At 50.0% G+C, this 71467-nt stretch overlaps 2 long non-coding RNA genes across 2 annotated transcripts; both read right to left on the reverse strand.

Annotated features, from left to right (window-relative positions):
• Nucleotides 1–16697: 16697 nt before the first annotated feature.
• On the reverse strand, nucleotides 16698–17467 carry LOC136790961 (uncharacterized). The gene is made up of 3 exons (XR_010831957.1): nucleotides 17248–17467; nucleotides 17037–17088; nucleotides 16698–16834 (listed from the first exon to the last, which is right to left on the reverse strand). It is a non-coding gene; the product is annotated as an uncharacterized lncRNA (long non-coding RNA).
• Nucleotides 17468–34754: 17287 nt separating this feature from the next.
• LOC136790962 (uncharacterized) lies at nucleotides 34755–35431 on the reverse strand. Its single transcript, XR_010831958.1, has 3 exons — nucleotides 35294–35431; nucleotides 35083–35134; nucleotides 34755–34880 (listed from the first exon to the last, which is right to left on the reverse strand). It is a non-coding gene; the product is annotated as an uncharacterized lncRNA (long non-coding RNA).
• Nucleotides 35432–71467: the final 36036 nt, after the last annotated feature.

A 71467-nucleotide genomic window follows, 5' to 3' on the forward strand; every position in this document is an offset into this window, starting at 1 on the left:
GCAGCGGAGCGCAGGATCGGGACAGGCAGGGCTATTTTTCGGGCATCCAGCCTACGTGAGGGAGCCGCCAGGCACCGGCAGCCCTCGTGAGGGAGGCTGACGAGGCGTAGGCGGAGCCAGTAGCGTCAGCGACAGCTCCTCCCCCTGGCCGTTCAAAGGCAGCCCTCAGGGAGCGCGAGCGACCAGGAGCGCAGCGACCAGGGCCGGCAAACAGGGAGTGACGCGGTGGGAGTGACGCGGCAGTTAGCGAGGCAGTGAGCGCGGGCAGGGCGGGCAGGAAGGGCGGACGCTCACACCCGCCCATAGGGACAACTCCTCTAACGGCACTCTCCTGTCAGCTGGGCTACAATGGTCTCCACCAGGCACGGTGCTTTCTCTAGGAAGTCAGTACACACCCAGACCGACTGCCCGTCCAAACACGCGGCAGTTCAGGTCTCCGGATGCGGGGAGTGTCTGAGCCTCTTGCTGCCATCGGCGGGAGGCAGGGAGACTGCTTGCGTGAGGTGCGAGCAGGTGGACGACCTGGTCCGCATGGTGGCGGAGCTCAAGGAGGAGGTGCAGAGGTTGAGGGATATCAGGGAGTGCGAGCGGGAGATGGACTGGTGGAGCGACTCCCTGCAGGACCGGAGGGAGAGGGACCAGGGTGAGACGCCCCAAAGGGGGGTGGACCCCCTGCCCTGTCGCCATCGGGCAGAGGGAGGGGACCTGCGAGTTGAGGAGGAATGGAGACATGTCCCTGCTCGACCTCGCAGGAGATGCCCTCCCCTTCCGGCGCCGCCTTCCCAGGTGCCCTTGAACAATAGGTTTGAGGCCCTGGAGCTGGAGAGACCGGTGGGTGAGGATGAGGTAGGAAGCCTACCCAGGAGGATGCCTGAGGTGAGGAAGTTGACTCCACGCCTCAGGACTGCCTCCACCAAGAAAGAGAGAAGGGTGATTGTTGTGGGCGACTCCCTCCTCAGGGGAACGGAGGGCCCTATTTGTCGGCCTGACCCCACACATAGGGAAGTCTGCTGCCTCCCTGGGGCCAGGGTCAGAGACGTTACCAGGAAGCTTCCAAACCTGGTTCGCCCCTCTGACTATTACCCGTTTTTGATAGTCCAGGCTGGCAGTGACGATGTTGAAAAGAGAAGCCTCAAGGCTATCAAACAGGACTATAGGGGGCTGGGACAATTGGTGGAGGGAGCGGGAGTGCAGGTGGTGTTTTCGTCTATCCCTGCGGGGGAAGGGAGAGGCATGGAGAGGACACGGAAAGCTCGCGTGGTTAATAGGTGGCTCAGAGGCTGGTGCCAGCACAGAAATTTTGGGTTTTTTCACCATGGGGAGCTTTACTCGGCACCCGGCCTGATGGCCCCAGACGGGTCCCTATCTCCAAGGGGAAAACGGATCCTAGGCCAGGAGCTGGCGGGGCTCATAGAGAGCGCTTTAAACTAGGTAAGAAGGGGGACGGGGCTCAAACAAGGCTTGTTGGAGCTGTGCCGGGGGAAACAATGGCTAGGCCGGGGAAGAAGGCGATGGCCCAGCTGAAGTGCATCTACACTAATGCACGCAGCATGGGTAACAAACAGGAGGAGCTGGAAGCCATCGTGCAGCAGGCAGGCTACGACTTGGTTGCCATCACGGAGACGTGGTGGGACCGCTCCCATGACTGGAGTGCTGCAATGCCTGGCTATCGGCTCTTCAGGAGGGACAGGCAGCACAGAGGGGGTGGTGGCGTGGCTCTCTACGTTAGAGAATCTTTTGATGTTGTGGAACTCCAGGCTGGGAATGATAAGGTTGAATCCCTGTGGGTTAGGATCCGCGGGAAGGCCGGCAAGGCTAGCATCCTGGTCGGGGTCTGTTATAGACCGCCGAACCAGGATGAGGAGACGGATGAGGAGTTTTATAGGCAACTGACAGAAGTTGCAAAATCGTCGGCGCTTGTCCTCGTGGGGGACTTCAACTTCCCGGACATATCCTGGAAACACAACACGGCACAGAGAAAGTAGTCTAGGAGGTTTCTGGAGAGCGTGGGAGATAGCTTCCTGACACAGCTGGTCAGTGAACCTACCAGGGGTGGTGCCCCGCTAGACCTTCTCTTCACAAACAGAGAAGGACTGGTGGGAGATGTGGTGGTCGGAAGCTGTCTTGGGCAGAGTGACCACGAAATGGTAGAGTTCTCTATTCTTGGCGAGGCCAGGAAGGGGACCAGTAAAACTGCTGTATTGGACTTCCGGAGGGCTGACTTTGAGCTGCTCAGGACGCTGGTTGGCCGAGTCCCTTGGGAGGCGGTTCTGAAGGGCAGAGGAGTCCAGGAAGGCTGGGCGCTCCTCAAGAAGGAAATCGTGATGGCACAGGAGCAGTCCGTCCCCACGTGCCCAAAGACGAGCCGGCGTGGAAGAAGACCGGCCTGGCTCAACAGAGAGTTGCGGCTTGTGCTTAGCAGAAAAAAGAGGGTTTATAATCTTTGGAAAAAAGGGCGGGCCACTGAGGAGGACTACAAGGATGTAGCGAGGCTGTGCAGGGAGAAAATTAGAAAGGCCAAAGCTCATCTGGAGCTCAACCTGGCTACTGCCGTTAAAGACAACAAAAAATCCTTTTACAAATATATCAACACGAAACGGAGGACTAAGGAGAATCTCCATCCTTTACTGGATGCGAGGGGAAACCTAGTTACTAAGGATGAGGAAAAGGCTGAGGTGCTTAATGCTGCCTTTGCCTCAGTCTTTAGCGGCAATACCGGTTGTTCTCTGGATACCCAGTGCCCTGAGCTGGTGGAAGGGGATGGGGAGCAGGATGTGGCCTTCGCTACCCATGAGGAAATGGTTGGCGACCTGCTACGGAGCTTGGATGAGCGCAAGTCGATGGGGCCGGATGGGATGCACCCGAGGGTACTGAAAGAACTGGCGGAGGAGCTGGCCGAGCCGCTTTCCATCATTTATCGGCAGTCCTGGCTATCGGGGGAGGTCCCAGGTGACTGGCGGCTAGCCAATGTGACGCCCATCTATAAGAAGGGCCGCAGGGCAGACCCGGGGAACTATAGGCCTGTCAGTTTGACCTCAGTGCCAGGAAAGCTCATGGAGCAGATTATCTTGAGGGTCATCACGCGGCACTTGCAGGGCAAGCAGGCGATCAGGCCCAGTCAGCATGGGTTTATGAAAGGCAGGTCCTGCTTGACGAACCTGATCTCCTTCTATGACCAAGTGACGCGCTTGGTGGATGAGGGAAAGGCTGTGGATGTGGTTTACCTTGACCTCAGTAAGGCTTTTGACACCGTTCCCCACAACATTCTCCTCAAGAAACTGGCTGCTCGGGGCTTGGACTGGCGTACGCTTCGCTGGGTTAGAAACTGGCTGGATAGCCGGGCCCAGAGAGTTGTGGTGAATGGAGTCAAATCTGGTTGGAGGCTGGTCACTAGTGGTGTCCCCCAGGGCTCGGTACTGGGGCCGGTCCTCTTTAATATCTTTATTGATGATCTGGATGAGGGCGTCCAGTGCACCCTCAGTAAGTTTGCAGGTGACACCAAGCTAAGTGCGTGTGTCGATCTGCTCGAGGGCAGGAAGGCTCTGCAGGAGGATCTGGATAGGCTGGAGCGATGGGCTGAGGTCAACTGCATGAAGTTCAACAAGGCCAAGTGCCGGGTCCTGCACCTGGGGCGCAACAACCCCAAGCAGAGCTACAGGCTGGGAGATGAGTGGCTGGAAAGCTGCCTGGCCGAGAGGGACCTGGGAGTATTGGTTGATAGTCGGCTGGATATGAGCCAGCAGTGTGCTCAGGTGGCCAAGAAGACCAACAGCATCCTGGCCTGTATAAGAAGCAGTGTGGCCAGCAGGTCTAGGGAAGTGATTGTGCCCCTGTACTCGGCTCTGGTGAGGCCGCACCTTGAGTACTGTGTTCAGTTTTGGGCCCCTCGCTACAGGAAGGACACGGACGTGCTCGAGCGAGTCCAGAGAAGGGCGACCAAGCTGGTGAGGGGTCTGGAGAACAAGTCTTACGAGGAGCGGCTGAGGGAGCTGGGCTTGTTCAGCCTGGAGAAGAGGAGGCTCAGGGGCGACCTCATCGCTCTCTACAGTTACCTTAAAGGAGGCTGTAGAGAGGTGGGGGTTGGTCTGTTCTCCCGCGTGCCTGGTGACAGGACGAGGGGGAATGGGCGAAAGTTGCGACAGGGGAGTTTTAGGTTGGATGTTAGGAAGTACTTCTTTACCGAAAGGGTTATTAAGCATTGGAACGGGCTGCCCAGGGAGGTGGTGGAGTCACCATCCCTGGAGGTCTTTAAAAGACGTTTAGATGTAGAGCTTAGCGATATGGTTTAGTGGAGTACTTAGTGTTAGGTCGGAGGTTGGACTCGATGATCTTGAGGTCTCTTCCAACCTAGAAATCTGTGATACTGTGTGATACTCCTGACTTTGATAGCGCTGCTTTTCCTGGCCACGGCTGGGAGGTTCTGCTGAGTTTATGGCAGTTGCTTGACCGGTGGCTTATTGCTCTAGTTTTGCCTTTGCCTTTTTGGCCGTGGTTGACAATGCTGAAGGATTTCTCTGGAAAGGGTTGTGGTGGCGTGAGTCTTGGGGCACAACATCCTCGGTGTGCAAGTACCTTCACAGCTGCATTCCAGGGCTTCGGAAGTGTTGTTTCTGCCTGTTTATTTCCCGTGTTTATTTTTGTTTACTGTTTTATATTGTTGTTATTTTTATTTTGTTTATTTTTGTTCATTTTGTCTACTGTTTCTGTTTTGTTTGTTTGTTTATTTCCCATGCCATGCGCATTGGTATACAGGCAGTTTAGGGAAGCAGCAGGCGCAGTTGCCCCTAGGGGGACGCAAGAAGATTCCGGGTGGGGTATCGGAAACATTACCTTCTCTGAGGAGCCCTCGGACAATCCGATGGGATCCTTTTGATGCAGTGCCCTGACCGGTCCCGCTCCCTGTGCTTGCTACTTCCCTCTACCTCGATGTGCTTCTTGGGGCCTGAGTTCCAACTACTCTCCAGACCCTCATCCCTTTCCTGCCCGAGAGCCTCGAACCTATTACCCAGGGACACCGTGGGGGTTGGTGGCACCATGGGTGTTGGGGGCAGACGCCTCCTTCTGCTTTGAGCAGAGACGAGGGTCCGGCCCCTTTCCTCTCGCGGGCTGTCAAGCTCCCTGTCCTGCAGGTGACCAGCTGGCTCAGCTGCTACCCTTTGCAGGGACTTAGGAGGGGGCTGCTGGGCTTCAGTAGGGGTAGGTTCACACCTCCTACCCGTCTCCCTCAGAGACTCCCAGGAGCCCCTCAGGCTGCCGATTTCTCGCTGCAGCCCACCCATCTGCTCAAGCAGCTCCTTGAGCAGGGCACACCTGCACCCACGACAGCCCTCTCTTCCCTCAGGACCCAGGGGAGCCTCCAGATTCCGGAGCTCCCCACAGTCACCACTCTGGACTGCCACTTCACCTCCCAGGGGATCCAGCTGGGTGCCCACATGAGCCCAGAGAGGCCGTGTCCCCTCAGTTTGGGTTGCTGCCTCAGCCCGGCGGCTATGCCGGGTGCCCACCAGGGTGAATTATAAGTCATAAGAGGCAGAGTTCCCAAAGGAGAGGAGAGGAAGAGCAAGTGAAGTGGGAAAGAGAGGAGAGGATCCTCCCCGCACTCCTCCCTGCCCCGCTTGAACTGTCCCGCACAAACTGCCTGTGCTAACTGCCAAGCCGGTCCTGTTTGTGCGTCGTGTTCGCGGTGCTCCTGGCACTTTTTTTTAGCCCCTTTATGACTGGCCTGTGCCGCATCAAGGCATGAGGGAACGGTGTGATATGGCCCAGGGTGGACATTGACCACGAGAGGCACGTCCAATGTGAGTGTGATCCCCCCTTCATTTGCTTGCCCCCATCAGGACTTCCCCGCCCCTTTGGCACCCTGAGGTGGCCTCACCTAATGAGGATGGGGACAGCTAAGACTTTGCTCTCCCAGAGCCATCCTGCGCCTGCTTTCACTTCCCTGCTGGCGCTCCCAGGCCCTCGCAACAGTGCAAGAGCCCAAAGAGGGACATCAAAATGGTCCCATTGTTGGTAATAGAAGATGAAATATACAATATTGCTTAATATGTGTTACATTTGCGATGTACTGTTCCGGGGCTGCGCTTGGAAGACACAAAATATATGTGCAAAGATAGCATGAGGGAACGCACCAGTTCATGATGAGGAATAAGGAGGACTAAAAGAATGCCAAATTTGCAAGACATCTAGATAACTGGGGCCTCTCGGACCCCGAGAACTGGATCAAACCAACCTTGCGGTTTGGACTGAGACCAAGGGCTCAGAGAGCATGCGTAAGAAGAAAAGGTTAAAAGGTTCAACTCTGATGAAGACATCTTACTTCATCCTGACGACCACCCGGACGACCACCAGAGAGTGATACGCAAGCGCAGAAGGACTGATAAGATAATTAGCATACGAAGTGGGGCTAGGCGGAGCTAGGAAATGAGTATGCGTAGATGTGTTATGAAACTTAATGCATATGTAATATTTTAGGAGATAAAAGAGAACTGAGTGAACAAATCGGACGAGGTTAGATTTGGGCAGGCATGCCCCTAACTTCCGGCGCCTAATAAAGCACCTTCATATAATCACTTTGTGGATTATGTGTTTTCATGAATGCCAACACCATGAGCCCTGCGTAGGGGCTGCTCTCTGGAAGTCCCAGTCTGCTGAGGTGGGCGGCATGGTTAGAGGTACCATGTTCCTCATCCCGCAGCCCTGGTTCGTTGGCGCCATGGGGAGCCTCAGAGCCTTCCCAGACATCTGTGCTCATATCAGTGCAGCCCAGAACAGGTGGAGATTTAATAGGAATGGGTTTAATGGATTTAACAGGGGTAGGAAGAGGTAGTGACGGGGAGGCTTCCACGTTCCCTCGCAGCTTCTGTCCCTCGCAGCACAGGCAGCAGGGGATGTTTTCCATGGGACACCCGCTTTCCTGGTGCCCAGCCCTGGATCTTGAGGGTGGCGCTGAACGTGGAGCCCTGCGCGCTGCTGTTAGGGGACTGATGGCAGTGCCTGGGGTCCTCCCAGCGACCCTGCAGGCAAGCCCCATTGGTGGCACAGCTTCTTCTCACGGATGTGCATCTCCAGGAACTCCCGCACGTCCTCCGGCAGGAACAGGGCCTCCGCTGAGCAGAAGTAGGAGGGGGCAGGACGGGAGTGCAGCGGCGCGGGAGCTGTGCGGCGTGCCATCCTGTATGTGTACCTCCTGTGGGACTGCTGCACCGTGGTGGGGAGGGCTCCCAGCTGCATCTCTATGGACTTCCTCAGGGTGTGCATCCGCAGCAGCTTCCAGAAGCCCAGTCCTTGCTCCAGCCTTTTCATGGGACGAGGATCCACACCAGCGGGCAGGTTGCCGTCCTTGTCAGCTGCGTCAGAGCCTGTGGTGAGAGGCAAGCCAGCCTCGTGGTGCCTGGGAGCCATCTGGGCAAGCTCCTCGGCCTGTCTGAGAGGCCCAGCATCGCAGTGAAGTGTGGTTGCCCCATAGATTTTCAGTGTTGTCTGGGACATCGCTGCACGCTGGGGAGAGGGTCTCCTCCGCTTCCTGTTCCGCAGCACTGGCTGCCACCAGGATCTGACGGATGTTAGCTTGGCCGGGTGGAATGATCTGGCCGGGGCCCTGTGCTGGCTGGAGTCGCTGGCGTCCGAAGAGGAAGAGGAGCGTGGATAGCAGGAGGCTCTGGCCTGCCTGGCAAGGAGCCGCTGCTGCCTCTCCCTGACAGCCTGGCTGCAGCGTTCACAGTCGAGGTCGTAACACAGAAGCTGGCCTAAGGGTCTGCTGCCGATCCAGATCGGGCTGCTCCCGCAGCCGTGAGCGCGCGCCTCAGCATCTGCAAGAGATGGGGCACACGGAGCGCCGTGAGCAAGTGTCTGCTGGGACGGGCCCTGCGCCTGGCCCAGGTGGCCGGCTGGCCTCTGAAGGTGGGGCCCGGCTGCCCGCGGCTTGGATGTGGCCCAGCCCTGGGCGGCAGCGGGGCCCTAGGGGACCCCGGCGCCTGCAGGAGCCAGCGCCAGGGCCGAGGAGAGCTCTACCTGTTTCATGAACCTTGCTGCGCCTTCCCCTGCCTCGGCTCCCGTCACAGACCTGTTGGCAGAGAGCAGAACCCCAGTGAGCCTGGCCCCAGCTGAGCCCCCTGAGAGGCCTCGTGTCCCATCCCCCGGTGCAGTGGGACCCCCCCGAATCCCCAGCCCCCCTGCCCTGCCAGGCTTCCTGAGAAAGGCTGGCCTGGAGCCTCCCTCCTACCTGGTGGCGTTTGCCTGAAGTGCTGCGGCAGCAGCGCAGGGTGGCCCAGGCCACCAGGAGCAGGACGAGGCCGGGGCCGAGGCAGAGGCAGCCGTGAAGTGCCAGCCCCAGGGTATCCAGCATGCTGGGACCAGAGACGAGTGTCTGTGCCATCCTCTGGAGACGCTTCTCCGTGCGACACAGGCCTCGGTGGCTGCTGCCACCGGGGGATAAGGGCAGGAGTGAGACTGTGAGGTCACCGCCAGCTCTGTGACACCGCTGAGCGCATCAGAGAGCCCAGGCGGAGGGCGCAGACGCAGGACCAGAGAGGGGCACCCAGCAGGGCCAGGGGCTGGGGGCTCTGCAGGGAGCCCCTGGGCAGGAGGCTGGGGTAGGCCAGGCCCTGCTGGCTGGGGAGGGCCGTTCGTAGCTGTCAGGAGAGGGCAGTAAGACGGAGGGAGCAGTGCGTTTCACCGGCCTGAAGGTTCCAGGAGCCTCAAGGCACTAGTTTCAAACACTTCCTCAAAGTGAAGCACCTCTCTGCCTGGCAATACCTACTTGACTTGCCGAGGCGACCGGCTCCGGGGCAGACGCGTGCTGCAGCGGAGCGCGGGATCGGGACAGGCAGGGCTATTTTTCGGGCATCGAGCCTACGTGAGGGAGCCGCCAGGCACCGGCAGCCCTCGTGAGGGAGGCTGACGGGGCGTAGGCGGAGCCAGCAGCGTCAGCGACAGCGTCGGCGGCGGGCCTTTTAAATCGGGCACCACCGCCATTTCAGAGCCACTTGCCGAGGCGACCGGCTCCGGGGCAGACGTGAGCTGCAGCGGAGCGCAGGATCGGGACAGGCAGGGCTATTTTTCGGGCATCCAGCCTACGTGAGGGAGCCGCCAGGCACCGGCAGCCCTCGTGAGGGAGGCTGACGAGGCGTAGGCGGAGCCAGTAGCGTCAGCGACAGCTCCTCCCCCTGGCCGTTCAAAGGCAGCCCTCAGGGAGCGCGAGCGACCAGGAGCGCAGCGACCAGGGCCGGCAAACAGGGAGTGACGCGGTGGGAGTGACGCGGCAGTTAGCGAGGCAGTGAGCGCGGGCAGGGCGGGCAGGAAGGGCGGACGCTCACACCCGCCCATAGGGACAACTCCTCTAACGGCACTCTCCTGTCAGCTGGGCTACAATGGTCTCCACCAGGCACGGTGCTTTCTCTAGGAAGTCAGTACACACCCAGACCGACTGCCCGTCCAAACACGCGGCAGTTCAGGTCTCCGGATGCGGGGAGTGTCTGAGCCTCTTGCTGCCATCGGCGGGAGGCAGGGAGACTGCTTGCGTGAGGTGCGAGCAGGTGGACGACCTGGTCCGCATGGTGGCGGAGCTCAAGGAGGAGGTGCAGAGGTTGAGGGATATCAGGGAGTGCGAGCGGGAGATGGACTGGTGGAGCGACTCCCTGCAGGACCGGAGGGAGAGGGACCAGGGTGAGACGCCCCAAAGGGGGGTGGACCCCCTGCCCTGTCGCCATCGGGCAGAGGGAGGGGACCTGCGAGTTGAGGAGGAATGGAGACATGTCCCTGCTCGACCTCGCAGGAGATGCCCTCCCCTTCCGGCGCCGCCTTCCCAGGTGCCCTTGAACAATAGGTTTGAGGCCCTGGAGCTGGAGAGACCGGTGGGTGAGGATGAGGTAGGAAGCCTACCCAGGAGGATGCCTGAGGTGAGGAAGTTGACTCCACGCCTCAGGACTGCCTCCACCAAGAAAGAGAGAAGGGTGATTGTTGTGGGCGACTCCCTCCTCAGGGGAACGGAGGGCCCTATTTGTCGGCCTGACCCCACACATAGGGAAGTCTGCTGCCTCCCTGGGGCCAGGGTCAGAGACGTTACCAGGAAGCTTCCAAACCTGGTTCGCCCCTCTGACTATTACCCGTTTTTGATAGTCCAGGCTGGCAGTGACGATGTTGAAAAGAGAAGCCTCAAGGCTATCAAACAGGACTATAGGGGGCTGGGACAATTGGTGGAGGGAGCGGGAGTGCAGGTGGTGTTTTCGTCTATCCCTGCGGGGGAAGGGAGAGGCATGGAGAGGACACGGAAAGCTCGCGTGGTTAATAGGTGGCTCAGAGGCTGGTGCCAGCACAGAAATTTTGGGTTTTTTCACCATGGGGAGCTTTACTCAGCACCCGGCCTGATGGCCCCAGACGGGTCCCTATCTCCAAGGGGAAAACGGATCCTAGGCCAGGAGCTGGCGGGGCTCATAGAGAGCGCTTTAAACTAGGTAAGAAGGGGGACGGGGCTCAAACAAGGCTTGTTGGAGCTGTGCCGGGGGAAACAATGGCTAGGCCGGGGAAGAAGGCGATGGCCCAGCTGAAGTGCATCTACACTAATGCACGCAGCATGGGTAACAAACAGGAGGAGCTGGAAGCCATCGTGCAGCAGGCAGGCTACGACTTGGTTGCCATCACGGAGACGTGGTGGGACCGCTCCCATGACTGGAGTGCTGCAATGCCTGGCTATCGGCTCTTCAGGAGGGACAGGCAGCACAGAGGGGGTGGTGGCGTGGCTCTCTACGTTAGAGAATCTTTTGATGTTGTGGAACTCCAGGCTGGGAATGATAAGGTTGAATCCCTGTGGGTTAGGATCCGCGGGAAGGCCGGCAAGGCTAGCATCCTGGTCGGGGTCTGTTATAGACCGCCGAACCAGGATGAGGAGACGGATGAGGAGTTTTATAGGCAACTGACAGAAGTTGCAAAATCGTCGGCGCTTGTCCTCGTGGGGGACTTCAACTTCCCGGACATATCCTGGAAACACAACACGGCACAGAGAAAGTAGTCTAGGAGGTTTCTGGAGAGCGTGGGAGATAGCTTCCTGACACAGCTGGTCAGTGAACCTACCAGGGGTGGTGCCCCGCTAGACCTTCTCTTCACAAACAGAGAAGGACTGGTGGGAGATGTGGTGGTCGGAAGCTGTCTTGGGCAGAGTGACCACGAAATGGTAGAGTTCTCTATTCTTGGCGAGGCCAGGAAGGGGACCAGTAAAACTGCTGTATTGGACTTCCGGAGGGCTGACTTTGAGCTGCTCAGGACGCTGGTTGGCCGAGTCCCTTGGGAGGCGGTTCTGAAGGGCAGAGGAGTCCAGGAAGGCTGGGCGCTCCTCAAGAAGGAAATCGTGATGGCACAGGAGCAGTCCGTCCCCACGTGCCCAAAGACGAGCCGGCGTGGAAGAAGACCGGCCTGGCTCAACAGAGAGTTGCGGCTTGTGCTTAGCAGAAAAAAGAGGGTTTATAATCTTTGGAAAAAAGGGCGGGCCACTGAGGAGGACTACAAGGATGTAGCGAGGCTGTGCAGGGAGAAAATTAGAAAGGCCAAAGCTCATCTGGAGCTCAACCTGGCTACTGCCGTTAAAGACAACAAAAAATCCTTTTACAAATATATCAACACGAAACGGAGGACTAAGGAGAATCTCCATCCTTTACTGGATGCGAGGGGAAACCTAGTTACTAAGGATGAGGAAAAGGCTGAGGTGCTTAATGCTGCCTTTGCCTCAGTCTTTAGCGGCAATACCGGTTGTTCTCTGGATACCCAGTGCCCTGAGCTGGTGGAAGGGGATGGGGAGCAGGATGTGGCCTTCGCTACCCATGAGGAAATGGTTGGCGACCTGCTACGGAGCTTGGATGAGCGCAAGTCGATGGGGCCGGATGGGATGCACCCGAGGGTACTGAAAGAACTGGCGGAGGAGCTGGCCGAGCCGCTTTCCATCATTTATCGGCAGTCCTGGCTATCGGGGGAGGTCCCAGGTGACTGGCGGCTAGCCAATGTGACGCCCATCTATAAGAAGGGCCGCAGGGCAGACCCGGGGAACTATAGGCCTGTCAGTTTGACCTCAGTGCCAGGAAAGCTCATGGAGCAGATTATCTTGAGGGTCATCACGCGGCACTTGCAGGGCAAGCAGGCGATCAGGCCCAGTCAGCATGGGTTTATGAAAGGCAGGTCCTGCTTGACGAACCTGATCTCCTTCTATGACCAAGTGACGCGCTTGGTGGATGAGGGAAAGGCTGTGGATGTGGTTTACCTTGACCTCAGTAAGGCTTTTGACACCGTTCCCCACAACATTCTCCTCAAGAAACTGGCTGCTCGGGGCTTGGACTGGCGTACGCTTCGCTGGGTTAGAAACTGGCTGGATAGCCGGGCCCAGAGAGTTGTGGTGAATGGAGTCAAATCTGGTTGGAGGCTGGTCACTAGTGGTGTCCCCCAGGGCTCGGTACTGGGGCCGGTCCTCTTTAATATCTTTATTGATGATCTGGATGAGGGCGTCCAGTGCACCCTCAGTAAGTTTGCAGGTGACACCAAGCTAAGTGCGTGTGTCGATCTGCTCGAGGGCAGGAAGGCTCTGCAGGAGGATCTGGATAGGCTGGAGCGATGGGCTGAGGTCAACTGCATGAAGTTCAACAAGGCCAAGTGCCGGGTCCTGCACCTGGGGCGCAACAACCCCAAGCAGAGCTACAGGCTGGGAGATGAGTGGCTGGAAAGCTGCCTGGCCGAGAGGGACCTGGGAGTATTGGTTGATAGTCGGCTGGATATGAGCCAGCAGTGTGCTCAGGTGGCCAAGAAGACCAACAGCATCCTGGCCTGTATAAGAAGCAGTGTGGCCAGCAGGTCTAGGGAAGTGATTGTGCCCCTGTACTCGGCTCTGGTGAGGCCGCACCTTGAGTACTGTGTTCAGTTTTGGGCCCCTCGCTACAGGAAGGACACGGACGTGCTCGAGCGAGTCCAGAGAAGGGCGACCAAGCTGGTGAGGGGTCTGGAGAACAAGTCTTACGAGGAGCGGCTGAGGGAGCTGGGCTTGTTCAGCCTGGAGAAGAGGAGGCTCAGGGGCGACCTCATCGCTCTCTACAGTTACCTTAAAGGAGGCTGTAGAGAGGTGGGGGTTGGTCTGTTCTCCCGCGTGCCTGGTGACAGGACGAGGGGGAATGGGCGAAAGTTGCGACAGGGGAGTTTTAGGTTGGATGTTAGGAAGTACTTCTTTACCGAAAGGGTTATTAAGCATTGGAACGGGCTGCCCAGGGAGGTGGTGGAGTCACCATCCCTGGAGGTCTTTAAAAGACGTTTAGATGTAGAGCTTAGCGATATGGTTTAGTGGAGTACTTAGTGTTAGGTCGGAGGTTGGACTCGATGATCTTGAGGTCTCTTCCAACCTAGAAATCTGTGATACTGTGTGATACTCCTGACTTTGATAGCGCTGCTTTTCCTGGCCACGGCTGGGAGGTTCTGCTGAGTTTATGGCAGTTGCTTGACCGGTGGCTTATTGCTCTAGTTTTGCCTTTGCCTTTTTGGCCGTGGTTGACAATGCTGAAGGATTTCTCTGGAAAGGGTTGTGGTGGCGTGAGTCTTGGGGCACAACATCCTCGGTGTGCAAGTACCTTCACAGCTGCATTCCAGGGCTTCGGAAGTGTTGTTTCTGCCTGTTTATTTCCCGTGTTTATTTTTGTTTACTGTTTTATATTGTTGTTATTTTTATTTTGTTTATTTTTGTTCATTTTGTCTACTGTTTCTGTTTTGTTTGTTTGTTTATTTCCCATGCCATGCGCATTGGTATACAGGCAGTTTAGGGAAGCAGCAGGCGCAGTTGCCCCTAGGGGGACGCAAGAAGATTCCGGGTGGGGTATCGGAAACATTACCTTCTCTGAGGAGCCCTCGGACAATCCGATGGGATCCTTTTGATGCAGTGCCCTGACCGGTCCCGCTCCCTGTGCTTGCTACTTCCCTCTACCTCGATGTGCTTCTTGGGGCCTGAGTTCCAACTACTCTCCAGACCCTCATCCCTTTCCTGCCCGAGAGCCTCGAACCTATTACCCAGGGACACCGTGGGGGTTGGTGGCACCATGGGTGTTGGGGGCAGACGCCTCCTTCTGCTTTGAGCAGAGACGAGGGTCCGGCCCCTTTCCTCTCGCGGGCTGTCAAGCTCCCTGTCCTGCAGGTGACCAGCTGGCTCAGCTGCTACCCTTTGCAGGGACTTAGGAGGGGGCTGCTGGGCTTCAGTAGGGGTAGGTTCACACCTCCTACCCGTCTCCCTCAGAGACTCCCAGGAGCCCCTCAGGCTGCCGATTTCTCGCTGCAGCCCACCCATCTGCTCAAGCAGCTCCTTGAGCAGGGCACACCTGCACCCACGACAGCCCTCTCTTCCCTCAGGACCCAGGGGAGCCTCCAGATTCCGGAGCTCCCCACAGTCACCACTCTGGACTGCCACTTCACCTCCCAGGGGATCCAGCTGGGTGCCCACATGAGCCCAGAGAGGCCGTGTCCCCTCAGTTTGGGTTGCTGCCTCAGCCCGGCGGCTATGCCGGGTGCCCACCAGGGTGAATTATAAGTCATAAGAGGCAGAGTTCCCAAAGGAGAGGAGAGGAAGAGCAAGTGAAGTGGGAAAGAGAGGAGAGGATCCTCCCCGCACTCCTCCCTGCCCCGCTTGAACTGTCCCGCACAAACTGCCTGTGCTAACTGCCAAGCCGGTCCTGTTTGTGCGTCGTGTTCGCGGTGCTCCTGGCACTTTTTTTTAGCCCCTTTATGACTGGCCTGTGCCGCATCAAGGCATGAGGGAACGGTGTGATATGGCCCAGGGTGGACATTGACCACGAGAGGCACGTCCAATGTGAGTGTGATCCCCCCTTCATTTGCTTGCCCCCATCAGGACTTCCCCGCCCCTTTGGCACCCTGAGGTGGCCTCACCTAATGAGGATGGGGACAGCTAAGACTTTGCTCTCCCAGAGCCATCCTGCGCCTGCTTTCACTTCCCTGCTGGCGCTCCCAGGCCCTCGCAACAGTGCAAGAGCCCAAAGAGGGACATCAAAATGGTCCCATTGTTGGTAATAGAAGATGAAATATACAATATTGCTTAATATGTGTTACATTTGCGATGTACTGTTCCGGGGCTGCGCTTGGAAGACACAAAATATATGTGCAAAGATAGCATGAGGGAACGCACCAGTTCATGATGAGGAATAAGGAGGACTAAAAGAATGCCAAATTTGCAAGACATCTAGATAACTGGGGCCTCTCGGACCCCGAGAACTGGATCAAACCAACCTTGCGGTTTGGACTGAGACCAAGGGCTCAGAGAGCATGCGTAAGAAGAAAAGGTTAAAAGGTTCAACTCTGATGAAGACATCTTACTTCATCCTGACGACCACCCGGACGACCACCAGAGAGTGATACGCAAGCGCAGAAGGACTGATAAGATAATTAGCATACGAAGTGGGGCTAGGCGGAGCTAGGAAATGAGTATGCGTAGATGTGTTATGAAACTTAATGCATATGTAATATTTTAGGAGATAAAAGAGAACTGAGTGAACAAATCGGACGAGGTTAGATTTGGGCAGGCATGCCCCTAACTTCCGGCGCCTAATAAAGCACCTTCATATAATCACTTTGTGGATTATGTGTTTTCATGAATGCCAACACCATGAGCCCTGCGTAGGGGCTGCTCTCTGGAAGTCCCAGTCTGCTGAGGTGGGCGGCATGGTTAGAGGTACCATGTTCCTCATCCCGCAGCCCTGGTTCGTTGGCGCCATGGGGAGCCTCAGAGCCTTCCCAGACATCTGTGCTCATATCAGTGCAGCCCAGAACAGGTGGAGATTTAATAGGAATGGGTTTAATGGATTTAACAGGGGTAGGAAGAGGTAGTGACGGGGAGGCTTCCACGTTCCCTCGCAGCTTCTGTCCCTCGCAGCACAGGCAGCAGGGGATGTTTTCCATGGGACACCCGCTTTCCTGGTGCCCAGCCCTGGATCTTGAGGGTGGCGCTGAACGTGGAGCCCTGCGCGCTGCTGTTAGGGGACTGATGGCAGTGCCTGGGGTCCTCCCAGCGACCCTGCAGGCAAGCCCCATTGGTGGCACAGCTTCTTCTCACGGATGTGCATCTCCAGGAACTCCCGCACGTCCTCCGGCAGGAACAGGGCCTCCGCTGAGCAGAAGTAGGAGGGGGCAGGACGGGAGTGCAGCGGCGCGGGAGCTGTGCGGCGTGCCATCCTGTATGTGTACCTCCTGTGGGACTGCTGCACCGTGGTGGGGAGGGCTCCCAGCTGCATCTCTATGGACTTCCTCAGGGTGTGCATCCGCAGCAGCTTCCAGAAGCCCAGTCCTTGCTCCAGCCTTTTCATGGGACGAGGATCCACACCAGCGGGCAGGTTGCCGTCCTTGTCAGCTGCGTCAGAGCCTGTGGTGAGAGGCAAGCCAGCCTCGTGGTGCCTGGGAGCCATCTGGGCAAGCTCCTCGGCCTGTCTGAGAGGCCCAGCATCGCAGTGAAGTGTGGTTGCCCCATAGATTTTCAGTGTTGTCTGGGACATCGCTGCACGCTGGGGAGAGGGTCTCCTCCGCTTCCTGTTCCGCAGCACTGGCTGCCACCAGGATCTGACGGATGTTAGCTTGGCCGGGTGGAATGATCTGGCCGGGGCCCTGTGCTGGCTGGAGTCGCTGGCGTCCGAAGAGGAAGAGGAGCGTGGATAGCAGGAGGCTCTGGCCTGCCTGGCAAGGAGCCGCTGCTGCCTCTCCCTGACAGCCTGGCTGCAGCGTTCACAGTCGAGGTCGTAACACAGAAGCTGGCCTAAGGGTCTGCTGCCGATCCAGATCGGGCTGCTCCCGCAGCCGTGAGCGCGCGCCTCAGCATCTGCAAGAGATGGGGCACACGGAGCGCCGTGAGCAAGTGTCTGCTGGGACGGGCCCTGCGCCTGGCCCAGGTGGCCGGCTGGCCTCTGAAGGTGGGGCCCGGCTGCCCGCGGCTTGGATGTGGCCCAGCCCTGGGCGGCAGCGGGGCCCTAGGGGACCCCGGCGCCTGCAGGAGCCAGCGCCAGGGCCGAGGAGAGCTCTACCTGTTTCATGAACCTTGCTGCGCCTTCCCCTGCCTCGGCTCCCGTCACAGACCTGTTGGCAGAGAGCAGAACCCCAGTGAGCCTGGCCCCAGCTGAGCCCCCTGAGAGGCCTCGTGTCCCATCCCCCGGTGCAGTGGGACCCCCCCGAATCCCCAGCCCCCCTGCCCTGCCAGGCTTCCTGAGAAAGGCTGGCCTGGAGCCTCCCTCCTACCTGGTGGCGTTTGCCTGAAGTGCTGCGGCAGCAGCGCAGGGTGGCCCAGGCCACCAGGAGCAGGACGAGGCCGGGGCCGAGGCAGAGGCAGCCGTGAAGTGCCAGCCCCAGGGTATCCAGCATGCTGGGACCAGAGACGAGTGTCTGTGCCATCCTCTGGAGACGCTTCTCCGTGCGACACAGGCCTCGGTGGCTGCTGCCACCGGGGGATAAGGGCAGGAGTGAGACTGTGAGGTCACCGCCAGCTCTGTGACACCGCTGAGCGCATCAGAGAGCCCAGGCGGAGGGCGCAGACGCAGGACCAGAGAGGGGCACCCAGCAGGGCCAGGGGCTGGGGGCTCTGCAGGGAGCCCCTGGGCAGGAGGCTGGGGTAGGCCAGGCCCTGCTGGCTGGGGAGGGCCGTTCGTAGCTGTCAGGAGAGGGCAGTAAGACGGAGGGAGCAGTGCGTTTCACCGGCCTGAAGGTTCCAGGAGCCTCAAGGCACTAGTTTCAAACACTTCCTCAAAGTGAAGCACCTCTCTGCCTGGCAATACCTACTTGACTTGCCGAGGCGACCGGCTCCGGGGCAGACGCGTGCTGCAGCGGAGCGCGGGATCGGGACAGGCAGGGCTATTTTTCGGGCATCGAGCCTACGTGAGGGAGCCGCCAGGCACCGGCAGCCCTCGTGAGGGAGGCTGACGGGGCGTAGGCGGAGCCAGCAGCGTCAGCGACAGCGTCGGCGGCGGGCCTTTTAAATTGGGCACCACCGCCATTTCAGAGCCACTTGCCGAGGCGACCGGCTCCGGGGCAGACGTGAGCTGCAGCGGAGCGCAGGATCGGGACAGGCAGGGCTATTTTTCGGGCATCCAGCCTACGTGAGGGAGCCGCCAGGCACCGGCAGCCCTCGTGAGGGAGGCTGACGAGGCGTAGGCGGAGCCAGTAGCGTCAGCGACAGCTCCTCCCCCTGGCCGTTCAAAGGCAGCCCTCAGGGAGCGCGAGCGACCAGGAGCGCAGCGACCAGGGCCGGCAAACAGGGAGTGACGCGGTGGGAGTGACGCGGCAGTTAGCGAGGCAGTGAGCGCGGGCAGGGCGGGCAGGAAGGGCGGACGCTCACACCCGCCCATAGGGACAACTCCTCTAACGGCACTCTCCTGTCAGCTGGGCTACAATGGTCTCCACCAGGCACGGTGCTTTCTCTAGGAAGTCAGTACACACCCAGACCGACTGCCCGTCCAAACACGCGGCAGTTCAGGTCTCCGGATGCGGGGAGTGTCTGAGCCTCTTGCTGCCATCGGCGGGAGGCAGGGAGACTGCTTGCGTGAGGTGCGAGCAGGTGGACGACCTGGTCCGCATGGTGGCGGAGCTCAAGGAGGAGGTGCAGAGGTTGAGGGATATCAGGGAGTGCGAGCGGGAGATGGACTGGTGGAGCGACTCCCTGCAGGACCGGAGGGAGAGGGACCAGGGTGAGACGCCCCAAAGGGGGGTGGACCCCCTGCCCTGTCGCCATCGGGCAGAGGGAGGGGACCTGCGAGTTGAGGAGGAATGGAGACATGTCCCTGCTCGACCTCGCAGGAGATGCCCTCCCCTTCCGGCGCCGCCTTCCCAGGTGCCCTTGAACAATAGGTTTGAGGCCCTGGAGCTGGAGAGACCGGTGGGTGAGGATGAGGTAGGAAGCCTACCCAGGAGGATGCCTGAGGTGAGGAAGTTGACTCCACGCCTCAGGACTGCCTCCACCAAGAAAGAGAGAAGGGTGATTGTTGTGGGCGACTCCCTCCTCAGGGGAACGGAGGGCCCTATTTGTCGGCCTGACCCCACACATAGGGAAGTCTGCTGCCTCCCTGGGGCCAGGGTCAGAGACGTTACCAGGAAGCTTCCAAACCTGGTTCGCCCCTCTGACTATTACCCGTTTTTGATAGTCCAGGCTGGCAGTGACGATGTTGAAAAGAGAAGCCTCAAGGCTATCAAACAGGACTATAGGGGGCTGGGACAATTGGTGGAGGGAGCGGGAGTGCAGGTGGTGTTTTCGTCTATCCCTGCGGGGGAAGGGAGAGGCATGGAGAGGACACGGAAAGCTCGCGTGGTTAATAGGTGGCTCAGAGGCTGGTGCCAGCACAGAAATTTTGGGTTTTTTCACCATGGGGAGCTTTACTCAGCACCCGGCCTGATGGCCCCAGACGGGTCCCTATCTCCAAGGGGAAAACGGATCCTAGGCCAGGAGCTGGCGGGGCTCATAGAGAGCGCTTTAAACTAGGTAAGAAGGGGGACGGGGCTCAAACAAGGCTTGTTGGAGCTGTGCCGGGGGAAACAATGGCTAGGCCGGGGAAGAAGGCGATGGCCCAGCTGAAGTGCATCTACACTAATGCACGCAGCATGGGTAACAAACAGGAGGAGCTGGAAGCCATCGTGCAGCAGGCAGGCTACGACTTGGTTGCCATCACGGAGACGTGGTGGGACCGCTCCCATGACTGGAGTGCTGCAATGCCTGGCTATCGGCTCTTCAGGAGGGACAGGCAGCACAGAGGGGGTGGTGGCGTGGCTCTCTACGTTAGAGAATCTTTTGATGTTGTGGAACTCCAGGCTGGGAATGATAAGGTTGAATCCCTGTGGGTTAGGATCCGCGGGAAGGCCGGCAAGGCTAGCATCCTGGTCGGGGTCTGTTATAGACCGCCGAACCAGGATGAGGAGACGGATGAGGAGTTTTATAGGCAACTGACAGAAGTTGCAAAATCGTCGGCGCTTGTCCTCGTGGGGGACTTCAACTTCCCGGACATATCCTGGAAACACAACACGGCACAGAGAAAGTAGTCTAGGAGGTTTCTGGAGAGCGTGGGAGATAGCTTCCTGACACAGCTGGTCAGTGAACCTACCAGGGGTGGTGCCCCGCTAGACCTTCTCTTCACAAACAGAGAAGGACTGGTGGGAGATGTGGTGGTCGGAAGCTGTCTTGGGCAGAGTGACCACGAAATGGTAGAGTTCTCTATTCTTGGCGAGGCCAGGAAGGGGACCAGTAAAACTGCTGTATTGGACTTCCGGAGGGCTGACTTTGAGCTGCTCAGGACGCTGGTTGGCCGAGTCCCTTGGGAGGCGGTTCTGAAGGGCAGAGGAGTCCAGGAAGGCTGGGCGCTCCTCAAGAAGGAAATCGTGATGGCACAGGAGCAGTCCGTCCCCACGTGCCCAAAGACGAGCCGGCGTGGAAGAAGACCGGCCTGGCTCAACAGAGAGTTGCGGCTTGTGCTTAGCAGAAAAAAGAGGGTTTATAATCTTTGGAAAAAAGGGCGGGCCACTGAGGAGGACTACAAGGATGTAGCGAGGCTGTGCAGGGAGAAAATTAGAAAGGCCAAAGCTCATCTGGAGCTCAACCTGGCTACTGCCGTTAAAGACAACAAAAAATCCTTTTACAAATATATCAACACGAAACGGAGGACTAAGGAGAATCTCCATCCTTTACTGGATGCGAGGGGAAACCTAGTTACTAAGGATGAGGAAAAGGCTGAGGTGCTTAATGCTGCCTTTGCCTCAGTCTTTAGCGGCAATACCGGTTGTTCTCTGGATACCCAGTGCCCTGAGCTGGTGGAAGGGGATGGGGAGCAGGATGTGGCCTTCGCTACCCATGAGGAAATGGTTGGCGACCTGCTACGGAGCTTGGATGAGCGCAAGTCGATGGGGCCGGATGGGATGCACCCGAGGGTACTGAAAGAACTGGCGGAGGAGCTGGCCGAGCCGCTTTCCATCATTTATCGGCAGTCCTGGCTATCGGGGGAGGTCCCAGGTGACTGGCGGCTAGCCAATGTGACGCCCATCTATAAGAAGGGCCGCAGGGCAGACCCGGGGAACTATAGGCCTGTCAGTTTGACCTCAGTGCCAGGAAAGCTCATGGAGCAGATTATCTTGAGGGTCATCACGCGGCACTTGCAGGGCAAGCAGGCGATCAGGCCCAGTCAGCATGGGTTTATGAAAGGCAGGTCCTGCTTGACGAACCTGATCTCCTTCTATGACCAAGTGACGCGCTTGGTGGATGAGGGAAAGGCTGTGGATGTGGTTTACCTTGACCTCAGTAAGGCTTTTGACACCGTTCCCCACAACATTCTCCTCAAGAAACTGGCTGCTCGGGGCTTGGACTGGCGTACGCTTCGCTGGGTTAGAAACTGGCTGGATAGCCGGGCCCAGAGAGTTGTGGTGAATGGAGTCAAATCTGGTTGGAGGCTGGTCACTAGTGGTGTCCCCCAGGGCTCGGTACTGGGGCCGGTCCTCTTTAATATCTTTATTGATGATCTGGATGAGGGCGTCCAGTGCACCCTCAGTAAGTTTGCAGGTGACACCAAGCTAAGTGCGTGTGTCGATCTGCTCGAGGGCAGGAAGGCTCTGCAGGAGGATCTGGATAGGCTGGAGCGATGGGCTGAGGTCAACTGCATGAAGTTCAACAAGGCCAAGTGCCGGGTCCTGCACCTGGGGCGCAACAACCCCAAGCAGAGCTACAGGCTGGGAGATGAGTGGCTGGAAAGCTGCCTGGCCGAGAGGGACCTGGGAGTATTGGTTGATAGTCGGCTGAATATGAGCCAGCAGTGTGCTCAGGTGGCCAAGAAGACCAACAGCATCCTGGCCTGTATAAGAAGCAGTGTGGCCAGCAGGTCTAGGGAAGTGATTGTGCCCCTGTACTCGGCTCTGGTGAGGCCGCACCTTGAGTACTGTGTTCAGTTTTGGGCCCCTCGCTACAGGAAGGACACGGACGTGCTCGAGCGAGTCCAGAGAAGGGCGACCAAGCTGGTGAGGGGTCTGGAGAACAAGTCTTACGAGGAGCGGCTGAGGGAGCTGGGCTTGTTCAGCCTGGAGAAGAGGAGGCTCAGGGGCGACCTCATCGCTCTCTACAGTTACCTTAAAGGAGGCTGTAGAGAGGTGGGGGTTGGTCTGTTCTCCCGCGTGCCTGGTGACAGGACGAGGGGGAATGGGCGAAAGTTGCGACAGGGGAGTTTTAGGTTGGATGTTAGGAAGTACTTCTTTACCGAAAGGGTTATTAAGCATTGGAACGGGCTGCCCAGGGAGGTGGTGGAGTCACCATCCCTGGAGGTCTTTAAAAGACGTTTAGATGTAGAGCTTAGCGATATGGTTTAGTGGAGTACTTAGTGTTAGGTCGGAGGTTGGACTCGATGATCTTGAGGTCTCTTCCAACCTAGAAATCTGTGATACTGTGTGATACTCCTGACTTTGATAGCGCTGCTTTTCCTGGCCACGGCTGGGAGGTTCTGCTGAGTTTATGGCAGTTGCTTGACCGGTGGCTTATTGCTCTAGTTTTGCCTTTGCCTTTTTGGCCGTGGTTGACAATGCTGAAGGATTTCTCTGGAAAGGGTTGTGGTGGCGTGAGTCTTGGGGCACAACATCCTCGGTGTGCAAGTACCTTCACAGCTGCATTCCAGGGCTTCGGAAGTGTTGTTTCTGCCTGTTTATTTCCCGTGTTTATTTTTGTTTACTGTTTTATATTGTTGTTATTTTTATTTTGTTTATTTTTGTTCATTTTGTCTACTGTTTCTGTTTTGTTTGTTTGTTTATTTCCCATGCCATGCGCATTGGTATACAGGCAGTTTAGGGAAGCAGCAGGCGCAGTTGCCCCTAGGGGGACGCAAGAAGATTCCGGGTGGGGTATCGGAAACATTACCTTCTCTGAGGAGCCCTCGGACAATCCGATGGGATCCTTTTGATGCAGTGCCCTGACCGGTCCCGCTCCCTGTGCTTGCTACTTCCCTCTACCTCGATGTGCTTCTTGGGGCCTGAGTTCCAACTACTCTCCAGACCCTCATCCCTTTCCTGCCCGAGAGCCTCGAACCTATTACCCAGGGACACCGTGGGGGTTGGTGGCACCATGGGTGTTGGGGGCAGACGCCTCCTTCTGCTTTGAGCAGAGACGAGGGTCCGGCCCCTTTCCTCTCGCGGGCTGTCAAGCTCCCTGTCCTGCAGGTGACCAGCTGGCTCAGCTGCTACCCTTTGCAGGGACTTAGGAGGGGGCTGCTGGGCTTCAGTAGGGGTAGGTTCACACCTCCTACCCGTCTCCCTCAGAGACTCCCAGGAGCCCCTCAGGCTGCCGATTTCTCGCTGCAGCCCACCCATCTGCTCAAGCAGCTCCTTGAGCAGGGCACACCTGCACCCACGACAGCCCTCTCTTCCCTCAGGACCCAGGGGAGCCTCCAGATTCCGGAGCTCCCCACAGTCACCACTCTGGACTGCCACTTCACCTCCCAGGGGATCCAGCTGGGTGCCCACATGAGCCCAGAGAGGCCGTGTCCCCTCAGTTTGGGTTGCTGCCTCAGCCCGGCGGCTATGCCGGGTGCCCACCAGGGTGAATTATAAGTCATAAGAGGCAGAGTTCCCAAAGGAGAGGAGAGGAAGAGCAAGTGAAGTGGGAAAGAGAGGAGAGGATCCTCCCCGCACTCCTCCCTGCCCCGCTTGAACTGTCCCGCACAAACTGCCTGTGCTAACTGCCAAGCCGGTCCTGTTTGTGCGTCGTGTTCGCGGTGCTCCTGGCACTTTTTTTTAGCCCCTTTATGACTGGCCTGTGCCGCATCAAGGCATGAGGGAACGGTGTGATATGGCCCAGGGTGGACATTGACCACGAGAGGCACGTCCAATGTGAGTGTGATCCCCCCTTCATTTGCTTGCCCCCATCAGGACTTCCCCGCCCCTTTGGCACCCTGAGGTGGCCTCACCTAATGAGGATGGGGACAGCTAAGACTTTGCTCTCCCAGAGCCATCCTGCGCCTGCTTTCACTTCCCTGCTGGCGCTCCCAGGCCCTCGCAACAGTGCAAGAGCCCAAAGAGGGACATCAAAATGGTCCCATTGTTGGTAATAGAAGATGAAATATACAATATTGCTTAATATGTGTTACATTTGCGATGTACTGTTCCGGGGCTGCGCTTGGAAGACACAAAATATATGTGCAAAGATAGCATGAGGGAACGCACCAGTTCATGATGAGGAATAAGGAGGACTAAAAGAATGCCAAATTTGCAAGACATCTAGATAACTGGGGCCTCTCGGACCCCGAGAACTGGATCAAACCAACCTTGCGGTTTGGACTGAGACCAAGGGCTCAGAGAGCATGCGTAAGAAGAAAAGGTTAAAAGGTTCAACTCTGATGAAGACATCTTACTTCATCCTGACGACCACCCGGACGACCACCAGAGAGTGATACGCAAGCGCAGAAGGACTGATAAGATAATTAGCATACGAAGTGGGGCTAGGCGGAGCTAGGAAATGAGTATGCGTAGATGTGTTATGAAACTTAATGCATATGTAATATTTTAGGAGATAAAAGAGAACTGAGTGAACAAATCGGACGAGGTTAGATTTGGGCAGGCATGCCCCTAACTTCCGGCGCCTAATAAAGCACCTTCATATAATCACTTTGTGGATTATGTGTTTTCATGAATGCCAACACCATGAGCCCTGCGTAGGGGCTGCTCTCTGGAAGTCCCAGTCTGCTGAGGTGGGCGGCATGGTTAGAGGTACCATGTTCCTCATCCCGCAGCCCTGGTTCGTTGGCGCCATGGGGAGCCTCAGAGCCTTCCCAGACATCTGTGCTCATATCAGTGCAGCCCAGAACAGGTGGAGATTTAATAGGAATGGGTTTAATGGATTTAACAGGGGTAGGAAGAGGTAGTGACGGGGAGGCTTCCACGTTCCCTCGCAGCTTCTGTCCCTCGCAGCACAGGCAGCAGGGGATGTTTTCCATGGGACACCCGCTTTCCTGGTGCCCAGCCCTGGATCTTGAGGGTGGCGCTGAACGTGGAGCCCTGCGCGCTGCTGTTAGGGGACTGATGGCAGTGCCTGGGGTCCTCCCAGCGACCCTGCAGGCAAGCCCCATTGGTGGCACAGCTTCTTCTCACGGATGTGCATCTCCAGGAACTCCCGCACGTCCTCCGGCAGGAACAGGGCCTCCGCTGAGCAGAAGTAGGAGGGGGCAGGACGGGAGTGCAGCGGCGCGGGAGCTGTGCGGCGTGCCATCCTGTATGTGTACCTCCTGTGGGACTGCTGCACCGTGGTGGGGAGGGCTCCCAGCTGCATCTCTATGGACTTCCTCAGGGTGTGCATCCGCAGCAGCTTCCAGAAGCCCAGTCCTTGCTCCAGCCTTTTCATGGGACGAGGATCCACACCAGCGGGCAGGTTGCCGTCCTTGTCAGCTGCGTCAGAGCCTGTGGTGAGAGGCAAGCCAGCCTCGTGGTGCCTGGGAGCCATCTGGGCAAGCTCCTCGGCCTGTCTGAGAGGCCCAGCATCGCAGTGAAGTGTGGTTGCCCCATAGATTTTCAGTGTTGTCTGGGACATCGCTGCACGCTGGGGAGAGGGTCTCCTCCGCTTCCTGTTCCGCAGCACTGGCTGCCACCAGGATCTGACGGATGTTAGCTTGGCCGGGTGGAATGATCTGGCCGGGGCCCTGTGCTGGCTGGAGTCGCTGGCGTCCGAAGAGGAAGAGGAGCGTGGATAGCAGGAGGCTCTGGCCTGCCTGGCAAGGAGCCGCTGCTGCCTCTCCCTGACAGCCTGGCTGCAGCGTTCACAGTCGAGGTCGTAACACAGAAGCTGGCCTAAGGGTCTGCTGCCGATCCAGATCGGGCTGCTCCCGCAGCCGTGAGCGCGCGCCTCAGCATCTGCAAGAGATGGGGCACACGGAGCGCCGTGAGCAAGTGTCTGCTGGGACGGGCCCTGCGCCTGGCCCAGGTGGCCGGCTGGCCTCTGAAGGTGGGGCCCGGCTGCCCGCGGCTTGGATGTGGCCCAGCCCTGGGCGGCAGCGGGGCCCTAGGGGACCCCGGCGCCTGCAGGAGCCAGCGCCAGGGCCGAGGAGAGCTCTACCTGTTTCATGAACCTTGCTGCGCCTTCCCCTGCCTCGGCTCCCGTCACAGACCTGTTGGCAGAGAGCAGAACCCCAGTGAGCCTGGCCCCAGCTGAGCCCCCTGAGAGGCCTCGTGTCCCATCCCCCGGTGCAGTGGGACCCCCCCGAATCCCCAGCCCCCCTGCCCTGCCAGGCTTCCTGAGAAAGGCTGGCCTGGAGCCTCCCTCCTACCTGGTGGCGTTTGCCTGAAGTGCTGCGGCAGCAGCGCAGGGTGGCCCAGGCCACCAGGAGCAGGACGAGGCCGGGGCCGAGGCAGAGGCAGCCGTGAAGTGCCAGCCCCAGGGTATCCAGCATGCTGGGACCAGAGACGAGTGTCTGTGCCATCCTCTGGAGACGCTTCTCCGTGCGACACAGGCCTCGGTGGCTGCTGCCACCGGGGGATAAGGGCAGGAGTGAGACTGTGAGGTCACCGCCAGCTCTGTGACACCGCTGAGCGCATCAGAGAGCCCAGGCGGAGGGCGCAGACGCAGGACCAGAGAGGGGCACCCAGCAGGGCCAGGGGCTGGGGGCTCTGCAGGGAGCCCCTGGGCAGGAGGCTGGGGTAGGCCAGGCCCTGCTGGCTGGGGAGGGCCGTTCGTAGCTGTCAGGAGAGGGCAGTAAGACGGAGGGAGCAGTGCGTTTCACCGGCCTGAAGGTTCCAGGAGCCTCAAGGCACTAGTTTCAAACACTTCCTCAAAGTGAAGCACCTCTCTGCCTGGCAATACCTACTTGACTTGCCGAGGCGACCGGCTCCGGGGCAGACGCGTGCTGCAGCGGAGCGCGGGATCGGGACAGGCAGGGCTATTTTTCGGGCATCGAGCCTACGTGAGGGAGCCGCCAGGCACCGGCAGCCCTCGTGAGGGAGGCTGACGGGGCGTAGGCGGAGCCAGCAGCGTCAGCGACAGCGTCGGCGGCGGGCCTTTTAAATCGGGCACCACCGCCATTTCAGAGCCACTTGCCGAGGCGACCGGCTCCGGGGCAGACGTGAGCTGCAGCGGAGCGCAGGATCGGGACAGGCAGGGCTATTTTTCGGGCATCCAGCCTACGTGAGGGAGCCGCCAGGCACCGGCAGCCCTCGTGAGGGAGGCTGACGAGGCGTAGGCGGAGCCAGTAGCGTCAGCGACAGCTCCTCCCCCTGGCCGTTCAAAGGCAGCCCTCAGGGAGCGCGAGCGACCAGGAGCGCAGCGACCAGGGCCGGCAAACAGGGAGTGACGCGGTGGGAGTGACGCGGCAGTTAGCGAGGCAGTGAGCGCGGGCAGGGCGGGCAGGAAGGGCGGACGCTCACACCCGCCCATAGGGACAACTCCTCTAACGGCACTCTCCTGTCAGCTGGGCTACAATGGTCTCCACCAGGCACGGTGCTTTCTCTAGGAAGTCAGTACACACCCAGACCGACTGCCCGTCCAAACACGCGGCAGTTCAGGTCTCCGGATGCGGGGAGTGTCTGAGCCTCTTGCTGCCATCGGCGGGAGGCAGGGAGACTGCTTGCGTGAGGTGCGAGCAGGTGGACGACCTGGTCCGCATGGTGGCGGAGCTCAAGGAGGAGGTGCAGAGGTTGAGGGATATCAGGGAGTGCGAGCGGGAGATGGACTGGTGGAGCGACTCCCTGCAGGACCGGAGGGAGAGGGACCAGGGTGAGACGCCCCAAAGGGGGGTGGACCCCCTGCCCTGTCGCCATCGGGCAGAGGGAGGGGACCTGCGAGTTGAGGAGGAATGGAGATATGTCCCTGCTCGACCTCGCAGGAGATGCCCTCCCCTTCCAGCGCCGCCTTCCCAGGTGCCCTTGAACAATAGGTTTGAGGCCCTGGAGCTGGAGAGACCGGTGGGTGAGGATGAGGTAGGAAGCCTACCCAGGAGGATGCCTGAGGTGAGGAAGTTGACTCCACGCCTCAGGACTGCCTCCACCAAGAAAGAGAGAAGGGTGATTGTTGTGGGCGACTCCCTCCTCAGGGGAACGGAGGGCCCTATTTGTCGGCCTGACCCCACACATAGGGAAGTCTGCTGCCTCCCTGGGGCCAGGGTCAGAGACGTTACCAGGAAGCTTCCAAACCTGGTTCGCCCCTCTGACTATTACCCGTTTTTGATAGTCCAGGCTGGCAGTGACGATGTTGAAAAGAGAAGCCTCAAGGCTATCAAACAGGACTATAGGGGGCTGGGACAATTGGTGGAGGGAGCGGGAGTGCAGGTGGTGTTTTCGTCTATCCCTGCGGGGGAAGGGAGAGGCATGGAGAGGACACGGAAAGCTCGCGTGGTTAATAGGTGGCTCAGAGGCTGGTGCCAGCACAGAAATTTTGGGTTTTTTCACCATGGGGAGCTTTACTCGGCACCCGGCCTGATGGCCCCAGACGGGTCCCTATCTCCAAGGGGAAAACGGATCCTAGGCCAGGAGCTGGCGGGGCTCATAGAGAGCGCTTTAAACTAGGTAAGAAGGGGGACGGGGCTCAAACAAGGCTTGTTGGAGCTGTGCCGGGGGAAACAATGGCTAGGCCGGGGAAGAAGGCGATGGCCCAGCTGAAGTGCATCTACACTAATGCACGCAGCATGGGTAACAAACAGGAGGAGCTGGAAGCCATCGTGCAGCAGGCAGGCTACGACTTGGTTGCCATCACGGAGACGTGGTGGGACCGCTCCCATGACTGGAGTGCTGCAATGCCTGGCTATCGGCTCTTCAGGAGGGACAGGCAGCACAGAGGGGGTGGTGGCGTGGCTCTCTACGTTAGAGAATCTTTTGATGTTGTGGAACTCCAGGCTGGGAATGATAAGGTTGAATCCCTGTGGGTTAGGATCCGCGGGAAGGCCGGCAAGGCTAGCATCCTGGTCGGGGTCTGTTATAGACCGCCGAACCAGGATGAGGAGACGGATGAGGAGTTTTATAGGCAACTGACAGAAGTTGCAAAATCGTCGGCGCTTGTCCTCGTGGGGGACTTCAACTTCCCGGACATATCCTGGAAACACAACACGGCACAGAGAAAGTAGTCTAGGAGGTTTCTGGAGAGCGTGGGAGATAGCTTCCTGACACAGCTGGTCAGTGAACCTACCAGGGGTGGTGCCCCGCTAGACCTTCTCTTCACAAACAGAGAAGGACTGGTGGGAGATGTGGTGGTCGGAAGCTGTCTTGGGCAGAGTGACCACGAAATGGTAGAGTTCTCTATTCTTGGCGAGGCCAGGAAGGGGACCAGTAAAACTGCTGTATTGGACTTCCGGAGGGCTGACTTTGAGCTGCTCAGGACGCTGGTTGGCCGAGTCCCTTGGGAGGCGGTTCTGAAGGGCAGAGGAGTCCAGGAAGGCTGGGCGCTCCTCAAGAAGGAAATCGTGATGGCACAGGAGCAGTCCGTCCCCACGTGCCCAAAGACGAGCCGGCGTGGAAGAAGACCGGCCTGGCTCAACAGAGAGTTGCGGCTTGTGCTTAGCAGAAAAAAGAGGGTTTATAATCTTTGGAAAAAAGGGCGGGCCACTGAGGAGGACTACAAGGATGTAGCGAGGCTGTGCAGGGAGAAAATTAGAAAGGCCAAAGCTCATCTGGAGCTCAACCTGGCTACTGCCGTTAAAGACAACAAAAAATCCTTTTACAAATATATCAACACGAAACGGAGGACTAAGGAGAATCTCCATCCTTTACTGGATGCGAGGGGAAACCTAGTTACTAAGGATGAGGAAAAGGCTGAGGTGCTTAATGCTGCCTTTGCCTCAGTCTTTAGCGGCAATACCGGTTGTTCTCTGGATACCCAGTGCCCTGAGCTGGTGGAAGGGGATGGGGAGCAGGATGTGGCCTTCGCTACCCATGAGGAAATGGTTGGCGACCTGCTACGGAGCTTGGATGAGCGCAAGTCGATGGGGCCGGATGGGATGCACCCGAGGGTACTGAAAGAACTGGCGGAGGAGCTGGCCGAGCCGCTTTCCATCATTTATCGGCAGTCCTGGCTATCGGGGGAGGTCCCAGGTGACTGGCGGCTAGCCAATGTGACGCCCATCTATAAGAAGGGCCGCAGGGCAGACCCGGGGAACTATAGGCCTGTCAGTTTGACCTCAGTGCCAGGAAAGCTCATGGAGCAGATTATCTTGAGGGTCATCACGCGGCACTTGCAGGGCAAGCAGGCGATCAGGCCCAGTCAGCATGGGTTTATGAAAGGCAGGTCCTGCTTGACGAACCTGATCTCCTTCTATGACCAAGTGACGCGCTTGGTGGATGAGGGAAAGGCTGTGGATGTGGTTTACCTTGACCTCAGTAAGGCTTTTGACACCGTTCCCCACAACATTCTCCTCAAGAAACTGGCTGCTCGGGGCTTGGACTGGCGTACGCTTCGCTGGGTTAGAAACTGGCTGGATAGCCGGGCCCAGAGAGTTGTGGTGAATGGAGTCAAATCTGGTTGGAGGCTGGTCACTAGTGGTGTCCCCCAGGGCTCGGTACTGGGGCCGGTCCTCTTTAATATCTTTATTGATGATCTGGATGAGGGCGTCCAGTGCACCCTCAGTAAGTTTGCAGGTGACACCAAGCTAAGTGCGTGTGTCGATCTGCTCGAGGGCAGGAAGGCTCTGCAGGAGGATCTGGATAGGCTGGAGCGATGGGCTGAGGTCAACTGCATGAAGTTCAACAAGGCCAAGTGCCGGGTCCTGCACCTGGGGCGCAACAACCCCAAGCAGAGCTACAGGCTGGGAGATGAGTGGCTGGAAAGCTGCCTGGCCGAGAGGGACCTGGGAGTATTGGTTGATAGTCGGCTGAATATGAGCCAGCAGTGTGCTCAGGTGGCCAAGAAGACCAACAGCATCCTGGCCTGTATAAGAAGCAGTGTGGCCAGCAGGTCTAGGGAAGTGATTGTGCCCCTGTACTCGGCTCTGGTGAGGCCGCACCTTGAGTACTGTGTTCAGTTTTGGGCCCCTCGCTACAGGAAGGACACGGACGTGCTCGAGCGAGTCCAGAGAAGGGCGACCAAGCTGGTGAGGGGTCTGGAGAACAAGTCTTACGAGGAGCGGCTGAGGGAGCTGGGCTTGTTCAGCCTGGAGAAGAGGAGGCTCAGGGGCGACCTCATCGCTCTCTACAGTTACCTTAAAGGAGGCTGTAGAGAGGTGGGGGTTGGTCTGTTCTCCCGCGTGCCTGGTGACAGGACGAGGGGGAATGGGCGAAAGTTGCGACAGGGGAGTTTTAGGTTGGATGTTAGGAAGTACTTCTTTACCGAAAGGGTTATTAAGCATTGGAACGGGCTGCCCAGGGAGGTGGTGGAGTCACCATCCCTGGAGGTCTTTAAAAGACGTTTAGATGTAGAGCTTAGCGATATGGTTTAGTGGAGTACTTAGTGTTAGGTCGGAGGTTGGACTCGATGATCTTGAGGTCTCTTCCAACCTAGAAATCTGTGATACTGTGTGATACTCCTGACTTTGATAGCGCTGCTTTTCCTGGCCACGGCTGGGAGGTTCTGCTGAGTTTATGGCAGTTGCTTGACCGGTGGCTTATTGCTCTAGTTTTGCCTTTGCCTTTTTGGCCGTGGTTGACAATGCTGAAGGATTTCTCTGGAAAGGGTTGTGGTGGCGTGAGTCTTGGGGCACAACATCCTCGGTGTGCAAGTACCTTCACAGCTGCATTCCAGGGCTTCGGAAGTGTTGTTTCTGCCTGTTTATTTCCCGTGTTTATTTTTGTTTACTGTTTTATATTGTTGTTATTTTTATTTTGTTTATTTTTGTTCATTTTGTCTACTGTTTCTGTTTTGTTTGTTTGTTTATTTCCCATGCCATGCGCATTGGTATACAGGCAGTTTAGGGAAGCAGCAGGCGCAGTTGCCCCTAGGGGGACGCAAGAAGATTCCGGGTGGGGTATCGGAAACATTACCTTCTCTGAGGAGCCCTCGGACAATCCGATGGGATCCTTTTGATGCAGTGCCCTGACCGGTCCCGCTCCCTGTGCTTGCTACTTCCCTCTACCTCGATGTGCTTCTTGGGGCCTGAGTTCCAACTACTCTCCAGACCCTCATCCCTTTCCTGCCCGAGAGCCTCGAACCTATTACCCAGGGACACCGTGGGGGTTGGTGGCACCATGGGTGTTGGGGGCAGACGCCTCCTTCTGCTTTGAGCAGAGACGAGGGTCCGGCCCCTTTCCTCTCGCGGGCTGTCAAGCTCCCTGTCCTGCAGGTGACCAGCTGGCTCAGCTGCTACCCTTTGCAGGGACTTAGGAGGGGGCTGCTGGGCTTCAGTAGGGGTAGGTTCACACCTCCTACCCGTCTCCCTCAGAGACTCCCAGGAGCCCCTCAGGCTGCCGATTTCTCGCTGCAGCCCACCCATCTGCTCAAGCAGCTCCTTGAGCAGGGCACACCTGCACCCACGACAGCCCTCTCTTCCCTCAGGACCCAGGGGAGCCTCCAGATTCCGGAGCTCCCCACAGTCACCACTCTGGACTGCCACTTCACCTCCCAGGGGATCCAGCTGGGTGCCCACATGAGCCCAGAGAGGCCGTGTCCCCTCAGTTTGGGTTGCTGCCTCAGCCCGGCGGCTATGCCGGGTGCCCACCAGGGTGAATTATAAGTCATAAGAGGCAGAGTTCCCAAAGGAGAGGAGAGGAAGAGCAAGTGAAGTGGGAAAGAGAGGAGAGGATCCTCCCCGCACTCCTCCCTGCCCCGCTTGAACTGTCCCGCACAAACTGCCTGTGCTAACTGCCAAGCCGGTCCTGTTTGTGCGTCGTGTTCGCGGTGCTCCTGGCACTTTTTTTTAGCCCCTTTATGACTGGCCTGTGCCGCATCAAGGCATGAGGGAACGGTGTGATATGGCCCAGGGTGGACATTGACCACGAGAGGCACGTCCAATGTGAGTGTGATCCCCCCTTCATTTGCTTGCCCCCATCAGGACTTCCCCGCCCCTTTGGCACCCTGAGGTGGCCTCACCTAATGAGGATGGGGACAGCTAAGACTTTGCTCTCCCAGAGCCATCCTGCGCCTGCTTTCACTTCCCTGCTGGCGCTCCCAGGCCCTCGCAACAGTGCAAGAGCCCAAAGAGGGACATCAAAATGGTCCCATTGTTGGTAATAGAAGATGAAATATACAATATTGCTTAATATGTGTTACATTTGCGATGTACTGTTCCGGGGCTGCGCTTGGAAGACACAAAATATATGTGCAAAGATAGCATGAGGGAACGCACCAGTTCATGATGAGGAATAAGGAGGACTAAAAGAATGCCAAATTTGCAAGACATCTAGATAACTGGGGCCTCTCGGACCCCGAGAACTGGATCAAACCAACCTTGCGGTTTGGACTGAGACCAAGGGCTCAGAGAGCATGCGTAAGAAGAAAAGGTTAAAAGGTTCAACTCTGATGAAGACATCTTACTTCATCCTGACGACCACCCGGACGACCACCAGAGAGTGATACGCAAGCGCAGAAGGACTGATAAGATAATTAGCATACGAAGTGGGGCTAGGCGGAGCTAGGAAATGAGTATGCGTAGATGTGTTATGAAACTTAATGCATATGTAATATTTTAGGAGATAAAAGAGAACTGAGTGAACAAATCGGACGAGGTTAGATTTGGGCAGGCATGCCCCTAACTTCCGGCGCCTAATAAAGCACCTTCATATAATCACTTTGTGGATTATGTGTTTTCATGAATGCCAACACCATGAGCCCTGCGTAGGGGCTGCTCTCTGGAAGTCCCAGTCTGCTGAGGTGGGCGGCATGGTTAGAGGCACCATGTTCCTCATCCCGCAGCCCTGGTTCGTTGGCGCCATGGGGAGCCTCAGAGCCTTCCCAGACATCTGTGCTCATATCAGTGCAGCCCAGAACAGGTGGAGATTTAATAGGAATGGGTTTAATGGATTTAACAGGGGTAGGAAGAGGTAGTGACGGGGAGGCTTCCACGTTCCCTCGCAGCTTCTGTCCCTCGCAGCACAGGCAGCAGGGGATGTTTTCCATGGGACACCCGCTTTCCTGGTGCCCAGCCCTGGATCTTGAGGGTGGCGCTGAACGTGGAGCCCTGCGCGCTGCTGTTAGGGGACTGATGGCAGTGCCTGGGGTCCTCCCAGCGACCCTGCAGGCAAGCCCCATTGGTGGCACAGCTTCTTCTCACGGATGTGCATCTCCAGGAACTCCCGCACGTCCTCCGGCAGGAACAGGGCCTCCGCTGAGCAGAAGTAGGAGGGGGCAGGACGGGAGTGCAGCGGCGCGGGAGCTGTGCGGCGTGCCATCCTGTATGTGTACCTCCTGTGGGACTGCTGCACCGTGGTGGGGAGGGCTCCCAGCTGCATCTCTATGGACTTCCTCAGGGTGTGCATCCGCAGCAGCTTCCAGAAGCCCAGTCCTTGCTCCAGCCTTTTCATGGGACGAGGATCCACACCAGCGGGCAGGTTGCCGTCCTTGTCAGCTGCGTCAGAGCCTGTGGTGAGAGGCAAGCCAGCCTCGTGGTGCCTGGGAGCCATCTGGGCAAGCTCCTCGGCCTGTCTGAGAGGCCCAGCATCGCAGTGAAGTGTGGTTGCCCCATAGATTTTCAGTGTTGTCTGGGACATCGCTGCACGCTGGGGAGAGGGTCTCCTCCGCTTCCTGTTCCGCAGCACTGGCTGCCACCAGGATCTGACGGATGTTAGCTTGGCCGGGTGGAATGATCTGGCCGGGGCCCTGTGCTGGCTGGAGTCGCTGGCGTCCGAAGAGGAAGAGGAGCGTGGATAGCAGGAGGCTCTGGCCTGCCTGGCAAGGAGCCGCTGCTGCCTCTCCCTGACAGCCTGGCTGCAGCGTTCACAGTCGAGATCGTAACACAGAAGCTGGCCTAAGGGTCTGCTGCCGATCCAGATCGGGCTGCTCCCGCAGCCGTGAGCGCGCGCCTCAGCATCTGCAAGAGATGGGGCACACGGAGCGCCGTGAGCAAGTGTCTGCTGGGACGGGCCCTGCGCCTGGCCCAGGTGGCCGGCTGGCCTCTGAAGGTGGGGCCCGGCTGCCCGCGGCTTGGATGTGGCCCAGCCCTGGGCGGCAGCGGGGCCCTAGGGGACCCCGGCGCCTGCAGGAGCCAGCGCCAGGGCCGAGGAGAGCTCTACCTGTTTCATGAACCTTGCTGCGCCTTCCCCTGCCTCGGCTCCCGTCACAGACCTGCTGGCAGAGAGCAGAACCCCAGTGAGCCTGGCCCCAGCTGAGCCCCCCGAGAGGCCTCGTGTCCCATCCCCCGGTGCAGTGGGACCCCCCCGAATCCCCAGCCCCCCTGCCCTGCCAGGCTTCCTGAGAAAGGCTGGCCTGGAGCCTCCCTCCTACCTGGTGGCGTTTGCCTGAAGTGCTGCGGCAGCAGCGCAGGGTGGCCCAGGCCACCAGGAGCAGGACGAGGCCGGGGCCGAGGCAGAGGCAGCCGTGAAGTGCCAGCCCCAGGGTATCCAGCATGCTGGGACCAGAGACGAGTGTCTGTGCCATCCTCTGGAGACGCTTCTCCGTGCGACACAGGCCTCGGTGGCTGCTGCCACCGGGGGATAAGGGCAGGAGTGAGACTGTGAGGTCACCGCCAGCTCTGTGACACCGCTGAGCGCATCAGAGAGCCCAGGCGGAGGGCGCAGACGCAGGACCAGAGAGGGGCACCCAGCAGGGCCAGGGGCTGGGGGCTCTGCAGGGAGCCCCTGGGCAGGAGGCTGGGGTAGGCCAGGCCCTGCTGGCTGGGGAGGGCCGTTCGTAGCTGTCAGGAGAGGGCAGTAAGACCGAGGAAGCAGTGCGTTTCACCGGCCTGAAGCTTCCAGGAGCCTCAGGGCAGTAGTTTCAAACACTTCCTCAAACTGAAGCACCTCTCTGCCTGGCAATACCTGCTCCTGACTTTGATAGCGCTGCTTTTCCTGGCCACGGCTGGGAGGTTCTGCTGAGTTTATGGCAGTTGCTTGACCGGTGGCTTATTGCTCTAGTTTTGCCTTTGCCTTTTTGGCCGTGGTTGACGATGCTGAAGGATTTCTCTGGAAAGGGTTGTGGTGGCGTGAGTCTTGGGGCACAACATCCTCGGTGTGCAAGTACCTTCACAGCTGCATTCCAGGGCTTCGGAAGTGTTGTTTCTGCCTGTTTATTTCCCGTGTTTATTTTTGTTTACTGTTTTATATTGTTGTTATTTTTATTTTGTTTATTTTTGTTCATTTTGTCTACTGTTTCTGTTTTGTTTGTTTGTTTATTTCCCATGCCATGCGCATTGGTATACAGGCAGTTTAGGGAAGCAACAGGCGCAGTTGCCCCTAGGGGGACGCAAGAAGATTCCGGGTGGGGTATTCTCTGAGGAGCCCTCGGACAATCCTATGGGACAACTCAGAGGTTTTTCTCTACTATCTTCAGCAGTGACAGCAGTGACAAATTCCCCCAGCTCTTCTGTGTCACATCTAACTCCCTTTCCCCGTCTAACCTAGTTTAAAGGCCTGGTAATCAATCCAGAGAACTTGCTCCCCAATACACTTGTGCCCCACCTACTGAGTTGGAGTCCATCAGAAGCCCACATACCCAGCTTTTCAAAGGCCTGCCCAAGCTCAAAATACCTAGAGCCTTGGTCTAGATACCACCCCCTCAGCTAGTCATTTACCTGTCCCATTCTCCTCCTTCTTTCTGGGTCCCAGTCACCCATTGGGAGGACAGATGAGAACACCACCTGCAATGATGGAGCAATGTCAGCCAGCATTTAGACTGGCAGTGAGCACCTGAGTGCTGAAGGACATTGACACCCAAGGACAAAGGACTTGCAAACCATGCAAACCAGCAGGACTAGGAGTGCAATGGGAAGCTATATGATCAAAAACATGACCAGTAGCATTTATATTCATATGTTTACTATACGGGGCAGCTGGAGCATCTGCAGGGGGCTGGCAGATATGATAGGACCTCTGGGAGACCCTCAATATTTGTGACAGCGACTGGAGGCCAAGGCATATCTCCCTGGGCATGGCTGACACCATATTCATGTCTTTGGGCAACTGAGTCCAACACCGTCTTCAAAACTGCTGTGTAATGTCCTGCTTTTTCTTATTCAGGCACCATGTTTTCGCCAGAGATGGCTGCAGCCTCGTACTGGATGGACCGACTTCCAACATCTCTTACAGACGAGCATTTGCCAAATCCTTCTTGCTCATTTAATTGCAAACATTACAATGCATCACTTCGCAAATGGGTCTAATCCTACAAGGCAGAAAGCACCAACTGCGCTGGGAAAGAGCGACGAGTACTCAGCAGATCCTTGGCTCAGGCCCAGCACCTGAGTCACTCTGTCTGTATCTCTATTTAATCAGTCTCCAGTTTCCACAGAAACAGTTGTTAGAAATATTTGTTTATTGATTATTCTCTTATTTATCTGACATTCTAAGCACCTTGTAATTATCTCATGATCTGTCTATTTATTTATTACATTTCACTTAAGTTTAAGTGTAATTAGCAGCAAAGCTGCTAGCAACACCTGAATATTTCTGCAGACATTTGAAAGAATAAAATACTCTCATTTTCTAAAGAAATGCTGGCTGTGATGTATCTGCTACTACAGATGGCAATATATAACTTGCCAAGAGCATGAGTAACTATTTTTTTTTTAATTAGTAATTCTAGTGTGGGTCAGAGTTGTCGTGCCTGATGGGCAGATTGTTGCCCATTGCTTTCTGTCAGATGGTAAGACTGAGATTCTGGTGTTTATGAGAGAGTCTATTTTGTCTGCCCAAAACTTTTCTTATCTGGGCTTCGAAGCAACCAGTCTGCAAGAGCATTCAAGGATTCAGATATACAATGGCCTGTGTGCAGTGGTAAAAATAGAATTGGAGTTAGGAAATCTGGTCTACAATGATTAAGTGAGTATTTCAGACCTAACAGCATCTGTATATAAAGTTGCACCAAAAATGCAAATAATTTCAAGAAGAGTTACAGCATTTTGCATAATAATTACATTTGCACATTGAGGAATAAGGGCATGTTTTCCGCTGATAACTTTTCAGCAGCACACATACGATTACTGTAAATTTCCCCAACGGAGGATCCAGTCAGGTGGAGACAGAGATCACAGCTGATATTTCTTAGAGCACCTTTTCTGAACTAAGCTGTTACCCTCAATAGGATCCAGCTGTTGTTGTGGGGACCAGATAACTATCGTGGAGCACATTCAATTACTCCCTTGAGCGGACACATGCCCACGCTCCCAGTTACCACCTTGGAGCAACAGCTGGGGGGGCTGAGCCCAGCTGGTTCTCAGAAGCAGAAGTTCATACCAATGTACTCGTGGGTTCAGCAGAGCCCTCGGGGTCCCTTGTTTCACTAGGCATGTTTTTAAGCCTGTAGTTGTCTGCATATAGCAGGCCCTGCCTTCTCAGGTGTGGTTGGATTTATAGGCTGTGGTGGATGCTGATGTGTGCCGGTGGCATTGGACAGATTCAGCAGCCTTTTTATGTCCTGAATTTGTGATTTCTTGTGGATTCAACAGTATTGTAAGTCTCTGGAGCTTATCAGCTCTCGGGAGTCTTTCCCATGTTACCTCTCAGCGTGAACTTGCTTCTTTTCAGCCTCTTGTTTTCTGGAAACTATTTCTCCATCCATATGAATGGGCACCAGAGAGGCCATTACCACAGACTCATGGATAAGTGGCTTCTAGGACATGATAAAGAAAGCAAGGACCCAAAATTAAAAACCCTTGGTTTCTCCCTCTTGTATATACGCTGAAGTCTAGAACCAGACATCCTTGTCTGGAGGAGGAAATCCAGCTAACCCAGCCTCATTGGGTGCCTTGGTTCTAGCTCAGCCAGAACTGCAGTTACAAAGCTTTGGGGCCAGAGATGACCACCTCAGAGGCTAGCTGGCGTCTGCACATCTGCATCCGTCAGACAGCGGAACAGAGACAGCAAAACGGGGTGAAATTCCTGGAGGCTCTGCAAGCTCATTACAACACAAGGGTAACATCTCTGGGTTGGTTTTGACAAATGAGCAAATTTAAATTGCAGGCTTCATCTGCACCTTTATGTGTGCAGATAGCACACATACCCAGTGGCAGCAAAGGGTAGTGCTTAGAGCCTCTGAATGAAAGTTTACCAGGGGAACCTAACCCTTCGCTGTGATCCAGACTGTCGTATGTATTTGTTCCTTTCCATTAGAGGGGTAGCTGATCCACAGTGTGAACTAGTCCTCGTAAGGACCTCTGTGCACCTGTCTGTAAAGCCCTGGTGCTTTCGGATGCTAGGCAAATGAAGACTGACATAATCCAGACATATGAGGAAGGGCAGATCTTTCCCAGGGAATATGAGAGAGTAAGGACACAGTTCCTGCTGTAACTCTGTATTTCCTTGCTTTTGCCTGCCTAAAATCCTGGCCTCCTCCTCCTAATTGAGGGAGTGTGTTTTGGCAGGGAATATAAATTGCATTTTTTAGCTCTTTGGTTGGACAGTCTTAAAATATCTGTCAGCCTTAGTTCTGTCAGAGACTGGATAGCGTGGATATTTATAGTAAAATGGATTTGATGGGTTAAGACTAAAAAATTAGAATTTATATTACATTTCAAAATATTACTGTACGATTTGGAGATGCTGCCATGGAGACTGCAGTATCACCCTGCTTTACATGCGCATTCAGTCACTAGGTCTCCCCAGGCTTTCAGAGCAATTCAGTATCCTGATGGTTTTTTTCCCCTTCTTGTTGCAACTTGTCTGTCTGGTGGCTCAAATATTTGCTAATCCCTGTCAGGGGAGCACAGACCTAGACACTTTCTGAGCCCTGGCACTACCGGTGCAATCCCAAGTGCTGCAATTGCAGCTGCTTGTGGCAAGAAGGAAAGGGGTCTGGCCTCACATGTCCCCTCTGACTCCAGGAGCAATTGTGGGCACTCAGTTACTTAAAAAACACTTATAAGAACAGCCAGTTCACGAATTTAATAGAGGAGACATTGCACCTGGGACTTCACCTTAATCTTCCTTTAAGCCCTCTGGCTTGGCTCCCAGTGACCCACAGAAGGATGCTCATACGCAGCTGTCAGCCCATAACCTCCAAGCCAGGCTCCTCGGTTCACTTCTGTCTCTCTCTTGCCACAGTCCACTTCCAATTTCCTACTATAATGCTCCGATTTGCTTTTCAGTGCAAAATACTGGCTAAAACTGACAAAGCAGCCCGACGCTAGCTCTTCCTGGCACAGAGTGGCTCCCTGCCTCTGCCTTCTCTCTGCTCCACGCCTGGTGGATGAGGCTCATGATTAGGATAACGCTGGCATTTTCTCATCCCAGTCAGAGCACAAAACCTGGGCTGGGAGCAGGGAGCTGCACCACAAGTCGTGCATGGGGCCTGAGGACAGCAAGAACAACCTTTTTGTATGTTCTGACATAGCCCACTTTTATCCATGCTACAACTCTGTCCCCTGGTCTGCACCTACCTGGCAAGATGGGTCTTTCTCAGGGGATGTGGGAGAGTTAGGACAGAGCACTAGACCATTTCTAGCAAAGGGTTAAATACAATGAGGAAATATGCAGCCTGTGGCCCAGTAAAAGATGTGTCTGTGCTTTCCACCTTGAATTTCATTTGACTGCTGTAATGTGCTTCCTTTTGTTCATTTATTGCCTGAGTCGTCATTACAGCAGAATATTATTGATGCGGTTATTCATAAAGTAGCCTCATGAAATATGCGTGTTGTTGTCATGCTGGTCCCAGTGAGCAGCAGCCATACGATCTCCTCTGCAATATACTTCTGAGCAGTACAAAGCATGTAAAGCAAGACTTGCAATTGAAGCTGTCAGGCAACTACACTGAGGGGGCTCTGTTTGAACTGAGATGACAACATCAAGACTTTTGAAAAACTAAAGGAATAAAAATGTCTGGACCAAGTAACTAAGGGGTTTAATTCAGTGAACAGGTTTGGGAAGGCCACTAGCTTGACCACATAATACTCATAACAATATCTGATGTTTGCTACTCCTGATGTATTTGTTTCCTCTGTAACCTAAAAGACATCTGCAAAATATCTAAAGCTAGACATATTTTTATTCTTAAATGAAATAAAATACTGGCAACAATTGCAAACTAGTATCTTTGCTTGAAATCCACTAACATCAATGAAGTCAAAAACGATTTGGATCAGGCCCTGGTACTTTTTCCACTTCAACATCCATATTATGACCAGAGAATAATAAATTCTGCAGTCTGGAGATACCTTCATAATGATCAGGGCAGGTACAATCCTTTCTGTGACCTAGTTAAACAGCATTTGCCCTTGATTTTTGCCAATGTTATGCACACCGTCAGACAAGACCAAGATATAACAGAAAAAAACATACAGTCTAAAAGGCATTGAACTACAAAATTTTTTTTGACGATGATCTAAGTCAATGGGAGCATGGCTGTTATACTGCTGGTGACCTCAAAGATGATTGTGTTAATCGCCTGATGTTCATTATTCCAAACAGTTTCACAACCTTTTTGGATTTGAAAGGTGCTCACTTAGCAGAGAGTTTTCACAAAATGTAACTCCCACAACGGTTTAACATTACAGTTTAACAAGTTAGCACAGCATTCTCAATACCTGTGGATAGCCATGAGGCTTCTGCTTTTATATTTGCCATTTGGATATTCCTGTGGAGGATTATAACTGCCTAATGCAGTGGGGAGGGCCTGCACATGATCTAATAGGCTCAGACCTCCCACGCTCACTACTGTGTTTTCTCTAAAGCACTCCTCTGAGTGGCAACCATCAGCAGACAGCCCAGCATGAGTTTCCAGGGATGGCAACAGAGGTGTCCTGTAAGAAAACCCATTCCCCTTGCTACATAGAGAACAACTTGCTATCATATCTAAACGCTTCCGAGCGTGGGGCACTTGCCTACGTGCAGGTAACAGGGACAATTTAATATTGCAGCACTTGCTGCCCAAGCATCCAACATACCTCACTGCAACAGGGAGAAGCAATGCTGTGTCAGTTGCTCTCCAGCTACATCACATCATGTCATGCAGCACACACTGATGTGACCTAATGCAGTAGGTAGTGGGATGTGAGCCAAGTTACTGAAAAGAAGGAAAATAGCCTTTATCTTACAGACCATTTTAACACATTGGGTACTGCTGTCATGTTGAACATATTTCTGAAGGCTTTTGTAGCCAAATAAATTATGAATGCCTTCTACATACATGTGCTTCATTTCAAAAAAAAAAAAAAAGAGAGAGAGAGAGAGAGGGAAGTAGCCAGCAATTACCACCATCACACATTCACCTGCATTTTCATAAGGTCAGATGCCCAAAGGCTAATATTTACAGTTCTGCCTGGAATCCTTAGATCAGAACTGTGCCACAAAGAAAGACCTCATGAGCACCACAGGTGAACCACTAGGCAGAGAGAGCTGTAATGAGACAACCCCATAATAACCTCTTCTTCCTTGATCCCTAAGCTGTGTATCGGTTGGAGACGTGAGATAGGAGTCCCAGAATATTCAGTTGCATTTTGTGGATGAGAATCTCAGAGGAACCAAGGAACCATCTGCTAGAGCACAGCCAGGGGATGGAAGCTCTCACTGTCCGTATGGCCCATACACACTTCTTGCTTTTGAGCTTGGATTGCAGAACAGACACCTGTAATGTCCTTGAAAAGGTAAATGTGGACTTACATCCTACCTGATTGCTAACACTTTCTTCGGTATAGTTGTCTGGAGTACAGATGAATTCTGGGGAGCACAGAGTACCCGGGCTTCCAGCTTTTGGGAAGCTCTTCCACCGCTGAACCATGCTGGCACTGTATGCACGTTACCTCACTGACACTGAGCACCTTCTCTGCCCCACTGCAATACAGTTAATAAGCCATTTTCAGTAACTGTCGTTGTAACTTCAGTAGTAGAAACAAAGCCACTACCTGAGGAAAAGCTTGCTTCTGGCTGGCTGTAGGCAGAAGGAGTATTCAGGGTGTGAATACGATGTGGTCACGTTAAGAATGCAGCCACACGCACCCTGACGTGCTAAATGTGTAGCGCAGTTCCCAATCTTTTGGCTTTGAGCCCTTTCGAACATAGCAAAAATGGAACAGCTTCTGTCCCCAGATACACAAGAAAAAGAACAACTTCTGCTTAGATGAAGTCCAGTGAAGTGATGAAATCATTGCTTCCAGCACAGTAACTCCAGGGGGTCTCCTCAACTGCCAAGACACTCTTAGCACTTTAAACAGTTCACAGATTCAGCAAATCTCACAAGAAATTAGCTCCAGAGCAGCTGCATTTCCTCCCAGAATACTCTTGCCCAACATCCCTCCTAGCTGCCTAGATGCATTAATTTGTTCCCAGACCCCGAGGCCAGAGTGGGAGGGCATCAGCGTGGACAGTCCTGCTTCAGTGCTTCAGTCCCACCGCACAAGCACTGTGCCTCATGTTGATGTAGATCCCATCAAATCAACTCAAGAAAAAAAATGCATATCTTTCCAGATAAGGTACATGGCCCATCCCTCATCACGGAGATTAGTCACTGCATGCAGGTGCTTCCAGAAATTATACATATTTACTTAGGCAGATGAATGATTGTGGATTCACTGCAACACAGCATTGCTACTGATAGATGTCAGAATAATATGCATACTAGATATGGCATTGGTAGGCAATTTATCCCCAGTATTTCCTTAAATGCCGTCTTGCAGATGGACACTGCTGTTACTTCTTCCCTTGGACTGTGTGCAAGGTCAGGAAAATCACCGAAAACGGGGAGCTCAGGACATGACACCTTTCTTGATTTCCAGCTCAAAATAAAGCTCTAAGGCATCTAGAGCCTCCTGCTCCTGCTAAGCTTTTGCTGCTGTTCTCAGAGAGTCCAAAATATTCTTTGTAGCTTTGAATTATAATCATCAGGAATAAAGCACTGCCTAAAGCTGCAGCTTTATGATGATGGGTACTGGTGATGTACAGAAATGTTTTCTGCATGCTTCAAGAAATACATTCAAGCTCACCTTCTCTTCTGGGCAAAGTATAAAGAACATTCAATATTTATTACTGGAACCTCCATCTACATCAATGCTTTTTTCCAACCATCACCAAAGAGATACAAAGAGGCTGTCAAAATATGTAGAAAACTTCAATGTTTTTGGTGGCACAGTCAATAATAAGTACTGTTATCTCCTTCCCCTATGTCAGAGACATGCTAGGGAGCCTGACAACAGCTTCAGTCACCGACATAAGACGGAGACTCTCAAAATCAATATAACAGCCAGAAAATTCCAATAATACAGCTATTGCTTGGCATATATCCAAGATCATATTTACCACTAGAAGTACATTCAAACTACCTCTGTTTTCAACATCGGTAGTCTGTGATACACAACAGAAAGACAAATGCAGTTACAAATGCAGTATTTTTGGTATCGTTTGTAGAGATGGCTATGGGAGCAGGTATAGCCATGTTTATTGTTGATCTCCAGGAAGGAGACAAACAGCCTTTATATGATCATTTTCTGATGCCTTTATTCATGCTAAATACCATCATACTTCATCTGGGTTCACCTGAAGTTTATTTGTGCAGTGATAATTGCAAAGGGAAGAGGAAGCTTTAGTGTAGGCATCCCACAGACTTGCCCAACACATGTGTATTATTGTGCAAGTCTCATACATTCAGGATGAGCAAGGCATTTTCTCCCTGACCTTTAGACAACAGCCAACCAGCTCAAATTTTCCTGGTGAAAAGGAGGACCTCTCATAGGAAATTCAGGCATATGGTACATATATAAGCTGGTAAGGATTCTCTATGCTGGCACATCATGCTCACAGTCCCTGCAGAGCAGGGCAAAGCCACAGTCCCCACTGCCAAGTGCTCCTTTCCCTAGAGAGCAACAGGACTGAAAAACACATGTGTCCAGCTATAAATGCAGCTAACTCTCTGCTTCATCCTTCTTTTGGGACAGTTTTCCTTGAAACAGCACAGGCCGGACTCTACAATTGAGACAGTCATGAAATAGCATCATGAGACAGTCTCATGAGACAGTCTTTGAAATAGCAAAGATATTTTTCTCAGTGTGATTGCATAACATTGTCATGACTGTAATATTTTCTACAGTGAATAAAGGTTAGATATTAAAGCGGATGCTGTGTTGACTTTTCTTTCCTTCTTCTCCCAAAGGCAGAAATGTGCGCAGTACAAAAAGCAGAAGGGATTTGCTGCTTTTCTGGCTTTTCAGAAACACAGTGCTCAAAAAGACCTTTCTGGTCATGTAGTCTCACTTCCTCCTCCTACAGATACCCACAACATTACAGCTTTTTCGGTGCTGCAAGGATGGTAGGCAAGGCAATATCAAAGAAATGTATTAAGCACATACAGCTTTCAGGGGGATGTCTAATTCCTGAAAGAATTAATCCCTTATCGCCAGGACTCACATTTAGAAATGTGCACATGCAATACAGGTTTACTGGGGCACTAGGATTCTTATGCAATGCCCATGGCCATCAAAATGCTGCCAGAAACACTAGCCACCAAGTTGCCATGATGTTTATCTCTCTATCCTGGATCAAGTCTGTTGTCACAAAGATATAAATTAATGCCAGCTTTTCCCTAGTTTCTTCCTTCACCTTTTTGACAAGTCATTTTGATATCAACTACTCAAATAGCAGTAATAACTGACTTTCAAAAATCAACACACATGGCCTAGCTTTCATAAAGTAGGCCATTTCATAACCCTACCATAGGTTCTGATTTGCTAAAGTAAGCTTACGCAGGGGTGGTTTCAGGCATACTTTAAAACATTTTTATCTATGATTCATCCTACGTGCCTTGGAAAGCTGTTTTTTTGTTTGTTTGTTTGTTTGTTTGTTTGCCAGAAGGCATAGTTTAAGTTTAACATTATTCATTCATCCATAATGTTAGTTGACACTGCTTCAATACAGGTAAGTAAAGGATAAGAACTAACTAGAATGTGAAGCATAATGCTTAATCAGGATCATTTCTGTACTGGGAGCAATAAGTGATGACATAAGCAGTAAGTAGTATGTCTGAGTGTTCCTCACTTACAGGGATCTGAATGACATTCTTAGCATGTCTTGTGTTTAAAGACAAAAAGTATATTTTATATGTTTGCCCATTATGCATTTCCTACCCAGTCATTCACTATCTGTTAATAGTTCCATAGTTCCCTTCCATGATATCTCAGGATGACAAACAGAGCAGAAAATGTGATTTTCAAGGTGTGTAGTGCTGGTTGTGATGACAAACAGTGAATAAGCACTTTCTGAGAGACAAAGATTTGGTCCAGACTCCAGAGAGCATATATCTGTTCATGAAACATAAAAATTAGTTGTTTGGGTTTCCCAACCAGTGTTTTACAAATCAGAGTTTGTGTTTCTCCTAAATCAAATAACAGTTACATCCAGAACAGGGATTAAACCAATTCAGATCTTGTTCACTGCCTACAATTTCATAGCATGGAAATTACACAGGATGATATCAAATTCTCTTTCTCCTCCCTGGTACCTTGCAAAAAGCTGCTCCCTGTAGGTAACAACAGAAAAGTGATCAGTCCTGTTTTAATGGCATGTTGATGCTCTTGCTGTCACTGGACAATCACATGCCCCCCAGGGCATGAACACCACACAGGACAATTTTGCAAACTATGAAGTTTCATGCAGGGTTGCCAGACTTGTACCCCACCTAATTTCTTAATTTGACTCACACCTGACAATTTCAGGTGTGGTTCCAACAAGACTGTTTTCATTGTCCTTGATATTTCAGAATAATTTCGTAGGATGCCACTTCAAAGTTTCTTCTTTTTTTATTTTTTCCAATACCTTCATCAGGACCCATCCATCATGGCCTCTAGTATGTATAGCTGTCCTCCATGTGCTATATCCAACGCACTGGATTTAGTTGCCTGAACATCTAGAGACTGTGGGAAACATGCACCATGTCTGCAGTGAAACATGAAGGACCGTTAGCATGTCTTAAAAATTTTAAATGGCATAGAAATCTAAATTTAAGGAACTGAGTCCTACCCACAGACATATAGATCCTGACAAGGCACTTGCTGTAAAGCTTCCTCTATTTATATGTGACAGGTAGGCTCCACCACCTCTTTGGCAGCAGTTAAAGTTGGAGAAGACAAAAACCCAAAGGGAAAGTCTTTGAATAGATTAGAAATCTGTAGATGAAATGGATGCCCTGACAGTTCTACCTAATTTATTTCTATTTATGCATATGTCATATCCACATTAGCGCAGTTATAGGAACACGTAATTGAATAATGAGACTGAAATCTCCACAGAAATGATACTTCATTATAAAATTGTGACGTTTCCTTTATATATATATTTTTTTAAAACAAGCAAAATATTTCCCAAAACATTTTTCTGGGGGTGGGGTGGGGCAATAACTGGCTTTTCATTTATAAAACAAACAAAAATAAATGGAAAAGATATTGTCAGATATATTCAGATACATGCAGCAGACCCATCAGAGAGGATGGAGAAAAGCTGAAGGTGGAATCAAATGGATATGGTGCAAGTCTGTGTGAGAGACAGGCCTGTCTCGGATGTGATACTTCTCAAAGACTAGCAATGACTAAAAGATCCAATGAAATGATTCTTATTTTATTTTTATGACAGGATAACATCAATTACTTCAGTTTAAGTGAGAATAGAGTTGAACAGTTATTGTCAGGACTAAACCTAACATTAACCTTCCATAAATTAGCTGAGAATTTGGCTCATGATCTGGGTCTATTCAAGTGAAATAGTCTCAAGCTCTAATTTTATCCTTAGTCCTATGAGTGTATCTGCCATTAGTTCCCAGTTATATGTAGAAAAAGAAATCTTAGCCCAGAAATAATCTGCAGTGCAACAACACTTGTCAACATGTCTATTGCCAATCAGAGTGAGTGGGAAAATCACCTGCCTGAATGTTGATTTTGTTACGGAAGGTTTCTTTATTTCATATGCATTGGGTCGGCAGGTGTCCTCTTAATTACAGGATAATAGTACCCGGTCTCCACGGGTGAGAAACCTACCTCAATGGAATCGTCTCTGCAGGAATCCTTCTGGAGAAACGGTGACCTTATTAACATCATTTGAGCTGCAGCTTTTACTTGTCTGGAGCGAAACACAAATGCCAAGAACACAATTCTTAGCACCGGCTCCAGCTCTATGGCTTGATGTGCAGATAGCTTGATCCTTCGCACCTTCCACTTGCTTCAGCAGGAAACTCGGATAATTAAGAGGAAAGCCTTAAAAAGAGCAGTAGGTGCAATCCGAAGAATCCTCACTTGGCCTCTAGCCCAGGGTGGTGAGGCTCAGCTACAGCCGGTGCTGCCCAGGAACCCCGAGGAACGCCGCTGGCAGATGGCCAGGAAAGATCACCCTGAGATGGTGCTGAGGCACAGTCAGGGTGCACGCCCAGGCTTGGCAGCTTGGAAACACTCTTGAGTCCATCATCCGAGAATGAGCAGCAGTGTTTCAGCCTCTTTGAGTTGTTTACTCTAGCACTTAGCGATGTACAGACTGGGTAAGATAAGACCCCAGGACCTGACCCCATTAGCATGCTTGCCTTCTTCCCATACATACTGGCCTGGATTCTCCAGCTGAATACGGTTGCTGCCCTGGCTCCATCTTACTGTAAAACTATTCCTTAGAGGGGATGACATATGAGGAGCGGCTGAGATCACTTGGCCTGTTCAGCCTGGAGAAGAGAAGGCTGAGGGGAGACCTCGTCACGGTCTGCAGCTTCCTCATGAGGGGGAGTGGAGGGGCAAATGACCTGTTCTCCGTAAACACCAGTGACAGGACTCACGGGAACGGTGTCAAGCTGAGGCAGGGGAAGTTTAGGCTGGACATCAGGAAGAGGTTCTTCACTGAGAGGGTGGTTGCACACTGGAACAGGCTCCCAGTGAAGTAGTCACTGCACCAAGCCTGTCTGAATTTAAGAAGTGATTGGACTGTGCACTTAGTCACACGGTCTAAACTTTTGGGTAGACCTGAGCGGTGCCAGGAGTTGGACTTGATGATCCTTATGGGTCCCTTCCAACTCGGGATATTCTATGATTTTGTGATTCTATGATCAGCCTAGAATAAAAAGATCGTTTGGTAACACAGAGATGATTACTTTTATGCCCCTTCCTTTCTCTCACTTCCCTACCCATCCATACTTCAGGGGGAAAGGGCATGGCCATTTCAGGGGGCTAGGACTGTCAGGTATGAGCACAAGGCAGAGAAGGTTTCACCCCGTCTAGAGCTGGGATCACCAGCAGTGTGGGAGCTGACCCACAGCTGTTTCACAAGTTTTCAGCCACAGGTAAACCTGGAGAGTGCATTTCCATGCCCGTCAGGTCAAGGCCTTAATGCTACTGGGACATAGCATGAACAGTAATTCTTTAAAGTGGCTGGGGTTGCCTGTGGTCACAGCACAAAACTGGCAAGCGGATGTGCTGGCTTTCTCTTCGGGCTTCAGCAAATGAGCAGGTGGCAGGGCCCCCTTGCTCCTCAGCTTCCCTCCTTATTCTCTTATTGTCGGAGTAACTGACAATATCACCTACCTTGCAGATATATTATGAGGGTTCAACATCTCCTTTTCATAAAACGTTTTGAAATCCTGTGCTGGTGGATACTAACGAGCCCTCGTATATGATAATACACTTAATTTAAATCAGAAGAGATACTCTGCCTTTCCAGAACTCTCATAGAAACATCATTCATTAGAATACCTAATAAATGACATGCATTTTTTATTATGCCAAGTGTCTGAAGTACTTCTTTTTTTTTTCAGTTACATTAAGTTATGCAGTGAAATAGTCAATAATTGTTACTGCATTCTCATTTTCAATTTATGATATGTTGTAGGGAGATGAAGGGAGTAGAAATTCCTCATCATTAAAGGCTGTGTGACTAAGAAGTCTTAGCTGTAAGAATACTTTTCTCAGTATTTCTCCTCCTTCCAGGGTTGGCACTAAATGCCTTCCCAAGAGTGTGCCTTGCCTATTATGGGATTCCTATTAGACAAAAGTACAGATGTTTCCACACCAGGAAACTCACAGTTCATTAGGTGAGAAACATCTTGTGAACCTGAACTGGTCTCACAGAACACTTTGCAAACACTGCTAAAACTGAAAATGATTAGTCAGGGCCAAGCTGCCCTAAGCTTGGACCATGAGTCATTAGGCATTACTTCACTTCTCCACCAGAGTTATTTTGATATGGAGGAAGATGTCCAGTATCAGAAGGAACCAGACCCATGGCTTTTCAAAATTAAGGGTCTTTTAAAACGCAATCCACAAAGTACAGATGGACAAGTAACACTTTGCACCCTCACAACTGAAACTTGACCCTCACAGGCTTGGCTTTCGCATGACACATTTCAACCTATAGCAATTTTTCATGGCTGAGGTATGAAGCCCAGAAGAGCTGGCAGAACCTTCTCTGTGCAGCAGCACAAGTGCAGCCAACTACAACCCAGTTATAAGAGACCCTTCCTCTGCCCTTTTATTACCTCCCAAGCAGAAGCTAAGAAGTGCTCTGACAAGCAGAGTTGCTGAGTCTGTTTGCCCTCTTTGCTCTTTCTCCAGGTTCGGGGCATGGAGTGGCATGGATGAGGGCTGGGCCCGAGGGCTGGTGAACTGGGGAGAGCTGCAAGAGGAACATCCCTTGTTTCCTCACCTCAAGGCATTCTGAGGTGGAGATATATAATTTACCGAAATGCATAAATTTCAGTGATTCCTCTGAGATCTGGGTTTTGGTTTTGGCCTCAGGCAATGCAGTTTCAGTTTTCCTTGGACTGCCCCGAGGATGTTGGAATATCAATATATCACAGAAAAGTTCTTGTAGCAAAAGTTTCCATCCCTGAGAAGCACAGCACAGGCATACAACAAGCCCTTGGTTTGTGTCCATCACTGTTGTGACCTCGAGACACATGTTGGGTAAACTGCAGGAGAGCTGGCTGGTGCCGTATGGAGAGGGCAATTTAAGCACAGGAGGGTGAGTGGTAGATGATATGACTCTTCCTTATGTCTGAAAATGTCCTGGCAGTCTCACCTTTCTCACCCCTCCCCTTGCTCCAAGGATGCTGACTGTCATTCAGAGGACTGTTCTAGGTAGCAATTTGTCTGATGAGGAGAATTTTTGTTGACAAGAGAAGTTATACTGCAATCCCTTTATAGATGTTTTGGAGACATGAAGAAGCCTGAGGCATGAAGGGGTTGTCATGCAAGTAAGATAAAAAGGACAAGTCAGAAATAGATTTTAAAAAAAAAAAAAAAAAAAAGAGGGAAAAATCCTAGGCTTTTGACTGTTTTTCTCCCCACAACCAGAAGTCCACTGGCACTGAGGGCTTCTTTAATTTCCATTCAGTAGAAGAGATAAAAAATGGCTTGTTATTCCTTTTATTCTGTCTTAGACCAGTTTCTTCCTGTGGAAGAAACAAAACCAAATCCATAAATTACCAAGGGCATGAGAAGAGCTTCTCAAAATTGTGTAATTACTACTGCTTAATAAAGACAACGTGGAGGACAGGGCTCAAGAACTATACAGCACATGAGTATTTAGATATCCAAAGTAGCCTAAAGGGTGCCAAACTCAGAAAAAATTCATATGGCAATAGGATGTTGGGATGTCTGCCTTACCCTTTGAGGGAAGGTAATTTGTACACACACTCCTATTTTAATATTTACCCCTGTCCTACGAGATAGGATAAATCCATTGCCGCACCTCACACCACACTGACTAGAGCAATGTCAGCTGAGACATTTAGAGCAGGGACTCAGCCTTTGTTTTCTGTGTGCTGGTTCCCTGCTACAGTGCAGTCAAAAGTAGACCTCTTCAGCCAGTATTTTGTTCCTTTGGACTGTATGCATAAAATGATGCATCTATATCTGTGCTTCCCTGAATTCCCCACTGGCTTCTGTGCAGTGCAACAATACACAGAGGATTTTTGAAGCCTGTTGTCTGTAGTGGTTTTCCCTATGTGTCATCTTCTGACACAAGACCTTCAGCAGAAAAGATGGACCATAGTGAATATGAAGGTTTCCCTTGTTCTTGGTGCCACTGAGTGTGAAAATTCTCACAGAAAATAATTAGCAGCAAAAATAGCTGTGTTTTTTTTTTTCAACAGCAATAGGATAAACTAATAAACAATATCTCTGCAATGAAAATAAACTCATAGTCTAAACATACAAATAAAGCCACTAAGTATCACTGGACTTGTGCAGATTTCCAACTGATCCCAAGACATTTTGCTTATTACAAATTTAGCTCCAGTCACTAGGAAATGGTCAGCATTAACACTCAAAGATCAATAATCCTCATTATTTATCACTTAGAGAACTGATGAGTTTTGAATACAAATACCAGATCCTAGAAAACTCGCAGGTACTTTTGATCAAGACTACTCAAGTTAAAGGTTTTTGGGGCAGACTGCTTAAGCACTGAATGTACATGTGCGTGATTGATAATTCTATAGCATACACCAGCTATGCAAATGCCAGATTTTTCTACTGCATCCTATTAAGGCTCCATGTTGTGGAAACCATGGCCCAAATACTCCATAGTGTTCTGAGGTCTTTCATTCCTCAAAATATTTCCATACGTTGTCCATTTTTAACTGTAACTGTAGATGAGGAGCAGAAATATTTCAGTTTTATTATTATTCCTGCAAGCCAAAATTAGTCCGTTGCTCATTCAAATCCATCTGGCAATCTGAAAATTTGCATTTGTTACAGGAAGGAGTGATTGTGATTTGTTCCAAATAGCTGCTATTTGAATTAACTGAGATCACAGAAAAAACACAGATTTCCTCTACTTCATAGTCCTTAGGGGAGGTTTAAAGTACAGTGGCTGTTTTTGGAGATACTCCTTCTGTACTTAGCACAGAAGGTGCAGTCTTCTAATGGATAGACACCACAAATACTTATTGCTAATTCAGCATCAGCCCAGGGGTGATGTACATTAGTGTCTAAGTCTGGATCAGGTGGGCACTCTGGAAGTGCACTCTCTGTAAAGCTCACTTTACTGCGCTTTGGATTGCACCAGAAAGCTGTCCTGGCACACACAGCCTGGGCTCTTTTCAAGTGAAACTAAACTGGAAGATCACTGGGTGAACCAGTAATGGAAACCCAGTTCTCAGGACCAAACTAGAAATCACAGAATCACAGAATCGAAGGGGTTGGAAGGGACCTCGAAAGATCATCGGGTCCAACCCCCCTGCCAAAGCAGGCTCCTTAGAGCAGAAATAGTCTGGAGTGAAACCCCTCGAAAGGATCACAGTGTGGATGACTGATCTGCAGCAACCGCAGTTCTGTTCTAGCCATCCATTCTCATCATGCTGCAGTATTTGGTAATGTAGACATAGTTTAAGGCAATCATTTCCTAAAATTCTGTAATGCTAGGTCATTGTCATTTGAAAAAAAAAAATCACTGAAAAAACATTTGTTTATTCTGGCAGCTGATTTGCTTACCAATTCCTGTTTCTCCCTGCCATGAGCTCAAAGGCAATTCTCCTTACAAAAGTTATAGGTAGAAGTAATTTATTATGTTACAATCAAATATATTTGAGAAAAAAGGGATTTTGGCCACGGTGGTTCTTGACTGCTTTAACCGTAAATGTTATTTTACAAAGCCACCAGCTAAGGACAAAACTATCCCTCACACTTTAAAACCTTTACTCAAAATTATTCAGGAATTAGTGAGGCAAAGAGGACTGATCACACTGGGTTGTATTTCAGCCCAAATCACCCTCTGCCCCATTGGTTTTCTTTCTATATCCCGCAGAGTCATATGAATTTCAGCAGGATTCACGTCATCTCTGCAGCACTACACCTGAGTTAGGCAGACGGTGGCTCCGGCTCCAGTCCTACAGGCTCGATGCCTTGACCGAGTTCCCCGGCACCCCAGTGCAGGCAGCATGGCACTGGGCCTTACGCGAGGTGGGTGTAGCAGGGCAGCTCCTCTGTTCTCCCTGACGGGAAAATAATGCATTCTTAAGCCAAAAACTACTAATTGCGTGGCTGGTGGGTTTTATCAAAGGACATCTTCTCCACAAGGTGTTTGTAACCCGAACGAGCAGCTCCCTGTTCAAAGGCACTGCCCTGTCACTATTGATTACCTGCGAAGCGCTGCCAGGACTGGCAAAAGTGCTTGAGGTGCTAAAAGTGGCTAGGTTTTGTATGAGCTCCCATTATCTCCTTACAGTGAATTAATAAAACAATAGCTTGAACCAAGTAGGGTGCTATATCAATGATTGCTCCTGATACACTATTCTTTTTAAATAGCAGTGTGATGGTCCAGGTTACCGGCAGGCTTCAGAAAAGGGGCTGCAGCCTGCTGAGAAACATGTACCATGAGTAAAATTAATGTCACATGTACCATGAGTTTTACATCCAGATACCCAGACACAGTTCCCTTGCTTCCCAGAACCTAGGCTTGGCCCCAAGAAACTCAGAATGCAATTTACCACAAAGTCCAAGAATGGATTATGGGACTGCCGATTGCTTTCCCTCTCTTTACTTCGTTGTTTCTCTCAGTTTGCCCTGTGAGGAGCTTTGATTTAGCTGCAGAAAGACAAGTGGTTACCTTGGGAAGTGTGTAGGTGGGGGAGGCTTTGTCCCCTTAGCAATGCCAAGCACTGCTGCAGGAGCCAGTGCTGACACCGAGCTACTGCAACCTCTGAGCACTGGGCATGAAAAACTCAACCTCACACCCTGATGGAGAGATAATTTGTGTCACTTCAACAGCCTCATCCTTCACCGCTCCCACTGCAGGGACTGAGACGAGCGTTTCCATGGTGCAGAGCAGCACTACGCATGCCTCAGTGAAATGGGAAACAAAACCCTCTTCTCGCTACTGGGTAAGTCCCACTACGTAGCTGTGGCTGATGATCCATTAGGATATCGCCTCAGATCTCACTAGCAATTTTTCAGACATTACTCCTAAGGTGCGTCTCTTTCTTTCTCTGCAGAACAGTTAGTAATACACGTTACTAACTGTAATATGTTTAATATGTAACTTGGTATAACTAAGTAATCTGTAATCAGTATAACTAGTTATACTGACAGGAAAAGTGGTAGTGATGGAGAGACTAAAACAAATGAGAAATGTTTGTATCAGTGGAAGACTTTCCTATTAACAGATATGACAGGTCTCCCAAATTGACACAAGGACAATACGAGCTTCCTGGAAAGTAGTAAACACTTCATCATCACTTCTGTTTCCATAAGCTCTTAGCAACAGCTTCTACACTATTTCCAGAGGGAAATAAACAGCAAAAGCAAAAACAACCCAAAAAGCTATTGGAATCAATGCAACCTAGTCTTGATGTTTCAACAAGAAAGGAATTTAGAAACTAAAACGCAATAGTTTGATGAAGTGAGCACGAGTAAACATTTCTTCTTCATCATAGCAAACGAGCAGTAGTTTCCCATTGCTTACTATCAATGGCAAATGTGTTCTGCTCAGCCATACCTAGAGGTGGACAGAGGTCAGATACATACTCGTTGTTTCTGCATGAGCTTCTCAAAAAGCTCTCATAGGGTTGGAGACAGCCACACAGCTCAGCATGATACTTGACATAATCATGTAGTATTTGATTCTGGAAACACATTTGTTGCTTAGATTCTACCCATGATTTCTTTGAGAGCTCTACATAAAAGCCCAAATATTGCAGGACATGGCATTTCCATGGCTGTACAGAGGGTAAAGAGAAAAATATGTGTGTGCGTACAGATTGGGAAATCACCTCCTCCACTGATCTGTAAGAGAACACAGAGAGAAAAAAGAAATCTGTTAGCAAGAAACCTTAAAGACAAGGTTGCTGTGCTTCTTCCCTACCAGTCTGTCTAAAAAAAGAATTCCTCAAGGAACAGAGCGGTGTGTCAGGCAGATTATGCCGTGAGGAGCCAGGCTGTAGATGGATGTGTTTTTTCTGGCCCTACTCTGTGTAATATTAGCTTACCAAGTGGTAAAATAATGTCTTGCCTGCATAACACCCATACCATCATCACTGCTGGTGAATCTGCCTCACTGGGAGATTTTTTTTTCTATTTTTTTTTTTGAGAACTGCCAGCAAAAATGCAGCTTTAACATATTGAAGCCTATCACTGTGTAGAGGAGAAATCATTTTAAATGAGGAAATTTTACTGTGAATCACACTCCTTGGGTAGGAGAGTCAAGCAAAGATTAAATAAAGGTTTGAGGCATTTTTCTCCACAGTGTTGCACCTGGCAAATTTCCAGAGAGAAATAATCCCCGAGATCTAGGAGACAAACTGAAAGCTTCTCAAAGACAAAATGAAAAGCTACTTTTGGCTCCAATAAAAAAATTATACCAATTTAGAAGAAATGCAGAATATAAATCTAGTCGGAACGAAGTTAGGGCCTCACTAAAAGCAAAATTTCTCTTGCAGATCTTGTGGCTTTGTATTTATATTACCATATTTGATATACAGCATAAATAGAAAATACAGTCTTTCATGCCAGACCTAAAAAAGATTTAAAGCTATTCCCTCATTGAGCAATGCATTTCCAGCACTCTCTATATACATACAGTATTTGCAGAATATTTTAAACACCGTCCATTAGACATACAGTTCCACAAAGTGTTCTGTTTCTCAGACAGACTAATACTTCAGCTGCATAGCAAAACCTTGTCGTTTAGCATTTCTAGTGGAAGGATCTCCTTTTTTTATCACAATGAGGTCAGAGATCAGTGACGGTGGCTATTTCTTCCCCACCTCTGTTATCTAAGATTTTGTTGTATGTGGTTAGTTTCATTTTTCATCCTCTGCTTTCAAAATTAACTCAGCCTTGGATGAAGATATATATCCTATTAGCACTATCCCTTTGGGGGATGCCTACAACAGCTGCAGCTGCCATTTCATTTCTCCTTAATACCCTTGTGTCCTAGAATACAAATAAAACAAATGTTGGTATCTTGTCCACTGCACACCCCGCATCATACTATTTTAAACACACTGTATAGCTACCAAAAATTCCCCTGATAAGACATTGTTAGTCACTTTCAAAGAAGCCATTAGAATATCAGTTTATGCCTCCGTAATCCATGCAGGAATAATGAAACTCCACGCTGAATACTGATAAATGATTCAAGATTTCATAAGCCTTCTTAACTCTGAACAGTGAAATACTAAAATCCTGCAGAAACCATGACAGCTGACAGGTGGAGTCATTAGAAAAATGTATGCAAATCCAGCAGCAAATGACTCTGCATAAAATAAAGGGGGTTACAGCTAATGACTTGTACTGGCGCACTGTCCCATGTTCTCAAAAGAAGGCATCTAACAATTATATTGATGACAGTTAAAACAGTAATGTGTTTAAATTCAGATATCTTTTGTCCTGCACTGGGCTCAAACTTGGGTGACAAGACTTAAAAAAAAAAAAAAAAAAAAAAAGTTAACAGAGATCTCAGATCTTGCGTATACTTACATTTTGACATGTCAGCTTATGTATTTAAAATTCAGCTAAGGATAAAAACCCAGATTATCATCAGCTTTGAATTTCCATCTGCAAGATACTGTTGCTGACTAAAATAAGACTTTTGAGTAGCAAAAAGCTCAACACATTTTTGGATCTTTGTCTGATATTGTCTCACATATTTGTAACTTCCCTCCTCAAGTCATGGCACAATATGCCAAAGGAGGAGCAGATGATACCTAGTGTATTGGTAGGCACGTACTGGCACACTCGGTGAAGTAGTTTTGACTCGTGAATGGAGTTCATGATGCTAAATGTCCTTTCCTGCAAATGGGGATAGAGACCATGACCTAAGACTAGGATTCACAACCAAGCACCATCAAAGGAAGGGACGGGAGGAAGAATAGCGAAGCCTACTCATCCTGAACCATGGCCTGCCTAAGGCGGCACAAAACCTCTCATGTACATTCTCTGCTCTATGCAAGAACAGAAGGAAGTATGGATCCTGATAAAATTATCTTGGTCTGTGCGAAAAGCCTCACAGTTGAGGGTTTCACACGTTAAGAGTTCTCTGTTTCCTCTAACTTCTCCAAAGAACTTAAACTCACTATTACAGCCTTCAAAATGAATGAGGTTAATATTAGCAACGGAGGTATGGCCACAAAGGGTACTACATACATTGAGCAACCTCTAGTGTCTGGTTATTTATGGACTCTCAAAGGGCATGGCTTCATAAATAGTGCCCCTAAAGATGGTCTGAAATCTGGCTTTCTGGCACGTCACAACTGTTTCTGTAACTGCCTTCATGATTTCCCTTTTGGTGTAGTTTATGCATGGTGTCTTGCCCTGCTTTCACTGGGGATTAAGCACCTGTCATGTTATTACAGGAGATTTGTGCTCACATAGGTAGTTACTGAGGACTAGGTTTTCCACTCGAAGACCCTCTGCAGCTTGCCTCACAGTAACTTAATCATGCAGCCAAACCTCTGAAAGTTTTACTTAATCAATGGAAATTCATGGAGATTGGAATTGAAAACACGTCTGCCCTTTCAGGATGACACTCCCTGTTAGACAGACAATGAGACAGATTGAAAACTGGCTGAATCACCGAGCCCAGAGGGTGCTGATGGGAGTGTGGTGCAAAAAGAGACCAGCAACTAGCAGTTAGCTCTTTTTATTTTTTTATTTTTATTTTATTTTTTCCCTAAAGTGCAAATATTTATCCTCTGACAAAACTAGGAGTAGGGGCAGTTGTTTGAAATCCCAGTTTTAAAGCTTCATCAAATATATTGTGCCTATTCCAAAGCACAGCACAGTGGCTTAAAAGGAAGAGACAAGCAGAGGTCTATTCAATTAGCATCCTCCAAAAAGGTAGTCATACTCGGATTATATGGGATTTCAGGATCAAAGTAAAACTGATCCAGAAACCCAGCCACTTTTAATTGCTTTGAAACTGTATTTTTAATTATAACACTCTTTATCCAAGTATTTCTGCATTTTCCTTGAGCCTGATTTTAAAATTATACAGGGTAATTTTAGCAGACAGGGATTATAAAGTCAACGTTTTGATTAACAGAAAGCCCATTCAAAACTGCAAAATAAGACTTCATTAACATTTCTTTCATCTATTCAGTAATTTGTACCATGCCAACAGGCAGCATCTGCAGTGTCACCAACAATTTCAAACACAGGTACCTCCCTGCTCACAACAATCTGGACAAATTACCTACAAAGGAGAGTGTGCTGTGACTTAAGATATCCAGATACTAAACAATTCCAGAGAACTGTTCTCCCTGAGATTCCATTGAAGGTCTTCTCAACACACACCCCCACACACCCACACACATATATATAAAATAAACTGTAATAAACACATTTTTTCAGGGGTTTATGGCTTGGGCAATTTTGTAGCCATCTTAAATTAATCTGCAAGAAGTGGTACCGGAGGTAGTGCTGGTTTCTTCGAGGACTACACCTGCTGATGAGGCAATAAGAGCTGTACACTTCCATAGGTCACTGTCAGCCCTTGGCCATGGCATTCACTTACGGCTGACCGGGAAGCAGAAGCTGGCACCAAGGGCATCAGAAGGCTGATGACTGAGAGGGGAAACCAGGAGAGGGTGCCATGCTCATTGCAGGTCCCTACAGAACATGGGAGAAAAACCAGAAGGGAGTGGTTTTGCTACTTTTGCCCCTGTGCCATGAAGCAGCTATGTAATCTCATGGTAGCTGGCATCTCTGACTTCTCCTCATTCATGCTCTTCAGAGTTCTTCCTCCACTGTATATTAGCAACTATTCATAAAATTCAGCTGACTCCTTCACACAAGAAAAGTAATACAAAGAAATGCCACACAGGAGGTGTGCAACCATATTAATGATAGTTTGGGGTCTTCCAGCTGCCTTAATCTCATTTGTGTCCTTTAGAATACAGTTTTCAAGGCAAAGATTATTGCAACTGAACAACACTTTCAGTTATTCTCCAGGCTGCCTGTACACCCACAGTGAATTTGCTGGACTGTTTTGGCTAGATTTCCATGGCTAGAGTCACAGCACTGCCAGGAGGTTAATGCTGGTGATGATAGGAGAATTTCTTGCCATGGACCCAGACTGTATGAAGCACATTTTTAATCAAGCATCTTGATTCTCAGTTCCAGGAGCTTGTTAATTATTTATGCAAAATTAAATGGTATCAGCCTGAAACACTGACACCAGCTTTCCCTAGAAGGCTGACCAGCACAGGGAGGAGTTAAAACAGAAAACGTGGAATCAATCCCTCTGAGGAGGACAGAACTGAATCTGAGTGTCCTGTGTCCTTAGAGAAAGTCCTTACCATACAGTTAGCACCTAAAGGTCTTCTGCCTCCAAGTTTTCCACTCTAGCTCACCCCCTTTTTCACTGTCACATACCAACAAAGTGTATCTTATTGCAGAGGCAATAGAAACCCTATGCAGGAATATGACTTTGATTTCCATGTGAAACTTCCTTTAAAAAATATCTTTGTCCTCATCACTGTTCTGTTTGTTTGACACAGGTCCATTTTCAAGGATTTCTTTGGTGATTAAGAAGTAAATAATCACTTCATCATTCATAATGTAATAAGCCTACAATTAAACCAAAAATGTTTCTTAAAGAGGAATTCTGCAGGAGGAATAAATAGAACATTTAAAAACAAAAACAAAAAAAAAACCACTGTTATCTCCTTATAATCTCCTTATAACTTACAGAAGACACCTGACACCTGCCAGTAGAGTGCAGAGAAAAATGACTACTTTCAGTACATGCTTTTTTTTTTTCTTTTTTTTTTTTTTAATTTAATAATGAAAGAGATGTACTGTTCCTTGGTTTTGCAGGGTTCCTCTGGGTGTCTTATTTACAGATCAATCTTACAGATATGACCTCCTGTCTTACACGACACAAATATATGGCATCATTTCTGCTCTGGTTGTGCTGATAGCATCCATAACCAACAAAATGATTTCCAAAGAGAACAGAAGGCAGAGAGCTTGCAATGAGAAACATGTAGAATCCACATATAAAAACAAGAAGCGGATGGGCAATGTGTGTGGCAAAATATGCTTGGGTCTCAAGCAAAGATGTATCATGTACTTGAGAAGTGACATATGGCACTTGCCTACAACCCTGGTTGGCTAAATGCCCAGTGCAATGTGTAATTGCTACACACCAGTGAAAAGCCCCTTCTGCACATTATAAACATATTCCTATCGACTCCTTAGTTATGAGATAGAAGATAGTGACAACGCAAAGTAATTTTAGAAAGGAATGAAGTCAGGCAGTACAATTACAAAGACACAGCAACGCTTTATGCAATGTCCAAGAAATGTTCAAATATTAACAGTTTCTTATCTTGTGCTGCCCATATAAATAGATATTATGAAATAAAATTCCGTCCTATATATTGTGCAGAAATGTGTGACTGTTAAAATGTTTCTTACTGGATACAGGACTAGACCCCCTAAGCACCTACTACATTGGCAGGCCCATAGACCAGACCTCCTCAAATTTTGTGCAGTGTGAAAAGACAACAATAGGTCAGTAAAGCTAGTTAATTAATCTAAATCAGAGCTACTGCAGAAAAACAAAAACAAACAAACAAACAAAAAAAACACACAAAAAAACAACCAAACAAACAAAAAAAACCCACTGTTGCTCCCTGCTTCTTATTAATTTTTATTTCATTTTCAAAGTAATCTATTCAGATCTACTTATGTGGCTGCAGCCATCTGCCAGCCTTGAGCTGTGATCAAAGGACTTCTGTCCATATCATCCAAGCTAATTGTTGGCCAGGTACACTTGAACTCCATTTTAGGCTACACCCTCTTGTTTATGATATGCTCATTGTATATTCTTACATTTTGAAGAGTTCCTTCTGTGACTTCTTGGGACATTGCAGTATTTCAACAGCAGCAGGATGCATTCTCCCAGCTCTGCTTCTTTGCTGAAAAAAACCTTCCATCATCTCCTTACACCACCACTTCCTTACCTATAATTATGTTATTCAGTTCTTACTACCAAGTGCTAGAATTATAGAAACAGCTCCTTTGAAATGTGCAGACTGTTTGCTTGTAAAACATTTGGCTCTGCCCTTACAGGAATAAAGCTGTTTTATGCTGTAAATAAGGAGTAGGTTGCAATGCCACATGGCTGCTCATTATCACTGCATGAAACTAACTGCAGAAAAAGCACATGGCCTATGAGTTCACTCCTAAGTGGATTGGGCTCAATTTCACTGACTCCTCCATTCCCACAGCTCAACATGTGTGATTGTGAGACACCCAGCAAGACAGCCTGAGGGGTAGGACAGATGTCTGCCACTTGACTACAGGAACCAATAGCAGGAAGATCACTTGATTTTCATCCATATTTCTTCATGAAATTGCCTTCATGAGCTGTATCCTCCGACTTCCATTATATATTCACTAACAGCCTTTGCTGCTTGTCTGCTGCTCCTGTTATATGTCTGGGTGTTGTCAGGGTCCATAAATCTGTCTGAGTGCTGCCAACTGTTACCCATATGAATTCCAAAACACAACATCATTAGATTTAGATGTATCAGAATAAGAATCTCATCCTATTTCCAGAAACATCTACCTGATTTCTGCCATGGCTATCAAAGGGAACAGATCACGGAGAAGCCAGAAATCTTTCTGTAAACATGCATTTGAAGCCCTGGCTTTTGCTGGTGGTTGGTGTTTGTTCGTTTTCTCCAAAGGATGTCTCAGTTCCTTAGTTTTATGTTATTGTGGCTTTAAAACAAAAACAAAGCAATGATTACCGATTTGCATCGTTGATACACTGGGTAGGTATGGACCAAACTGAGTTCTCCCTGCTTTGTTGGGAAGCTGTTCCTTTCCTTAATCCCATTTTGCAAATAGAGAAACTAAGGGACAAAACTGACCAACTTTCTCATGTTTTGTTAAATTTGACAAGATTTGTTCATTCATTACATTCTTGAGACTTTAGCCCTTTGTTAAATCTTGTTTCATTTTTTTTTTCAAAACCCTCAGAAATATTCTGGGTTTTAAATTCTTTCTTGAACTGAAATAATCTCGCAAATGCAACAATGCCCCTACATATGATTAATCCCTTTCCAAAATGTCCATGAGCAGCAGGCATTAAACAAGACAATAAATAAAACTTTCCACTGATAGACCAAATTTAGTTGAAATCTTAAAGCACTTTACAAATATGGACACATGAAATGTTCCTATTTTAGAGAAGGGGAAACTGAGGTACAAACAGATTTAAAAATGAGATGAGCAAGCAGCAATATGTGGAAAACAGTCCAAATTTCCTGATTTTCATCCCATTACTCATTCAGTACACTAAATCAGAACAGCCAGACTGAATTCTGATCTGGCTCTTAAATGCTTATGCATATGCAGAAGCATTTGAAATTTTAAGGGCCTTTTTAATAAATTTGAATAAACAAGTAGTGTATAAAAAGCTTCCCTTTATAATGATACAGCTAATGCTGCTCTCTATTACAGATCACATTTGAGAATTTCTATGAGTATTATGTCAGATGAACAAACAGTAAGAGGAACATTTTAAGTAGTGCACTCTATGCTGTGAAGCTTTTAAACCATGATTTACCTTTCTTCTTCACAGTCCCAAATTAATATTCCCGATATTGAGAGATATTGGCAAATGTTTAATCATCTGCATGTATAAGACATTGAAGATTCAACACACATGTGCACACACATGCAAAACCCACAACTATGCCAGTTTCCAGATGAAGAATGATCAGTTCAGTGAAGACTCATACTAATACAAAAGCTGCATGTGCCTTCAATGCTTCCAAATACCCGAGCTCAATAAATATGTTAACCGGGTCTTTCACAATGCCATTTTATTTTTATTTTCCCACTGAATGTGGAGAACAGAACAAATGGTTCAGACAAGTGACTGCTGCTGACTCTGCCTTCACTTGCCAATGAAAGACCCAGCTGTCTGAGCTTTGTGCAAGGACTGGGAGAAACATGGATGCCTGCTTCCTTGTGGGATGGGCTCGTTGGTCCCAGTTTGTATCAGACTGATGAATACTTGCATGTTAACTGCTTTCATTAATTCTGTGAACATCTGGGGAAACAACATAATATACAAGACAATACTGAGAGAGATGAATCACAGACACTACGAATGTCCATAGCATGACTTGGGGTAGAGGAGACAGTGACAGCCCTACTACAGAAAGTGAGCCAGACATCTGGAGTACAAATTTAGCTGCATGAACAGTGCAAGCCGTCTTGGTAAGAGTGAAAGGACCTAAAAAATCTGCACGCCTCTTTCATCTAAAACTCTGCATGGAACAGAACTATGATATTCTATTTTAAATGTCTGTCATCTGAATTCAGCCTTTTCTCCACTGTCCATTATGAAAAAAAAATTTACTTTCCTGCTAGCTCTGAGTAGTTTTTGACATTGCCAAAGCTCTGGGTTGAAACTGTTATTTCTTGCAGAAAGTCAGAAGGAAGAAAAGCTGTAGCTGATCCACAAACAGCACATGATCCTGTGTTTAAGCTGCTTTTTCTTTAGTTACGTTTAGTGCAATTTCTAGCTGTGTCTGTGTACAAAATTGTACTAGATTTACACAAATTAAAACAAACAAAAAAGAAGTACTTTAAAGTATTTTAACAGAGATTGTAGGATCTTAGATTATATATGTATATAAAAATAGCATGATTGTTTGTGTATAAGCATCACAGAAAATTAGTAAAGAAAATTCTGCCAAGTCAGGTGATATCATTTTCTCTGTGTCCCTGTAATTGTAGGACTATGACTGAGTAGGAGATGTCTTCTGACTACTTATTTTTTACACTTAGAGCTGAATACCATCAAAATAAAGAATCTAAACTGAAAAGCCATTGCTGAACATCAGTTCCAGATGCCCACACAATTTTGGGGTGCTCAAGACCAGGACTCAGATATTGGGAATACGGATTCACCAGAGACTCAACGTGCCCAGCAAGAGCTGAGTTAGCAGGGTCTAGCATCACGTGCATGGCTTTCTAACTTCAGAGAAGCAGGAAAGTCTCATCAGAAAATTTCCGGGCAGCAAAATCAGCTCTTATCTATCAACTTGTCAGCTAGCTAGCAGGCATGGATGGCCTCCCAAATGACCAGCCAAAGATCAGGAGAGGCAATAACTCCAGCTGTTTCCTGGCTGTCAGCAACAGCCCATTGTGTCTCACCAAAGGATGTCCTTGGTCATTAAAAGCTCAGACTTTCACAGATGGCATAAATTAAGGGAAAAGTTAGTATAAATTAAAGACTGCTAGAGTGAAAAGTACGTGGAGGAGCCAGCTGGGCTGTGGGTGTCACCATGTGGATGAACCCAGAGTGAGAACCTGACATGAGCCATTCATTTATTTTATGCAGAAATGCAAGCTAAGACTGGTCTCAGCCCTGAAGGACAAGCTGTTTTTTGTTTTGTTTTGTCCTACACGGAGGTCTGTTTGCATATAAGACATGAAAGATCATTCCCAAAGTAGCTTTAAATTGACCTTTCTGGTAAAAAAAAAAAAAAAAAACAGGTTGTGTTTCATATTTTATTACTCGATGTGGGCCTGTGAGTGGGCCTGGCTTGGGGCCCATGGCAGGGCAGGGCAGGGCTGTGGGGAGATGGAGCCCAGCCCTAATGCGGCCTCACTGGGGAAGGGGCTGATGGCCCCATGGTGACTTGGGAGCCTGGGCAGGGTGAAGGAGGCCCCAGGTTGGTGGTTTGGGGCCTGTAAGGGCTGACAGCATCCTCAGGGCCCGGACGAGAACTGCTCATCCATGTCTGTCTGTTGCTAAAACCAGCAGTTCGGTTTGGGGAGCAGGAAACACGGGGCAGTTTGTGTTTAACCGAGGACTTCAGGAGCCTGAATCTGGGTCATTGAGAGCTTCATCCAAACAGCTCCTGTATTTGGCAAGCATGCAGTTTAAGTTGAGATTGTAACGATGATGAAAGCAACTGAGTGGGGGTGTCAAAAAGTTCACCAAAATATCCAAAATGAGATTTAAGGAGACTACTACTAAATATGTAGTTATTATGTAATGTCTATCATACACATTGCTTCCTTCCTCATGGCAAGGAGATTTCCACCCCACCATTACCCTTGTCCAAGGCCAGGATAAACCTAGTGTTCCGTAGCTAGTGGATAATTTAAAATTACTTGGCTTTAAAATTTAGTGAACCACCTACTTTTTCACCACAACAATTGTTTCCCACATATTGCTTATTTATAAAATATGTATCTAATCCTGACTCTTCACTTCCTATTTAATCTAGTAAATAGATCCTCTGTTCTGCACAGGCAGCCCTGTCACCGTGCCTTAAGTCTGGGGACGTGCAGAAACCTTTGTACAGTAATTATGGAAAGTTAGTGGGGTAGAAGGAAATGTTATCAGCCATTATCTCTTGCTCCAGAGGATGTGAGGAGAATATAAATAAATCCAGACACCGCAAACGCTTTGCTGCAAGCTAGGCGATTAAAGTATTTCAGATTCCTACAAGTCTATTTAAAGCAACTTAAATCTTTTTGATGGCCAGTAGTTCACTACATTCTAGCTGCTTGCACAGGCTATGCCTCCCTAACAGGCTGCACAAAGTCTGCAGGAAAATAGCTTCAGCTCCTGAGGAATATTAATACAGATAAGACCTTAGGTTAAAGATATGTCCTCAGAAAATGTTGTAGGCTACTTCTGTTTATTTTAGAGATACATAAGATCCCCTATGAGGCTTAATACTGTTTCTTAGGCTCATATACTTAAACCTATATTGGCATTGGTATGAATTCCCCATTCAGAGCCGCAGCAGGTCAGAAACTGTATTTACAACAGCCCGTAGAGGCGGGGAGCAACTTAACACTCTCTTTCCCAGTCAGGAAGTACTGCATGGCATTTGCTGGCAATACTGAAAGACCCAGCTTTCCCTAAGCTTGATGGGCCAGTACATTGTGCAGGCTATTTGGAAGGCTGTGCAGTGCTTTCACTGCAAATATATTGATATTCCATGTATTTGACTCCAGCGATGTTGCAAATATATTGATAGTGTTTGAGAGCTTTACATTCCCAAAGGATTCTGGAGCACTGTATAAATTCAGATGTAGCTTCACCTATCTAGCAAGTTATTCCCAGAAAGACGGAAGAAAACAGCCAGTTTAATAGCCTGCTCTGGGCGATTTGCTCACAACTGCCCCTATTTGCTTAGAGATAGCTAACAGGAACCCAGGCCTAGCCCACTTAAAGCCTGCTAAAGGAGAGTTGGAAAAGCCAGGTAAACACTTGTTATTTTGATAAGGATACTGCAAGCTCTTAATATTGACTTACAAAAAGGAAAAAAAAAATTTGATTCTTTTTTCAAATGTGTAAGTTAAGCATGAAGGACAGAATATCATGGAGTAACATTTGCCCACAACTAATAAAAATGAGGTATTAGATATTATTTCCACCTTGAACATATCAAAATGACAAGTACTATCTGTCCCCACTGGGGGAGGTTTTTTCAGCACTCCCTTCATAGGAAAGAATGTTTGGTCTTTAACAATGGAAACAGACATTAGACTTTTTTTTTTTTTTCCCAGCTACTTGTTTTAAAACAGGGCAAGCAAGTCCTCATCTTTCAGTTCTTCAGATTTATTTCCTTGATATTTTTGATTAAAAAAAAAAAAAAAGCTTAGCAGAAAAAAAAAATTACAAATTTCTAAGCTGTAGACAAGTGTTTTTTGTTTATTTGTTTTTCTTGCCTTTGCTTTTGTGTCAAAAAGAACTTAAGGAAAGAAACCTTTCCATATTACTATTTCATGTCTCTTTAAATGCTCTGCCAAAGTTATTGCAGCTTGTGCTGCAAAGAGAACCTAAGGAACAAATTTTTGTACTGCACTCATCATTTTCCTCCCTTTCAACTAACATTCTTATCAGCTTCTGTTATACATTAAAAAGAAACAAAAACTTGAAGACGTGCTCTGTGGTGAAAAATCTCACAGTGCCTTCCAACACGATCAAAGCACATCAGCTAATAACAGCTACAAAATAAAAGATCAGCTCTAGACATTCTGAAGTGAGGGAGAAACAGCCGAGTCAGACAACGCTAAGAAGAGGTCCAGTTCTTTTCAAGTAACAAAATACATTTTTTTCTTTTCTCTGCCTGGGAAATTTAATGACGAAATGTCTAAGGGGAGATAGGGTAGGTATACAAACCATGAAGGTTATTTTGGAGGTCAGTAACTATTTCTTGTTACCTTATTTAGCACAGGTGGAAAGGGAAACTGTCACCAAGCTGTGTAGCAGCAGCAGCAAAATTAAAACTCATTGTGTGTACCTTTTTAAGTGGAAGCAGACTTTGAAATTTCAGAGCTACGTAGTACGTTTCACTCACAAAATCAATGGTTAATAGTTCGTGGTTTCATTGCATACAAATTGCACAGCATGGGGGACTTTATCCTGAGGAGCTACAGCTGTGATGAGAAATACAGATTTATGGAGACCTAATGGGCTCCAGTAAGGTAGAGACGGAACCCACATTGCTCACGTTTCCTACAGCTGATTTTCAATGGCCAGCGGACACTGATACTCCAATGTTTTTATTAGAATTATTATTAGGTGGCATATTCTGCCCATTGCATTTAATCTAACCATACCCAAGACCCTTGTGTTCACTTTGCCAACCTAGTGAAATCAGAGTACCATCACAAACAGCTGAAAGTGCTGAGCCACTGGGGAGGGGAGGCTGTTTGGAGCTTGGCAAGAGCATTTCAGTATCAGCACAAGGCAGTTCTTGACAGAGGCATGCTAACAATTTGACAGCATTTCACTAAACAGTATTAGCTGCCATAGCTAAACCCTCCTCAAAAATGAACAAGCATAACTACAAGCAAAGTCAGCAACCTACAAAAGCAAAAATTGCTCAAGAGCGGTGAGATCTTCTATTACTGAAACCAAGGCTGAGCATTACTGACAGATCCAGATGACTCTGACCACCTTCAGTGTAAGTTCTAGACAATGAGCTAAGACAAAGCTTAGGCACAATGATTGTTTCCACTAATGTACTATTTTCAAAGTTCACGTCAACATCCTTTTTCTTTCCCTTGGTGCCTTACTTTTTATTCCCAAACTTCTTGCAGATGAACCCTCAATTTGGCTTTGCTTCCACAATGTATAACCCTGGCAAGCAGACAGAATGTTTCAGCATGCAGCCTTAGCATTTGTCTTAGCCCTTTACAGTATAATAACTTTTATATCTTCTGCACAAGGCAAATATTTTAACACATGTTAGGGTTGGAGGGCAGTGTGAGAAAAAAGAAACAATTAGAGGTAGCTCAGAAAAGCAAATATTCCAGTTAGAGGAATGTGAGAGAATTCAGACTTCTTGCTATATTTATTTTTTAACTTGATCTTTCAAGCTTTTTCTGATTAGCTGCAAGAATTATTTCAACTGAGATGCCAGCTGTTTTAAGAAACTCATCTGTGTCCCATCTAGCCTAAACTACAAAACAGTCTGATATTCTCAGCTGCTTTGAGCTGTGAGCTAAGTCACAGCTGGTTTGAAATTCAGGGCTAAGACACACCAGACCATGTGCTATGTCGAATGTCAGCCTGCCTCAAGTGCATTTGCAAAGCACAAGGCAAAGCTGAGTGTCTGAATAAAAAAATGCCTTCAGAAGCGACAACATCTATCATAACATGAGTCCTAGGATGCCTTCTAATTGCAAGAAGTTTGCTATGTACTGACCTCCCCAACAAGCTGGCTGAGAAGGTGTCTTCCCTTCTAATTTTGTGTTTGCAGAGGTACAAGCCACAGTGTATAAACCTGTCTGAGAATTAGCAGAGTTGGACTTCGTTAACACTTGCTGCTTCCATCTTAGCTGGACAAGAATTTTCACTTGTTAAGGAAGGTTCGTTCTAACAAATGCTAACAACACAATATTTTCCTTGTGAGGTGTGTTGCACAGTTTGGAAGTATTTATTTTTTTAATCAAACAACTGACTCCATGAAAAAATACCCTTTGCTTTGTATCAGTCATACCTTGCTGCCCTGACTGATGACAGTCTGGGCTATCTGCATAATCCAATATACTCAGTCTGACTTGATGACTCTCCATACAGCTATAATCTTAATTGTGTCTGATACTCTATACTTCCAATTACATCAGAAGAGCTCAGCCTTTGGCTCATGGGCTGAGTTCAGCCTGTAAGGAAAACTAACCCAACTGAGCCTGCACGGTGTGGTCTGCTCACTACTGCCCCGGGTCCTTGACACCATCCTGCCCAGGACAAGTGCACGTATGTATCTGTTTCCTTCTGTCACCTCCAGAACTGCAGCAGTGTCAGCAGAGCGAGCCATGGCATTCACCTCTGAGCCACAGGGGCTGCTCTTCCAGGAGGGCTGGATGCAGCTGTATCACGTCATTCGATTAGAAGAGCTGAACACTGTGACTCGGTGTCTGCTGTGAAATCTAAGGAGACTTAAGGGCTGTTGACGACAGCATAACTTTGCCAGAGCAGGAGAATGAAGACAGCCTGGCAAATACTGCTGGTTTGCTAATGATGCTTATCTGCTCTAGCAGTCACAGAGAATTGGAAGTGGCAGAGGAGAGAGAAGAAAATCCTCAGGGAAATCAGTGTGAAATAAACTTCTGGAGTTGCTCAGAGAGTAGGAAGACTGTGAAAGACCCCTATTACAATTAAAAGCCCTCTCAGATAAAAGACATCTAAAATTAGAGGTGATTGTTGCAGTTTTTGTTGTTCTTTAAAGGGCTGCCTTTAGAGCTGTGCATCTCAAGCACTATATCTACTAGCAAAGTGGTTTGAATTTAAATGAGTTTTCACAAAGATGTGCAAAACATGAAGCTTTTCTAAGTCTTTGAAAGATGCAATTATTAATCAGAGTGTCTATGGGGATGGAGGTGGTCTGCAGGAGGAGGGATGTCCTTAAGATACCTGGGGAGTCAGCTCTGCTCTTGGGGCTGGGGGCAGCTGGACTGTGGGCTCCCATGCACCTAGTGGGGCTAAGCTTTCCTGCTTCCAGCAAAGCGTTTTTCACTATTTTGACAGTTCTCATTCTCATCATCTCATACGTTCCTACTTGGACTTTCTTCACCTGAGAAAATTTACCACTTCGCTAGAAACAAAAAAAAAAAAAACAAAAAAACAAAAACAACAGTTGTCCAGGAAAAAGGTATGCAGTACTCTAACACTGACCTGGCAGATTATCAGAGATAACTAGGGCATATAGAGGTTTTTACAGTTCTGCCATCTGGTACCACAGCCCTAGTGGTCTGCATTGCCCATGGAGATGGCCTTAGGGCAGAATGCTTGTTCCTTGATACAGATCTTCCACATGCACTTTTATCCTACAGAAGGCAAGAAGGGCTTTCTTTGCCAGACCTCTACTGCCAGTAAGTCTGTAAAAGCACTGCTGTAATGGAGTATTATCTGATGTTCTTGCCATGTTAGATACAGCCAGACCAGTTTTATTTCCTCTTTCTTTTCTCCTGTTCCTGTGGGTGTTGTCCATTTTTGAAATACTATTATTAAAATAGTTTGCTGAAAAAAGTTACATGGAATTGTATTTTAGTCTTATATGCAGTCTGTCAAAATCAACGTT

The sequence above is a fragment of the Anser cygnoides genome, chromosome 5 (genome assembly GCF_040182565.1).
Source record: "Anser cygnoides isolate HZ-2024a breed goose chromosome 5, Taihu_goose_T2T_genome, whole genome shotgun sequence".
Taxonomy (NCBI): Eukaryota; Metazoa; Chordata; class Aves; order Anseriformes; family Anatidae; genus Anser; species Anser cygnoides.